The sequence below is a fragment of the Cyprinodon tularosa genome, unplaced genomic scaffold, assembly GCF_016077235.1.
Source record: "Cyprinodon tularosa strain WSP-4 unplaced genomic scaffold, ASM1607723v1 ctg690, whole genome shotgun sequence".
Taxonomy (NCBI): domain Eukaryota; kingdom Metazoa; phylum Chordata; class Actinopteri; order Cyprinodontiformes; family Cyprinodontidae; genus Cyprinodon; species Cyprinodon tularosa.
Genome location: NW_024039441.1, coordinates 37,825 through 109,913, shown reverse-complemented (window position 1 = coordinate 109,913; position 72,089 = coordinate 37,825). Strand labels below are relative to the sequence as shown.

The 72,089-nt window shown below is 36.6% G+C and overlaps 3 protein-coding genes across 7 annotated transcripts in view; 2 read left to right on the top strand and 1 right to left on the bottom strand.

Moving 5' to 3' along the window:
• acmsd (aminocarboxymuconate semialdehyde decarboxylase) overlaps positions 1-9,465 on the top strand; it is a 9,899-nt gene extending 434 nt beyond the window's left edge. The window contains exons 2-10 of the mRNA XM_038268030.1: positions 2,670-2,714; positions 3,241-3,337; positions 3,426-3,475; positions 5,273-5,509; positions 5,664-5,757; positions 6,431-6,526; positions 6,675-6,847; positions 8,190-8,288; positions 8,483-9,465. Of these exons, the coding sequence (XP_038123958.1) occupies positions 2,670-2,714; positions 3,241-3,337; positions 3,426-3,475; positions 5,273-5,509; positions 5,664-5,757; positions 6,431-6,526; positions 6,675-6,847; positions 8,190-8,288; positions 8,483-8,545 (954 nt within the window). The 3' untranslated portion in view covers positions 8,546-9,465. The remainder of the gene's footprint in view (positions 1-2,669; positions 2,715-3,240; positions 3,338-3,425; positions 3,476-5,272; positions 5,510-5,663; positions 5,758-6,430; positions 6,527-6,674; positions 6,848-8,189; positions 8,289-8,482) is intronic.
• A 5,426-nt stretch (positions 9,466-14,891) lies between these two features.
• ccnt2a (cyclin T2a) lies at positions 14,892-31,828 on the top strand. Of its 2 annotated transcripts, XM_038268031.1 has the most exons (10): positions 14,892-15,092; positions 22,533-22,614; positions 22,713-22,841; positions 23,133-23,193; positions 23,704-23,766; positions 24,994-25,039; positions 29,569-29,732; positions 29,824-29,894; positions 30,217-31,459; positions 31,622-31,828. In XM_038268031.1, the coding sequence occupies exons 1-10, from the start codon at positions 14,935-14,937 to the stop codon at positions 31,693-31,695; spliced, it is 2,091 nt and encodes a 696-aa protein (XP_038123959.1). In that variant the 5' UTR covers positions 14,892-14,934; the 3' UTR covers positions 31,696-31,828. The 2 variants fall into 2 exon arrangements, 1 of the variants encoding a protein (XP_038123959.1); XR_005279187.1 differs by lacking the exons at positions 29,824-29,894; positions 30,217-31,459; positions 31,622-31,828 and having other exon boundaries at positions 24,994-25,435; positions 29,569-29,701.
• A 2,795-nt stretch (positions 31,829-34,623) lies between these two features.
• Positions 34,624-54,500, bottom strand: map3k19 (mitogen-activated protein kinase kinase kinase 19). 4 transcript variants are annotated; one of them, XM_038268025.1, is made up of 17 exons: positions 54,378-54,500; positions 53,532-53,751; positions 52,156-52,350; positions 50,849-51,009; positions 49,584-49,699; positions 49,021-49,157; positions 47,430-47,487; positions 46,128-46,218; positions 43,623-43,742; positions 43,206-43,357; positions 43,094-43,128; positions 38,514-40,625; positions 37,671-37,775; positions 37,254-37,492; positions 36,915-37,167; positions 35,509-35,717; positions 34,624-35,402 (listed from the first exon to the last, which is right to left on the bottom strand). In XM_038268025.1, the coding sequence occupies exons 2-17, from the start codon at positions 53,742-53,744 to the stop codon at positions 35,162-35,164; spliced, it is 4,437 nt and encodes a 1,478-aa protein (XP_038123953.1). In that variant the 5' UTR covers positions 53,745-53,751; positions 54,378-54,500; the 3' UTR covers positions 34,624-35,161. The 4 variants fall into 4 exon arrangements, with proteins under 4 accessions (XP_038123953.1, XP_038123954.1, XP_038123955.1 ...); XM_038268026.1 differs by lacking the exon at positions 54,378-54,500 and having other exon boundaries at positions 53,532-53,827; XM_038268027.1 differs by lacking the exons at positions 53,532-53,751; positions 54,378-54,500 and adding an exon at positions 52,819-53,288.
• Between the last annotated feature and the right edge of the window lie 17,589 nt (positions 54,501-72,089).

The following is a 72,089-nucleotide window of genomic DNA, read 5'->3' as shown; positions in this document are numbered from 1 at the left end:
TCTATGGATGGTTAAACTTTAATCAATGAGCTCTGGTCTTGCTCTATCTGTTCTAGCTTTTATGTCTTTGTTAGTGTGTCTGCTTGCTTTAGCTAATGATTTCTTACATCAAGTGAAGGCGACAGAGTGAGTCTTATGCTGCATCTAAACCTCCAACAACAAAAATCTTCACTGCTCTTCTTTTGAGCCTTTTCCCTTACTATTCTTTAGAATACTTAACATTTCAATTCATTATACAATCCAAAGTGAAAAGTGATTTTACCTTAAAAACCTTAAAACTCTATGGAAATATTATAATATCTCTTGGGTAATTTTTTATTTTTTTTTCCCAAAAGTCTAAAATGTAGTATATGTGTTTATAATAAGAAAAAAAAAATACTAAACACTTCTGAGAATTATACATTTAAGCCATAAAAACTTTCCCTCCCTATAAATATAATTCTGTAGTTTATATTTATTTTAACCACATAGGCAAAGATTTATTCTAGGAAAGGTATGTTTGTGTGCATAGCACACTTCACTAACTAGACAATTCAAAGTGCCGTACCTTAACAGAACTTAAGAAAAGAAAACACAAAGAAAAGTGCACTGTATTCTACACAAACACAAACCTATCTTGATCTTTTTAGGAGCTGGTTTGTTTTCTTCTTCTTATGTTTAAGAAAAGTACACACAGCAGCTGATCTGCACTGATGTCAAATAAGGCTTTACTGGCTCCAGTCCTCTTATGGATCATTTTCATTTGCATGTAAGAGGCATCAACAGCCCCCGATGGCATTCGCTTGCAGTTATTTTAGGGAGGTGGAGCAGATGCAGGACTGTTACTGAACCACCACAGATGGGCCAATCAATAATGGCTTCCAGAGGAGTTGTGCAAATAATACCAAACCTGTTTACACACTGATCCTTTGTCAAGATAAATGAGATAATCAATTCTAATGGAGGTGAATTCTATAATGGTTTTAAAGTGTATTCAAATCATATTTCTGCATCGTTGTCAATAATTACACAATAAACAGTTTCAATCCATTCTAAAGGCAAGCAATGGAAGAACAAGCTCAGATATATACATGAACCAACAGGGATATGTGACCAAATGTTCCTTTGCTAATTAAAACTCAGCCCATGCTTTTAGTTGCAAATTAATTCTGTCTGGATGCTTAAACCTGCCCAATTGGCAGAATACGTTGAATTTATTTCAGTTGGTTAGTTTGCTGTTGAGCTGACTTTTAGAGCTGATCCACACATTACAGTACAGTTGAGATTTAGATCAATCCAGGACTTAATTGCCATCTTTATCTCTTCCAAACCCACTTTTTGAAAGGTTTTTGGATCACTGTGATGTTACAATAGCATTTTTGTCCATGTTTAAATAGTTGTTGATATGAGGTGAAGATTTAAAGAAAACTTGGAGGTATTTCAAATCATTAAACCCAATGGTGACAAAAAATAAATAAAACAATCCCAAAGCATGATGCTACCACCATGGTTATTTCTGCCATTTCCTTAGGTTCATAAGCCTCACTTTGCCTCCTTCAGAAACCCTTTATAAAGATGACACAACATTCAGCCATGTGCTGGTTCTAGAGCAAGATCTTCTATGGAATTATCTCACCTTAGGTCAGTGTACTGTAAACATAGCTTTATGATGGACAGCAGCACATGAGCTCCAGCTTTACTCCACTTAATGACAAGTTTGGGAGGCTGTGGTCGCTTTGGTCATTTCTAAATGTCTCAATTATGATTTTTTTATTTGCGAGACACATGTACCTACGGTACACTTTACATTAAAAGCACAAACAACATCAGATTGTCCTGAGCGAAAGTGCTCTCCAGATTCGGTGTAAGACACACTGCAACATCAGATCAACCCTGCCCACAGTTATCAACATATACAATAATATGTAAAAAAAAAAAAAAAAAAACATATTAATTACTACAACATTTAATATCCATTGGGAACAATATGAATTGAATTGATTTGCATTTAATTGAATTAAACTGAACTAAACCAAACCAAATTTAAACTTAGTGAACTGAACAAAAGTGCACTGAACTGGTTTGGTTGAGAACCAAATCAAACTGAATCAAATTGAAACTTGACCCCACACACACACAGCATGGACACAGAAGGGTAACAGTGGCTTAAGAATCAATCCAGACATTAACCTTATTTCTTAAATGAATGTTGGCTGCACGATGGTGCAGTGTGTGGCACTGTTGCATAGCAACCAGAAGGTCCCAGGTTTTATTCCCAGCCTGGGGTCTTTCTGCGTGGAGTTTGCAGGTTCTCCCCATACATTTGTGGGTTTTCTGGGTACTCCTTCCACAGGAATAAGATGGATGGATGTATAAAAGTTGTCTTCTCAAATGAGAGCTTTTCTGCTTCTTTCTGCCGGAACAGGTTGATGGTTAAAAAAAAAGTGAGTGGCTAAGATGCAACATGCCAAGAGATATTCAATTAAATACTAGACATGGTCAAGCTTATGTCGCACACTTTAACTAGTGTGAACAGGAGAATTCCTACATAAATACAAACCTTTTCAGCCAGTTCATCTCAGATATTCAAGTCCATAATGAGTGGATGAAACCCGATCACTGAGGCTGCATGTTTTAAAGTGTTTTCTAACTGCATGATTGTCTGTAATCATATGTTTTCATGTCTGCAGAGATATGGTTATGATGGGTTTGTCCAACTACACCATCACTGCGAGGTAAATATTTATATTCTTTGAAGACAGTTGAAACAAGTGCACAGGACTATTTTTTCAACTTTTTATTTTTGTTGAGCTCAGAGTCGGATCATGCTGGCAGCTCCCCAGCATAAGTATTCCTCATGCTGGCCAGACCACAGCATGATGCCACTGCATCAAGACTGATTCCCTTTTAGCATAAACTGAGACACCTTAACGTGGTGCATGAATTGGAAGTCCAACATGATTAAGTATAAAGATAAAGTATACATTTTCAATTGTGTAAAACCTTTCTGATTCACATTTTCTTTAGTGTATTTAGACAAGGAATTTAAAGCCCTTTTTCACAGAGACACAGACTCACTTAGAGAGGGACAAATTTAAGGATGAACTGACTGCTGCCATCATGTGGACACACTTTAATTTTTTTAATGCTGGCCTCTATAACTCTGCACTGTATATCATACTTTTCTACAATAAAAATTACAGTTTATATAATTTCCCAGAAAAGCATCAAGGTGATGCTGCTGCTTTTGCTCCTTTTCAGGGTGAAGCAAAGATGATGAGGGATGGGAAGCTGTTCAGGGTGATCCAGGACAACTGCTGGGATGTAAACGCTAGACTCCGTGACATGGACAAGTACAGTGTGTACTCAGAGTTCAATGAGCCAGCAGTTTTTGCTGTTCCACCTTTATCTTTCCTGAGAATAGCATTTCATTTTATTATTTGCAGGCGTTACCGTTCAGGCCCTGTCGACGGTTCCTGTGATGTTCAGTTATTGGGTCAGTTTTTCCTGCAATTTTATTACAAACAGTTTCTTGTGATTTGTTTGTTAACCAAACACCTTTGAATATTCATAGAAGAACAGAAGCAGATTGCATAACACCCCATCAAACGCATTCCAAAAGAATCCATGCAGTATAAAGCATTTGCAGTAAAAGAACAGACTTGTTTATTTCAATTACAACAGTGACAAATGAAAACAAAGTAGGCATAGTGCATTAAAACCAAGTAGAAGAAAAATGATACATGTCATCTTTTAAAGTTTCTGTTTAGGAACCTCCAGAAAACTCTCCTTGAACAGTTTATTGTTGCAATCTCAGCTGCACAGCTATGTGCTATGTTTAAACCAGCTTTGCATATCTAGAAGGAAAAATATTTGCTAGTTCTTTGCAAAAATAGGTAAAAATGAATGTGATTAGGAGGCATCTATGAATAGCAGTTTTTAAGTTCTTATATAGACTCCTATTTGCATGAAGATCTAGACTTTGCGTGGGTCAATCTCATCCATATGCTTTTTATCTAGACCCACAGTTTTCAAATTCTGTTAAAATGACCAATTTTGATATATTTTTTGAAATATTGTTATTACCATTTTTTTATTCGTGTTGTAGAAGTAATAAATACCAAAAGACAAAATAGTTGTTCAAGTCAATTCATCTTAGCTTCAAACATAACGTCCTTTTAAGAGGAGCATTAGTATCTTCTAAAAGTCCAAGCAGTGAAAGTAGCTAACTGGAATAAGTTCTGCTGGATAATCTAACAAATCTAGAAATCCCAATTATTTAAATTACAACAGTACTTAATCCTGTTTATTGAAATGCACTGAATTGATTTGTGTGATTCTCTAAAGCCAGACCTTTAATCAGGAGGCATTTAACCCAACCTAATTGTGTTCAAGTGCAAAGTTTAGAATAAATATTTCCACCAAAAAATTAGAAATGTTAGATTCTGTGTAAAAATGTGATGCCTTATTTAATGGTATCATTCCACAAGTCATGCAGCATTAACGGATTTGCCTTATTTGATTTATATAGATTGAATCAAATTTATATAGATATAAATCAAATTGGTAAAACTCCAAGTTCTGTTAAAAAGATTTTTTGTTTTTTTTTACAAATGACTCTAAAGAAGGTGGTATTTGATATTTAAAATGTGTATTTGATATTTAAAATGTTTGTGCTCACTATTTGGCCATCCATTTCATTGTAGCTCCAGCTGTATTACTTAGGGGGTACTTTCTAGAAGGTAAACATCTATTTAAGTCTCAGATGTTTTATATCAGCGCAGCACAATATATTGTAAATATTTGTATGATATTTCTGTAACTGCCATGAGACAGTCAGTAATAGAGAGATAACATTTCCAGATATGCTAAAGGAAACAGAGTATAGGAAGCACAGGCGAGAAAGAGAGGCGAAGAAAACAAGTAGTTATATATCACAAGATTTCTTAATATATAATGCAACCTGTTTTGTTGTCTCTAACTATTTTTTAAGCAAAACATCCATGCAGCATGAAGCATGTTTCACTAAGTATATGAAGTTATCAGGAAGATATGGAGTGAGATTTTTTTCTAAACACATAAAATATTGAACTTTATCATGAATTATTTCTCCTTCACTTTAGAGTATCGTGATTATTGATTATCATATATGATTATAACTAAATAAAAAGTTAGGTAAAGTAATGTAAAAATAGGGTGATAAATCTTCACTACTTTCAATACTCTTAAAACTCGCTGTAAACTCCTGTTTTATTTCACTTTCTCCCACTTTCAACGAGATTTTTGATTTCAGGCCAAACCTCATGACACGTTGGATCTCTGTGTCCTTTTAAATGACAATATAGCCCAAACGGTGCACAGTCACCCTAAGAGGTTTGTGGGCCTGGGCACGCTGCCCATGCAAGCCCCTGACTTGGCTGTGCTGGAAATGAGGCGCTGTGTGAAGGAGCTCGGGTTCCCTGGAGTGCAGATCGGTTCACACATCAACCAGTGGGACCTCAACGCCTCTGAACTTCTTCCCTTTTATGCTGTAAGAGCTCAGACAACATCAGCATGCATTTACATAATAATGATATAACAGTATTGGATGATTTATTAGTTATATTTCTTAAGTTTCTTTGAGCTTGCAGCTTCCCTTTTTTGCAGCATCATTACTGATCTTTCACTACGTGTCTTGCATGCAGGCAGCAGAGGAGCTGGGATGTTCCATATTTGTCCACCCATGGGACATGCAGACAGATGGGAGGATGGCTAAGTATTGGCTTCCCTGGCTGGTGGGTGAGGGAGCTGGAGTAGAAACAGGAGATGTTGTTCGATTACCAATGTGAAACAATCCAAAACAACAGAAAAATGGCAGCTCTATTTTCTGTAGTAAATTGAATACTGGAAATCATTAGACTTAGACAAACTTTATTGTCATTATCAATACATCAAGTGTTTACAAAGCAAAGTTACGTTGCTTACAGCATTACCATTACAAAGTGCAGCGGAGATCAGCATGTGAACAGTGTGGGAGAAAAGGCAAGGCAAGACAAATTTATTTGTATAGCACAATTCAGTACAAAGACAATGCAAAGTGCTTTACGTGATTAAAATATAGGAAAATAAAACAGAATCAAAGCAAGCAGGAAAAAAATAAAAAAAATACAGAAACAAAAAAGATTATTAAGGAAACCAGTTTGAAAAATAATGGTGCAAAAGTGCATTAATATGGAAAGGTTCAGTGCAGTGCAAGATAAATATTGTGCAAAATGCAGCATAACATTGGGTTGTGTCTTATTTAAAAGGATTATAAAAGTTTCACCCACGTTGGTGGTGCAAAATAATGTTGCAAGTGTGATGCAGAATCCAGTTTAGAGTTTGACAGTTCAACCGTCTGTTGGCAACAGGGAAAATGCTGTTGCAGAACCTGTGTGTTTTAATGTTAAATTACTTCTCATCTGTTTGAAAGGCATGCCAACAGAGACAACCATGGCTATTTGTTCAATGATATTTGGAGGGATCTTTGAGAGATTTCCAAAACTGAAAGTCTGCTTCGCTCATGGAGGTAAAACACTAGACTTTAAGCATTTGACTTTTATATTCAAGATTTATTTTACTGCTGCATAAGATAGTTAAAAACAGTACTTAAAGTATTTCAAATAGCATCTCTGTGCTCTAGTTCCACCTTGGTGACTTTTTTTGTTTGCCCATAGGGGGCTCTTTCCCATTTACTGTTGGCAGAATTGAACACGGCCACAAAGTTCGCCCTGACCTGTGTGCAGTTGATAACGCAATCAGTCCACGTAAATACCTCAGCTCTTTCTACACTGACTCACTGGTTCATGATCCAGTTGCCCTGAAGCTGCTCATTAATGTCATTGGAGAAGTGAGTTTAAAAGTGTAATTTAATTGCCATGTAATGCCTCACTAAAACATGATGTATGTACATCATGTTTCAGGGAGGCATTACATGACTCTTTAAGTGTTAAGTAATATTAACGGGAGTAAATGATTAATTTTCAGTATGAAATAAATTTTTGGTTGTTAATGATATAGAATAACTTGAATTTTGTTTGGATTTATTCACCTGGTTTTAAAAAATTCTTTGTGTTGAAACATGTTTTAGATTAACATTATTGGCTCTGCAGTCAAACACATTTTTTTAGTATTGGTCAAATTGATCAAATTTAAAACTAGAGCTGCAACTAATTAGATTATTTTGCAAATCGATTAATCTGTAAATTATTTTCTTGATGAACTGATTAATAATCGGACAGCCAAAGATTCTTTAAAGAAGGCAGGTGAAGGCATGTTTTAGAGTCCCTATGATCCAGTTGACGTTTAATCTATTACTAAATTAGTTGACAATTATTTCAATACTCGATTAACAATGAATCTGATTAATAGTTTTAGCCCTAATTAAAACCAAGTGAGATTTTCAGATAATGTAATGATTTCATTAAAATCATACTTGTCATACTGAGTTTATTTTAGCAGTTTTTAATCTGAGCGAACAAAGATCACATGTTGGGGTACCTCAAGGCACTCTATTCAGATCAGTTTTAATCAAACATTGATATTATGAACTGTGCGTTCATAATATCAATGTACAGCTTGTCTAGAATTTTCCTCAGCTTCGTGAAGAAAAGAGAGATTTTTATTTTTTTCTGTTCCATTGAACCCTGGGTTGACTTCTAACCTTAGGTTAGATGTCAGCCTCCAATTATAACATTCACTAATTCAATGCATATGAAAAACCTTGGTGTAGATTTGGGGTCAGAACCATGAGATACGCTGAAAAAAATAATGCAACTGCTTTTGGCATTTACTTTATCATATTTAGTAACACAATTAACATACATTTTTCATGTTAAACATAACAATATATGATTAATTAAATGCCAAAAGCGGATGCATTATTTTTTTTCTGTGTAGCATACGCATAAAGATTACCATCTGTTATGTTTTTGTTAGTGTTTTATATTTGTTAACTAAGGAATTGACCCAAATCAACCAATTTGTTGAAATTGTCCATCAGATGTTCTGGTGAAAGCTTGTTTCAGATGGTGATATTGTAAGGATGGTGTCTTTACCTGCCTCCATAAAATCTGTCAGGCAGTTCTATGAATGTTCAAAAGTTTTCCTTACCTTGATGGCATACACTTTTAAGTATTGCACATGTGCCTGTTACTGTGTCCTAAAATAAACTGATTGTACTGGTTTTCCAGGATAAAGTAATGCTAGGAACAGATTATCCATTCCCACTCGGCGAGCTGCAACCTGGGTCACTCATTGAATCTATGGATGAGTTTGATGAAGCACTGAAGGTAATGATCCTTTCATCTATGGAGCATTTTTCACCAATTAAATGTAATTAGTCCACTGATGTGAGATAAAAAAAAAAAATCAGTGCTAATATATTTTTCAATATATTAAAAAAATAATTAAGGAGGGAGTCCTTATAAGCATAGAAAAAAAGATTTTCTATCATGCTGTGCATTAATTTCTCTTTGCTTTGCAGGAGAAGCTGCTTGCTGGAAATGCACTGGAATTTTTGGGCCTGAAAAAAGAGCAGTTTGTGTAACAGGATGCACGACAGCATCAGATCCAGATGCTAACGATTTATATCAGATATATAAAAAACCCTTTTATTTCATGTAAGGATTGTCCAACATAGACAATATTTCTAAAAACAAGAACTAGGGTTATTTGCTCTTCTGAAACATCCACTAATTTTTTGTTGTTTTGTATGTTTCTTTGGCGTAACCTGCATTAAAAGAGAGACTTTCCCTGGATAAACCTTGCTAATTTTTTGTTCATTTTTGCTTACCAAAAGAATTACTATAGATGATAAGAGATTTCTTTCCCTCGCATCAGATGCGATTCTGCTTTATTATTTATTAATTTTTGGGGGGTATATGTTTTCAAATGCTCCTTATTTTTAAGTTTCTGCTGGGAAAATATTATAATGTTACTTATTGCATCTGGCCTATTGTTTTCCCCAGAAAAGCTCTACTCTGAAATATACTGCACTTATAAATTAATACCTATGCTATTTCTGAATTATCCACAAAACTTACATATCTAATGTAAGTAAAATAAAATATTGTTTTTCTAAATTCCATTATGAACGATTTTATTAAATATCAATAGTAATTAGTGATTTGTTTGATGGACATGGGATTGTCAAGGTTCTTTCATTCATAGTTTTCACATTTTCTTCAACAAATGGACACTTCAACATTATTTTTCATTGTTATTGTAGCAATTTAAGTTGTAAAAAAGTTTAATATTACTTATTGTCAGATTTCAGCAGTGTATGTAGATTTTTTTTCTCTTGAACACTTGTTTTGAGTTTTTTTTTTATAGTGTGCTGTGTTACTCTGGAGGAGCTTCTGGCAATGTTACAAATGGGTTTATTTTACTTTTTAGGAAGCAAATGTTAAAGTGAAACAGCATTAAGATTTTCATTTAATAAATTCTGATTTGAAGCAGTTGGTATATTTAAATAAAGTATGAAAAAGCCACAAAGAACTTGAAAATCTTACTACATTTTATTAGTTTTTGAGGACAAATGAAAAACTTGAAATGACATATTGTTCTACTTTAACTAGTCCTTCTGTAATTTACAGGTGCTGGTCATAAAATTAGAATATCATGAAAAAGTAGATTGATTTCAGTAATTCCATTTAAAAAGTGAAACTTGTATATTATATTCATACATTACATACAAACTCATATATTTCAGATGTTTATTTTGTTTAATTTTGATGATTACAAATGACAACAAATGAAAATCTCAAATTCATCATATCAGAAAATTAGAATATTGTGAAAAGGTTCAAAATTGATGGCCCCTGGTGCCACACTCTAATCAGCTAATTAACTCAAACCACCTGCAAAAGCCTTTAAATGGTCTTTCAGTCTAGTTCTATAGGCTACACAATCATGGGGAAGACTGCTGACTTGACAGTTGTCCAAAAGACGACCATCGACACCTTGCACAAGGAGGGCAAGACACAAAAGGTCATCGCTAAAGAGGCTGGCTGTTCACAGAGCTCAGTGTCCAAGCACATTAATAGAGAGGCGAAGGGAAGGAAAAGATGTGGTCGAAAAAAGTGTACAAGCAAGAGAGATAACCGCACCCTGGAGAGGATTGTGAAACAAAACCCCTTCAAAAATGTGGGGGAGATTCACAAAGAGTGGACTGCAGCTGGAGTGAGTGCTTCAAGAACCACCACACACAGACGTATGAAAGACATGGGTTTCTGCTGTCGCATTCCTTGTGTCAAGCCACTCTTGAACCACAGACAGCGTCAGAAGCGTCTTGCCTGGGCTAAAGAGAAACAGGACTGGACTGCTGGTGAGTGGTCCAAAGTCATGTTCTCTGATGAAAGTAAATTTTGCATTTCCTTTGGAAATCAAGGTCCCAGAGTCTGGAGGAAAAGAAGAGAGGCACTTCATCCACGTTGCTTGAAGTCCAGTGTAAAGTTTCCACAGTCAGTGATGGTTTGGGGTGCCATGTCATCTGCTGGTGTTGGTCCATTGTGTTTTCTGAGGTCCAGGGTCAACGCAGCCACATACCAGGAAGTTTTAGAGCACTTCATGCTTCCTGCAGATGACCAACTTTTTGGAGATGCAGATTTCATTTTCCAACAGGACTTGGCACCTGCACACAGTGCCAAAGCTACCAGTACCTGGTTGAAGGACCATGGTATCCCTGTTCTTAATTGGCCAGCAAACTCTCCTGACCTTAACCCCATAGAAAATCTATGGGGTATTGTGAAGAAGAAGATGCAATACACCAGACCCAACAATTCAGAAGAGCTAAAAGCCACTATTAGAGCAACCTGGGCTATCATAACACCTGAGCAGTGCCACAGACTGATCGACTCCATGCCACGCCGCATTGCTGCAGTAATACAGGCCAAAGGAGGCCCAACTAAATACTGAGTGCTGTACATGCTCATACTTTTCATGTTCATACTTTTCAGTTGGCCAACATTTCTATAAATCCTTTGTTTTTATTGGTCTTCAGTAATATTCTAATTTTCTGATATGATGAATTTGAGATTTTCATTTGTTGTCATTTGTAATCATCAAAATTAAACAAAATAAACATCTGAAATATATGAGTTTGTATGTAATGTATGAATATAATATACAAGTTTCACTTTTTAAATGGAATTACTGAAATCAATCTACTTTTTCATGATATTCTAATTTTATGACCAGCACCTGTATGTACCTTACCTTTATGTGTGGCAGCACAGTCTCCGAGGCATCTCTGTTAAAATAACTACATTTTTAGGGTTTAATCAGCATTTCAAATTTGTAAGAATATTTGCTTATATTCAGTATAATCATAAAAAATCTAAACAAAACAAAACTGCTGAACACCATAGAAAGCTAATGACTATGCAGTTGCTACATGATAGCAATCTGGAATACATTTAACCACCTGCTGTTCAAAATCCTAGATATCAAGTCCGTCTGAATATTCAGCGATGAACAGAGATTCTTTAAAATACGGGTTCATATGCACTAAAACTTTATTCCTATAGTAAAAATATCAACAACAAAAAAAAAACAACTTTTGGGTGTTTATCATAAAAAAGAGTGAATCTTAAGGTGTGTTAACACCTGATGTGATCTGCTTTAAACAGAACAAAGTTGTTTCACCCATTGATTTGGATTCTGCACATTGTATCTAGGGCTAGGCAATTAATTTCTTTGCAATATAATTGCAATCTAACAAAACCTAATTTTCAAATCGCAGAGGCACTGATTTTTACTCATACTATACCTAACAATAGTAGGACACTAAATGTCTCCCCCCAGTCCTTTAGGTGGTGATTAACAGCTTAAAGTGGGTTTTTTGCCTCTCAGAAAGGTGGAGAGAGTTGCAGCTTGCACAAATTCAAGTAGAAGTGAAAACTTTTTCACTCAATGATTACAATAAAGTCCTGTAACAATGGACTCTGGGCAAGCAAGGTTTCAAAAACTGAAAGCCTGAAATGAAACATCTAAAAGCTTGGGGTTAATGCAAAGGAAAATCAAAATAATAATAAAAAAAATATTAAAAACCAAGTTTGAATAGAAATAATTGCAATTTTGATTATTGGCAAAATCGTTCAGCCCTAATTTTATCCAGGTGTGAAAAAAAACCTGTTATTTAGGTGCTGTTAATCCGGTTCCAAATAGACTCTGATGCTGTTTGCTTCTGGTGTAAATATAGGTTAGATACATTTTTTTAAGGTTAAACCCCCTCCCTGATATGTGCTACAAATTTTGGTGGGCAGACTTTTGAAGCCCATATTCCTTTATCTTCTTCTATTTAGGTAATGAAATTAACATTGTAGTAAATATTTTTGCAGTCTCAATTTAGACAAAAAATTATGTTTTACAAACAAGTCCAGGAAAACATTGATAGACAAAGATAGGGAGTAGAGATGTATACACTTCATTTGGTCTCTAGGCATGGCTTTTAAATGCATTAATGATCTAGAGAATGCATTTACATATCAGCCGATGCCTAAACAAGAAGAATATGCTTATATCAGCCTAAAATATTGGTACGTCAAACCTTGAGAGAACTGTATGTCGATGTAGATGTGTTTTTAACCCTAATTATGTGTCAAATGCTATTCCTTAATTAATTTTATTGTTAATATCAACATACAGGTGCTGGTCATAAAATTAGAATATCATGAAAAAGTAGATTGATTTCAGTAATTCCATTTAAAAAGTGAAACTTGTATATTATATTCATACATTACATACAAACATATATTTCAGATGTTTATTTTGTTTAATTTGGATGATTACAAATGACAACAAATGAAAATCTCAAATTCATCATATCAGAAAATTAGAATATTACTGAAGACCAATAAAAACAAAGGATTTATAGAAATGTTGGCCAACTGAAAAGTATGAACATGAAAAGTATGAGCATGTACAGCACTCAGTATTTAGTTGGGCCTCCTTTGGCCTGTATTACTGCAGCAATGCGGCGTGGCATGGAGTCGATCAGTCTGTGGCACTGCTCAGGTGTTATGATAGCCCAGGTTGCTCTAATAGTGGCTTTTAGCTCTTCTGAATTGTTGGGTCTGGTGTATTGCATCTTCTTCTTCACAATACCCCATAGATTTTCTATGGGGTTAAGGTCAGGAGAGTTTGCTGGCCAATTAAGAACAGGGATACCATGGTCCTTCAACCAGGTACTGGTAGCTTTGGCACTGTGTGCAGGTGCCAAGTCCTGTTGGAAAATGAAATCTGCATCTCCAAAAAGTTGGTCAGCTGCAGGAAGCATGAAGTGCTCTAAAACTTCCTGGTATGTGGCTGCGTTGACCCTGGACCTCAGAAAACACAATGGACCAACTCCAGCAGATGACATGGCACCCCAAACCATCACTGACTGTGGAAACTTTACACTGGACTTCAAGCAACGTGGATGAAGTGCCTCTCTTCTTTTCCTCCAGACTCTGGGACCTTGATTTCCAAAGGAAATGCAAAATTTACTTTCATCAGAGAACATGACTTTGGACCACTCACCAGCAGTCCAGTCCTGTTTCTCTTTAGCCCAGGCAAGACGCTTCTGACGCTGTCTGTGGTTCAAGAGTGGCTTGACACAAGGAATGCGACAGCAGAAACCCATGTCTTTCATACGTCTGTGTGTGGTGGTTCTTGAAGCACTCACTCCAGCTGCAGTCCACTCTTTGTGAATCTCCCCCACATTTTTGAAGGGGTTTTGTTTCACAATCCTCTCCAGGGTGCGGTTATCTCTCTTGCTTGTACACTTTTTTCGACCACATCTTTTCCTTCCCTTCGCCTCTCTATTAATGTGCTTGGACACTGAGCTCTGTGAACAGCCAGCCTCTTTAGCGATGACCTTTTGTGTCTTGCCCTCCTTGTGCAAGGTGTCGATGGTCGTCTTTTGGACACTGTCAAGTCAGCAGTCTTCCCAATGATTGTGTAGCCTATAGAACTAGACTGAAAGACCATTTAAAGGCTTTTGCAGGTGGTTTGAGTTAATTAGCTGATTAGAGTGTGGCACCAGGGGCCATCAATTTTGAACCTTTTCACAATATTCTAATTTTCTGATATGATGAATTTAAGATTTTCATTTGTTGTCATTTGTAATCATCAAAATTAAACAAAATAAACATCTGAAATATATGAGTTTGTATGTAATGTATGAATATAATATACAAGTTTCACTTTTTAAATGGAATTACTGAAATCAATCTACTTTTTCATGATATTCTAATTTTATGACCAGCACCTGTAAATCACATCAGGGAATTTTTCTTATTCAGGTCTAAACTCAGTAACCATCTGTTCAATAGTGCTAACTAGTGTTGCACTGATGCTGATACCAGTATAGGTGCACTAAAATGGTGGTATCGGTATTGGCAAGTACTGACAAATAGGGCACAGGTACTGTTTTCAGAGCCAAAAGTTTATTGAACTATTGTCACCCCATCCAGGTAGGCAATAAAAAGTTATACTGGATTCACATTAGTCTTTTTTCTGCTTCACAGAGGTAGGCAGCAGCTTGACAAAGCTATAATGGCAATAATTTTACATACAAGTAGTATACAGTTAATACACACACACATCAATTTCAAACAGATGGTATCGGTATGGTATTGGTATCGGCCAATACTGCACAGCCATGTATCGGGGCAAAAAACGGCATCGGCGCAACACTAGTGCTAACCCACTGTAATTGCGTTTTTCCATGTAAAATGTCTTTGGGTGAGAAAAAATACAAAAGATTTCAAATTTAACAATACTAAAGAACAGAGGGTGACTTCATCAAAAAACAGTTCCAACAGTTTATCATTGAGCAATGTTGCATGCTGATCGATTTCTGGCCAGTAGGTGGCAGTACTGCCTCAAACTAGTTTTCGGGCAGACCCAACGTCACTTCCGGTTTCTCGATGCCGAGGTGAATGTTCCAGAGTAATGGCGGCATGCCGGGGTTCCTCGTCAAAATGGTTTTTCAGCCGAGAACAGCTAGAAAACACACCCTCACGCCGATGTGGAGTGGAATCAGACCGGGAGCTCTCCTATCGACAACAAGCGGCTAATCTGATCCAGGACATGGGTCAGAGGCTCAACGTGTATCCTTTAAGCGAGTTTACTTTGGAGCTAACCGTTTTGTGGGGCCCTGCCGTTACTTTAGCGTGGGGGTGTTTTTACATAATTAAGTTGAATGTTATTCTTTCCTCTGTATATCCGTTATTTTTCAAGTGTAACGGTTATTGACATATTAACGTTTCTACTTCGAGGCTCCGTGTTATGTGTTGGTATTACGTCTGCGTTTTGTTAGCATGCTAACTGTCTGGGTCAGGCCGTTAGGCGGGTTGATTGGTTTCGAGAGACTTGATACTTAAATGCGGTGTTTGGAAGTTATTACAAAAACTATCAACGGTAAACGCAAATCATCTTTTAGTTTATGTAAATAAATGTTATATTAGTGGAGTAATTAATAGTATGATGATAGCTTAGGAGGGTGTCGTACTTTTTGTACCCTTCGGCTCATATGTAAACTTTCCACCTCCTCTTATCGACTCTCTCAGACTGTCCAGCCCTGCCGCACGTGGGTAGGTTACGTAATATGAGGTCTTATAAATCCCGTCTATTCCCCTGAAATGCCGTTTTTTTAAAATCTGCGGAATTCTCTTCTTTATTTGTGTCTACCATTGCACATAAATCTGAACGTGAATGTCGTTCATTTACACGCCTTCGATATTCCTTCAAAAGTAAATTGTTTCAGACAGAGAAACATCAATTTTTGTTGCGAGATTTTATTTTGATTTTATGTAGAAAAAAACTAAAACGGTCTTACTCTTTAAAATAATTATATTTTATACTTGTTGGACAAACTGTAAAGCAACAGCCACTTATTGAGGGTTTACACATGTCGTTAAATGTACATTTATACCTCAAAAAAGCAGTGACCCTAGTCACCAAAACTCCAAATTTGTTTGTGTTTGAAATAAGCAAGGTGTATTTAAATTATAATGCTTTCAAACTGCAAAAAAGTCTTTGGTTACCAAATAAAAATCAATGGGGTACGAATAAAGAAAATAATCAACCAGTAAAGGTCCATGGACATTTTTAATTATAATCTGTTACTATAAATAGAATTTAACTCTGAAATAAAATGCAGGTGGTTATGCATCCATTTTTAAATAAAAATATAATAAATAGAAGCTTATTTTCATTTTAAAATCTAAATTGTTTTTAAAGTAGAGAACAACAATCTTTCAGTTTGGTATATAGACAACTTCCTGACTCGGTTCCTGAACTGAGTTTTTTTTTTTTTTTTTTGGCTTAACAAGAGTGGGCTTTAGGCTGACCTTCAAGGCTTTAAACCTGGGTTTGATTGGCGAGCACATATGAAGGTGCTCATTTGGATAAAAAATATTTGTATTTTTTGATTATTTTTCATGGTGGATAATCCTGCTGGATAATTACCATATTTGACACACACATAAGGCGCACCGGACTATAGGGCGCGGGTTTATATACAGATACATGTCCACTAGGGCTGCAACAATGAATCGATAAAAATCGACTTTTAAAAGCGTTGGCAACGAATTTCATCATCGATTAGTTGTGTCGCGCGATTATTGCGTCATCCGCCGCGCCGTCATCACTGCCTCTTGACTGAAAGAGGAAGAAAAAAAATATGGCAGAGCGAGTCAGCGCCGCAGGTGCAGTGTTGCCAACTCGGTGACTTTTCAGACCCCTCCAGCGACTATTTTTCAAAAAAGCGACTAGCGACAAATCTGGCGACTTTTTTCGGTGTCACTGGCGGCTTTTAGAGACTCTTACGTGAAAGCATGTATCATTCCTACTCTGCCGTGGGGCGCCTCCCCCACCCCAACCGCGTTTTCCCGCAGGAGTCCCTCTCAGCGCTGCAGTCAGAGCCTCAGCGTCCGGACTGCAAATGAAGCGCGCATGCACCGGGATTGACGGCGCAAATTGATCACAATAATTAAAATAGCCTGCGCTTTGTAAAGCGAAAAAAGTGATAACATGCAACTTTTTTCAAAAGAAATTAACATAGCACGGAACCACCATGTTTGTTTGGTTTTAAAGTGGGGAAACGTAACGTTAGTTTCTCAGGTAGCTCATCTGATGCTTTCCTTACCGTGTTAGTAGGTTACAGACAGTGATAAGGTTGGCTACTTATTTTACTTTTAATTTCATTTGAATTAGCTTAAAGGAATAGTACACCCAAAACATGATTAGCCTTCATTTTCTACTCACCCCCATGCTGAACAACACCCTGGAGTACTTTTTTGATATCTCAAATGCATCTGGAGATCTGGGAGGCTTCTTGCTGTCTGCTGACATTCAAATAATGGAGGTCTATGGTGACCGAGACAGAAAGGTCCATAAAAGTCCACAAAAAACGTGTCAATATTCCTCCATACTGCTCTTCCAATGTATTCCAAGAGTGGGTAGCATCCAGAATTTACTCGAAACGAAGTCATTTAGAATGTTTTTAGAGCATAAACAGTAGTGTATAGGATTTCCTGAAAGCGCACACATGCGCGCTCACGACGCTACGGAAGCCGGCAGACCAAACCAGCGCATTCAGCTCGGCAAAGAACTCATGCTCTTCCTCAACACTGAAGTCCTCAGACATTTTTCTTTCGTTGTTTCTTTCTTTGCACAGGTAAACAGCACATTTCTTCTTCTACGCTTGCATTATTGGCAGAGCAGACGCTGAATGCGCACTTTCATCTGGCTTGGTCTGCCGGCTTCCGTAGCGTCGTGAGCGCGCGTGTGCGCGCTTTCAGGAAATCCTATATCTTTGGAGGATGTGTTTTTTAACACCCCTAGTTCTCTCATTTTTATTCCAAATACAATTTATAATTTGAATCACAGGGCTATTTTTATCTCTATGGTTCAGTATTTTCTCAAGTAGCAACTTTAACTGCTATACTTTCCTGTCTTAAAAGGCAGTACTCTTCTAGTCTAAAAAAAACTCATTTGTTGAAATGGGGGGCCTATTGTTTGAACCCCTTAGGGGCTTTTAAAAACAAAAATGCCTGTCTTTTTTGCGCTTGTGGATGTACAGCTACATTTCTCATGTAAGTTTGCGTAGTTTTAACACATTTATTTTTCATATTGCACCAGGACAGTTAATGAGCAACCTGTACTGTGTGCTTGTTTGTTCTGTCTAAAATGTTTATTTTGGAATAAAGAGGTTAATATAAAAAATATTTTTTGTCCGATTAATCGGTTAATCGAAAAAATAATCGTCCGATTCATAGATTTTTAAAATAATCGTTAGTTGCAGCCCTAATGTCCACTACTACGTTTAAATACCTCTACTGCATATTTAAGAATAGAGTGGGAGCAAAACTCAGTAGGATTGTGCTTTATCGAATTATCATCCGTGCGGCTCCTCGGAAATGATGCCGGCTTTTGCGAAAGTTCGAACAACAGTGCCAGCAGACACGTTAGCTCAAGCATCTACAATCCAACCGCAAACTGTGCCATAACTTGCCCGGCGCTGCCTTCCACTTTTCGTGAAACTGTGGTCTCAGTCGTTCATCCATTGCTCCCACGCCGCTCGCTGCCTTACTTTGAACGGCTTGTTCACACCGATGTCGAACGGTTGAAGTTCCTTTGTCAGACCCCCCGGGATAACAGCAAGCACAGCGTTCATTTGTTTCACCTTTTTTTTTTCTTCTCACATCGCCTACGAGATGGGCACGCATGGAGTCACAGATTAACAGCGATGGTGATGCGTGGGAAAAACCACCTGGTCTCTTTACATACACCTCCCTCAGCCACTCTTTCTTCATTTCCTCATCCATCCAGCTCTTTTTATTTGCCTTAATAACGACTCCAGCTGGAAAAGTCTCTTTAGGCAGAGTCTTTCTCTTAAAAATCACCATAGGCGGCAGTTTCCTTTCCATTTGCGTGGCAGCCAAGCACAACAGTAAACGACGCCTTTTCATACCCCGTTGTGTGTATCGCTACAGTGCTGGTCCCCTTCTTCTCCACCGTGTGATTCACCGGGGTGTCGAAAGTGAGCGGCACCTCGTCCATGTTGGTGATGTGGCTTGGCTGGATGCTTTTGTCGGCGATGTGTTTGCTGCAGTAGGAGTGGAAGCTCGTCAGCTTTTCATTATAATCCGCCGGACGTTGCTGAGCTACTGTAGTGCTGGTCCGGATGGAAAAATTGCACTCCTAGGCGTGTCTCTTTGCCATTTTCAGGGTTGTTATGACAACAATGTTCTGCATAAAGCACATACCTGTTCTTTTATACACAATCCATGCCCGCACTTCCCCCTTTAACGTTCTCATGGCGGTCTCAACAACGTCTGAAGTAACACATAGGGCGCGCCGCACATTTTGAGGGAAAAAAAAGGCATTTATATGCGCCTTATAGTCGTGAAAATACGGTACTCAAAATGTGCTGGGTCATGTTTAAGCACACCATTTCACTTTTCTTTCAGCAGTTCACAGCAGTTTTTCAGCAGTCCTCACTTTCTCTGCTTTCTTTTTCTCATCATCTCCTTCTTTCCCGTCGCCTAGCTTGCCACAGGTTTGCCTGCTGTGTCTCAAAGTGGTTTGCAGCAGCAACCCTGACTGACATCTCATTGGCTTATTTGTATCATGTGCAGCCTGGTCCCGGACGCTCCGAATGACTTTATCATACACACACGAGAAGCGGCACAAGTGACAATTAGACAATGTCATCGGACAACATACAGTAATTTATAAATATTTTGAATCAGGTTTTGGACGGATCCGAACCATGGTCCGCTAATCCGTGCTCTCTGTTGTAGAGTATGGTAGTTTCAAACTTGGAAATGGAAAATACTATGTATTTTGGTAGATAAATAGCCAGTATGCTGGCATGGTTAAGTGTCTATATCAGACATTTACATTAGTTAATAAGCTTGTCCTAACCCTAAATGTTTGACAACTTCAGCTTATTCAATTAGACAACGTTAAGTTTAAAGATGGCCCAGGAAGTCCTTACGCCCTTCAAATAAATAGAAATCAATAGCAACGTCATCGTTCTGTTCACCCATGCCCACCTTGGAGAAATGAATGTAAAACCCATGATTTTTTAATAAGGTTGTTCAGAAGGATTGGCAAAGCAATCAAAATATTTATTATCTATTCATGTATCTCTTCCGGTGTAATATATATAAGTGGAGTGTTGGCCTTGTGGTTAGAGCACCCGGTTCGATCCCCACGGCCTCCACTCTGGGTTTCTGAGCAAAACCCTTAACTCCTGATTGCTCCCCAGGTGCCACACAATGGCAGCCCACTGCTCCCCAATGGGATGGGTCAAAATGCTGTGAACGGATTTCCCCATTGTGGGACAATAAAGGGATTTATATTTAAATATGCTAACAAGTGGAAATTAGCTGCTTAATTTAGCAGCCTTAATCTTGTCTTTGGGGATCTGATGGAGTTATATCAGTTCACTCTCATCATGTCTAGTTTACCTACCTTGTTAGTGACTTCAAAAGAAAGACTGGGTTTACATTATTTGTCACCTATTAAAGAATTTGCCACTGTCATACGGACAGTTTGTGCACCGCTCTAAACAGTGCATTGCATATTTGCTTTGCAAAGATAAATGTCAGAATATGATAGCATCAAGGCTATGTTTGAGTCAGCTTTATCCCTTGTAATTGTTGGTTCTTATTTATGTTGTCTATGGTTAATCCCATCCTAACCTCAGACTGGTCTGACAGGTTATATTTTACTTGCAAACACTTTCCCTCACAATCAAAAAGAAAATATGAAAACAAATCATTTCATGCTTTGTTCCTTACTGATCTGAAGCCAAGTTATCAGGGACTGTTTGGAACAAATGATGGTCTCCTTCCAGTCAAAACTCTCTGCTTATCATGCTACAGGTTTTCGGGCTTCACCAGGTTGAAGATTGGCCATTTCACATCTACTGGCACGAAGCTGACACTATCAAATGTTTTCTCTTTTACTGTCTATACAGCCACATAATTTCTGCTACTCACAGACACACACCCTTGGCTTTATTATAATTAAGCTACGCTAAAAGTAGGGATGCACGATATTGGGATTTTAGCCGATATCCGACATGCCGATATTTTAAAAGTCGTGTAGCCGATAACCGATATCGATACTGATGTTAAAGCTGGACAAAAATAAGTAGTCATTGAAAATAGCAGTTTTGTTATCCATTTCTGACACTTTGAAAAATAATATACTCAAATATATTTTCATATGCTGATATCAAATTGATTTTTAAAAACGCAGTATCGATCTATTTTACTTTTTAAAATCTCGTGAAATTTCATCGTTCTGTTACAAACTCTCGTGATATTTTGCAAATTCTTGTGAGATTTTGTTAGTAAAATAGATAGATACCGCGTCAATTTATCAACATATAAAAATATGGCAAAAATTCGTGAATTTTCGGGGGATTTCGTAGCATAACGATGACATATAGCAATATTTCATTAGTAAAAGAGATTGATATGGTGTTTTTAAATGGCAATATATCAGCATATGAAGATATTGGGATATTTTAATGTATCAATATTTTTTCCCTCGTCTTTAGAAGTTTTTATGTCTGTAAAAAATACGTTTTTGAGGAAGAAGTAGTTTTTTTTTTTGTTTTTTTTTTAGACTTCAGAACTCAGAAGCTGATCAAATATCGGGTTAAATGTCGGTGGGGTGGCCGATGTCCGATATTCAGTTTTAAGGCCGATACCGATAGGGGGCCGATTATATCGTGCATCCCTAGCTAAAAGCATATATTAAAAAATATATATTGACCTAATTTATCTTGATAAAAAATATATTGGCTTAAGTATTATAAATGCAATCTAAATTCCTTGTCATAAAGTTTTAAAAAATAGTAATGGGATTAACTTTAGGTTTCTAACAGATGGCAAAGTCAGATCTTAATTGGTACCTTACTCAACAGACTGTACAGCCTTTTCTATTGGGGCTGCAATTATGCAGCTGTGATTATTATGGGATCTTTAGGCACATATTTCCCACAATTGTCATGTTCTTTGCGAACATAATAGTGAGAATGCCTTGAGCTTCAGCTTCCTAGTGACTAAACTCTGCATCAGAAGTGGCTTTAAAGACCACTAATAATGTTCCATCTGGCTGATATACTACAGAACGTGAATGCATCCAACTGCACTATTATATACAACTGCATATTGCATTACATTATTGCATTTCTCCTGCAAAAGAGGAAGTTCTCATGTTAAAAGTTTATTTAATTTGTTTAAATGTAAAAAAACAAAAGTGGATTTTATTTTGTTGCTTGAGTTATACACTTCATCATAATGTAAAGATGGGTAAAAAGCCCCAGTGAGAGGATCTCATTGATTGTAAACTGCAAAGTCTATTGAAAAACTGGATTAATTAAATTGATATTGGTAATTAATATACCACACTTTAACTACGGGATAATGTTGTAATGTTTTTTTTGTTTTGTTATTGCATTCTTTGTTGTGTTCCTAATTTATATGGATTAAAAAACATTAAATCTTCCTTGACTTAATCTCCAGCTCTCAATTGACAATAAACACAGCTATCGTTTACATGCATAGATTTTATATGCAACATTCTTTCACCAAATTCCATAGAAATGTAAGTATTTTTTCAAGATAGTGGAATTTGATTTTTTATTTTTTTTGTCAAGTAGAAACTGTAAGCTTCATTTTAATACATTTTTGTTTTTTCTGCAGATAATATCCCCAACCACCTTGTTTTTGGCTGCAAAAGTTGAAGAGCAACCCCGGAAGCTTGAGCATGTAATCAAAGTAGCACATGCTTGCTTAAATCCACAGGAACCTCCTCTAGACACGAAAAGTAATGTAAGTGTTGGTATTTAGTGTTACCGTAAGGTTGAATTTGTTTGACTCCTGCTGTCTTTCTCTGTGGTCTTGCTTTCATCTGTTATATAAAAGAAAGCAACACTTTCTGCCGCCCTTTTGATGGGTCTTATTTTTCTTGCCCTGGCTTGCAGTGGGCATGTACCAAACACCACTCACTTTATGACTAAATGGAGCCGTAGAGCTGTTTGGCCGTTTTTAAATTACTTGTTAGGGGAATAAATTAATAGACTCATTACAATTGTGTTGTAATGACTGTCTATCAAACTTCAGGCATACCTCCAGCAAGCTCAAGAGCTGGTGATACTTGAATCCATTGTGCTGCAGACCCTGGGTAAGTAATGGTGACTGGAGTGGATGATTTGAGATCTTTTTCTGTAACAATGATGAACTTTGGTAAAGGTAACAAGTAAGGGTCTAAATTGTGAATTTTTCAGTGTGTCAAACATTTGACTGAAACGAAATGTTATATCATCTACTCTGTGGTAGCTCTTTCAATAGTCATATTTAATAGCATTGTGTAAAGGTGATATGTCATTTTCTGGAAGCCAACTTTAGTAAAAATAATTGAGGCTGCAAAGAAATTGCACTAAATGGTCCTGAGTATGTGGACGTTTTTCAGCTATATCTGCTAAAACATTTAGTCATCCAATGCGAATTGTTTAGGCGCTTACAACTATTTATTAGTGGAAACATTTCACACTATTTAAAGATTTTTAAAACCTAAGATGACCTTAGATTGCTGCTTATGAAACAGACTTTCATATCTTCCCCTACCATTAAATGACATGTCACCTCCCAGCTGTGTATGTGTTGATCTCACCTGTTATGTATTTTGTTCCAGGCTTTGAAATTACTATTGATCACCCACACACTGATGTGGTGAAATGTACCCAGCTAGTGCGAGGTAGAGGCTTCCTTCTTTGTTTTTGTTTGTCCCACCTCAGATGTGGGTGGGGTTGAGGGTGATATTCCCACTGATTTAATGGTTAAATGACTACATTGGTTTTAAGCACCTGAGTTTGTTGTTTACCTTACTAAGTTTTCCAGTGCCGTTTGGGCCGAGGCTTAGACTGAAGTGCTTTTAAAACGCTAGAAGTTTGTTCAGTTTCTTCATTTTATCTTAAATCAGGATGAATAAAAAGGGAGTTTGAGATTTATAACTTTTTTTTTAAAAACAGTGCTTAAGTGATATGAAAGTAAATGACATTCTACACAGTAATTATTTAGCCAAGATTAATTAAACCAGAAAACTAGAAGCTTAGTCAAAAACTAAGTATATCCTAAGATTACTTTGAGCTTCACCAACTATCCTTAACTGGTATAAAAGTGTGGACAATTTATGTCTGAATTTCTCACATGTGTGGGGGGAAAAAATGACGAAGCCTCACAGCATGTCATGTTTCTTTACCATTATGCTCAGCATTTAGTAACTATCAAATCTCTTTTCACAATTTTATTACATTTATTATTCAGTCTTAGTAACATCAAATCTTAAGCTATTTTTGTTTTTACCTGTTTTTTTACTTCCACAATCTTCCCCACTTTATAGTTATCCTTTATTAGATGGAAATGTATTCAGTTGAAGAAAAAAAAACATGATTGTGCTTTTTACGTGTACATAAGAAATCGGAGTAAAACTGTCAATTGGACCAAAAAAAATAGCCCGTTTAGGTGTAAATATATCATGTTGATGTGGGATTTCTCATTCAGAAAAACTTGATCCAGTCAGACATTTACATGCATTGCTGGTCGAATTCTTAATCCACATAAGTCACCCTTCTCAGTCTGACCACAGGTAGTCTGATTGGTATTTTCAAACCCATTTTAGATCACAAAATTATAATCCAATTGCCCTTTATTTCAATTACAATGATACAGTCCGCGTATGTTCACAGCAGGGGTATAGACTTAGCTAAGATGATGCATTGCTTTGGCTTAAAAAGAAATTGTTAGATTTTCTATACTTAATGACTTTGGCCAGATTTATTATAAACATTTACAGTCTGGATCTTGGCTCAATATGTGCACTGGAAATTGCAATAATAGTAAACAAAGTTTAATCTGTTTTGTCTGCAAAGATTTTTTTTTACTTTTATTATCTGTCTGTTTCCTTTTTGTCTCCCCTCTACAGCAAGCAAGGATCTGGCACAGACTTCCTATTTCATGGCTACCAACAGGTTGTTATCCTGCCCCTCCTTTGTTGCACTTTGACTGCACACCATAGCTTCCTGTAATGCAGGGTACCCTTTCAGTGTCCAACGGGCCCTACATGCACTGGTGGTTATTGGGACGCTTGCCTCCCTCCCCCTCAGCTCCCCTCCCTTTCCCAGAGGTAGCGGGACATGGTGGCTTGTAGCGTTACCGGCCCCAGTCGCAGTGCGGTGTATTGTACAAGGGACCACTTGTTGGCACAGATGGGTTGAATGCAAAATGTGAAGTATAGTGGTGCGCTTGAAAACCACGTGTTTTGTTCGGTTGCGAAAAAGTGCATAATTCTAAGCGAAAGACACTGGTAGCCTGAATATCAGCTAAAGATTTCACAGATGTAAACATTTCTCGTAGAGGTTCTTCCGGTAAGTACTGCAGATAACTTTTTTAAGTTTTCCTTTTCTTGTTTTGTTGTCGCATTATTTCCCAAATATACTGTAAAGCTTTTACTGTGCCACTAAACACATTTTTTCCCTAGCTTTACAATGTTTAATATTACATACTTTAATTCAAAGAAAACAAAAAATACTAACTCATTAAGGACCCAAAAATGGGGCATTTATCCCTAGCAGGGGCTGTTAAACTTTAAAACTCCACGCTGTGCCAAGTCAAGCAGAGATAACATGCACCTTTACTCAATTCAAAGGTTATGTCATGATTGTGAATTGCATGTTTTGTATGGGTATGATTTCAATTTGTACATTAATGATTAAGCTAATAATTTAGCTATCAGTATTTAAAAAAAAAAAAAACAGCCTTTTTACACTTGAACTGCCTAGGACTGTGTAAGTATTAATAGTTTACACAGTTTGGCTGAATTTATATAAAAGCTACAACAGATGCAGCCTTCAGTGCAAGTTTAACATATGACCATCACTACAGATTGGTTGAATAAAAACTCTTTTACTAAAGTATCCAAATACAGATATACTAAGCTAATATTTGGTGTCCAAAATCCAATCTCCGTCTTTGTAAAACCCACTTCCTGCCAGTTGAGTTAAAAAAACAACTACGTTTTTTCTTTTTTCATTTTTAATTACAGCAGAATTTCTTGATGAAATAATAATGACATCCTTTTTTCAAATTGAAATGTTAATAGTGAGCAATTATTTATTATTTGCAAAGTTAGAACTGTAAATTTACACTCATTTTTACTATTTTTCAAGGCGGCACTTTTAAAAAGATAAAATTGTCCAATGAGCTGTTTCCAAACTAAATTTGTTTTTGTTTTACACTTGTGTAAACAAAATAACAAATAAAATCTGTCTAAAGGCTTATTTTTCTCGAATGATCCACAAATTGTTGAAATCTACACAGTAAATTTGTACACATTTGAAGCATGCGTATTTATACAGATATTCCCCAACTTAAAAAAAAAAGCATCCCAGCTCTTCTCCTTTACTGCTTTGTCAGATTACAACTCCCAAACCTTTTCTTGCTCACTTCAAGATGCAGAAATCAAGATCTTTTTAAAGCAAAAGAAAAAATTTAATCCTATATGTTTAAGTCCAGCATTGAAGTATTCGTTTGTTTAAAAAAACATTTTCGTAAAAGCTTTATTTAATTTATTTTAAAAAAAAAACCTTTACACTTTTTGTGCTCTTTATCGGGTTCATTTCGAAATACTAAGGTGTGCAGTTATAGTCTATTGACTTAAACAAATCCAAAATTTAATACTGGCTAATAAGAGGATTAAACAGGTGAAGCGTAATGCAGACAAATTTGAGGAATTTCTTTAGTGATACCCGGTTTTAAAAATTTTGCTTGGTTACATTTAGTGTTTAAAGTTCTTGATTATATAAGAAGCTTTGCATCACTTTTTGATAAATCATTAAAGTACTCATAGCATTATAAACTAGTAGTACAGCATGGTAATTGCACCCCTGTTACAGGTAAAACCAAGAGTTGCTGTTTTCTTTGGTTTAGTGAGCAAAAAGATGCGCTAAGAGGACTCCAAAAGCATTTGCATTATTTTATAGTTTAATAACAATAACTGGGTCCTTAAAGGGTTGGATTAAAGTAGGGGGTAGTAAGGCACTTGTACGTTACCATTATTAGAAACAGAGTTTTTTCTCTGTAAAAGCTTTTTAGCATGTAAAAGTACAAATCAAAAGCCTTAGAAAGACATTGACAGGAAAACCAAACTGAGTGTTAATCCTCATGTACAAGATTTTCAGCCACACTGGTACGGGGATGTGGGCGTTTTCATGAAGTCATTCTGTTAGTTGTATGACCAAGATTTTTATCAAATTATTTTTGAATGTACTTGCCTTCTTTATCCCCTACTTTAAAGTTCATAAAGTTGAAAATGAGGATAGAATCAGGGCTCGATGTTTGAGTTTTCCTCAGTAATGTTTCTGTCTGTGTTGTTTTTATAAGTAAATTTTTGGCCTACTTGCTAAAAGCATGTTTAAAAAGTCTTATCAGACTGTGAATTTGATGTTTGAGCTGATATTGTTAGTAATCTTTGTTACAGCTGTCTGCTTTGTTGACAGTTTGTTTTGTGATACAGAGTCTGAACTTCTGTATTTGATTCACCAACTTCAATTATTTTTCCAAAACTGATGGAGTAGAATCACTGGAAAAAGTAGAAATCTATATAAGTCATTTTTTCTTTAAGTGCATTTGTTCTTTAATTAAGGTGGTAAAAGAGACATTTTTCCAATGGAACAAGACAAATTAAACTTAAAATAAGAAAACACAACTGCATTGTCTTATTTCAAGTTCATATTATCTAATTATCTTATTTTAAGAGTAAAAAATACTCATTCCATTGGCAAACTATCTCATTCACTTACTCAAATTAAGGGGAAATACACTTAATTAATTATTTTTTTTTTTTTACTTATTTCTATATCGTTTTTCCTGTGTACAGAGGATTTCTTTTCTTTTCTTTTTTCTGTGGGTATGACAAGTACCTAAAGTCTGTCTACAGGAGACTGGATACATAGGTGATTTTCTTAAAAAAAAAAAAAAAAAAACAGGTTAATTTATTTATCTTGTTTCTGCCAAATTGAAGCCAGAGGGTTTAGAGGAGAGTCCTGTGCACCACAGATATTTTTACAGTTTTACTACCACAACTCAAAAATAGTACCACGTTGGCCCATTCGGCACAGGTGGTTGGTCTAATTAAACTTACTCCTTACTTTTTTCTTAAGGAAAAGATTGTTATAATCTAAGATAAGAAAACGTCGTAAAACACATCTAATGATTGTGTTTTAACTCCCTTTCTTTGATTTCATTTTACTTTAATGGGAAATGGAAATCATGCTGTTACCCAAACTCAAAGGCAGACTTTGTTGTAGCCCTTTATTGTACTTTACAAAACTTTGAAAGGGTTTTCAAAGAGAGACCCACATCCTGTTCTTCCTGCTGAGAATATAAACTTAAGAAAGTGGTGTAAATAGATTTCTATTATTTTTGCCCTGTTCAATCAGAGTTTTTCTAGATCTGGATTTGATTAGGGTTATAAAATTTTCGATTAATTAAATTAAAGGTCATAGTAGGTTGTGACATGCAGCATTGTGCTCCCCACTGCAGTGGGGCTAACATTTTCTCGCACACAGACCAAAGAGCGAAGGAGTGGCGGATGACAAAAAGTTAGCAATAAACAAATATTTTGTTTTGCAAACGAACCAAATGTTTATTTTTGTAATGCCGTAACATCAAAAAGAGGTTTTTTAGGTTTACACTGTTGCATAGGAGAAGCGATCTTTTGGGGGGGATTGATTGTTTTCTATGTGCAATAAACAAAGTTTCTCAGCAAAAAGAACAGAATATGGGTTGTTTCTTTAAAGATGCGCTCTTTGTTTGAGGACTCTGTCTTTGAATTGGGAGCAAAACACTTGTTTAAGTGTGACTAGCTTATGTTTTTCCTAGCATTACTCATTTTAATTTATTGGTAAAAATCTACATCAACAGCGTGTGATGGTGGACAAAATGCCTCTAAGGGCTTAAATGGTCACATTTCTGACCCCTCTGACCTATTCAACAAAGGACGTCTGTGGCTGCAATGAAATCTGACGGCAAATATGGCAGTTTTGCAAATTTGAGAAAACACTATTATACTCTTCATTTTTTCAGGTTGTTTCTGCTTTGGCTCAACATGTTCCGTTTGTTGTGACTTGGCTATTAACTGTCTCTAATAAGCTGTAATTTTTAATGTCAATATATGAATGAAATAACTATTATGAACGCTATTTATTCATGGTTAGGTTATTTATAGCATACTTGGATTCAGTTCTTTGTTTTGTTTTTCTACATGTGGATAGAAGCCTAAACAAGTACATTGTTGTTTTTTGAATGTTGTACTTGGTTAGAAGTTCTTGTAGTTACATTTTAAAACAAATTTATCACATCAAATCACAGATTTGTCAGTAACTTTTTGCAAACATGACCTCCTAACCAGCAGTATATTAAATTTGTCTGCTCCTTTTGGTGTTCTTCTTTTTTTCTCCACATGTTGGATGGATTCTGACCTCCTTCGACCATTCTTCAGTTTGCACCTCACCACCTTCTGCCTCCAGTACAAGCCCACAGTGATCGCCTGTGTGTGCATACATCTGGCTTGCAAGTGGTCCAACTGGGAGATCCCGGTTTCCACTGACGGGAAACATTGGTGGCAGTATGTTGACAACACGGTGACTCTGGAGCTGCTTGATGGTGAAGTCATTATTTTACCTACATCTAAGATTCATTGTCTTTAATTAGGCAAATTTAGGTCAAATGTTTTATGGTGTTTATTTACTTGCAGAGCTGACCCATGAGTTTCTGCAGATTCTGGAGAAAACTCCAAGCAGGCTAAAGAGAATCCGAAACTGGAGGGTAAGCTCATTTTAGTACTAGAGTTTTAAGATAACAACTGCAGTTTATATCATTGATATTTATAATTGGAATAAATTAACACAAAGTACATCTGTATATAAATTCAAGCTATTATTTTTTTCTTTATATTGTAATAATTTTGAAAAGTGTATTTTCAAAATTTTCTTCCTTTTGGTTTTGCTTCACTTTGCTTTGGACTAAATGATTAAATCATCATGAAATAAACACAATGTGCAAAAACTAGATTTGCTAATAGTAATGTCATGTTAGCCGTCTATCTGAAAGCAGTACCTTTACAGCTGTGCAAATGATTTTCTTTTAGGCAACACAAGCTGCCAAAAAGCCTAAAACTGAAAACACGGCGTCAGGAGATACCACATATGCTGGACCATCGTTGCTTCATGACCACAGTGACGCAGCGCTTCATGGAGTTTCCTCTTCCAACCCAAGTTTTTCCAAAGCATGTGCTGCCTTTTCTGTACCCATGACCGGACATTCCAGAGGAATCCCCTTATCTCTGGACAACATGGCTGCAACGTTTAATCCAGCTAGCCATGGTGAATGGCCTCAGGTTAACCAGAGCCATATAGGGTACCCCTCCACTTGTGTCAAACAGGAACCGCTCAGCCTCCCTATCCATGAATCCATGCTGTCATTGCAGACTTCTTCCTCCTCCTCTCTGCTCCAGCAACCACTGCCTTACAAGACTGAAAAAATAGATTTAAACCTTGTTAAACAAGAGAAAGTAAGTAGTGGCAGTGGAGCAGGCAAACAACACCCAGCACCTCAGTCTTACCCCATTTCCACTCAGCCTCCTCCTGTTCAGAAGCTTTCTCTAGATAAATACAGAGAGAAACATTCTGTGGAGTACACTGTCCAGAAACGTAGACAGGAACACCATGGAGGAGTAATGGACTGTGATGTAAAAGGAGATCAGGCCTCTTCTAGCTATGCACCAGCCAACATTTCCCAGATAGAGCATAGGAAACATGCTCAGGCCCACCAAGCCTCTCACAGCAGCACTACAGCCTCCCAATCGAAAATGAAAATCCCTCCTGCCTCAGCTTCAGGACAAGACCGACGCCATCATGGAGACAAATGGGACAAAGGCACACTTAAGGTTCGCCTGCCCGTCCCCGGGTCCAGCGGCAGCTCTCAGCCAGAGAAAAGCGGACATCAGAGCAAGGACGAGTTTAAGATGAAGATCAAAGTCTCATCATCAGAGCGGCACAGCTCGTCAGATGAAGGCATTTCTGCCAACAACAGCAAGAGCAAACATTCCAGCCCCCTGGTGAGCAAAGAAAAGCACCGCGGCACAGAACACCACCTCCATCGCTCCCACAAGCACAGTGGCAACGGGCGAGGGGGTTTAGAGGGTGCAGCCTTGATGCGTGTTCCTCCAGGGCTGGTCGCTATGGAAGGAATGCCACTCGGCCATCCCGCATCTGCCTCTTTGTCATCTTCATCGCGAAAGAGGGTCTATCCTGAGGTCGGCCACAACCACCACCCCTCATCCTCGAGCTCCAAAGTGAGCAAAATCTCCAAGAGTGGCACTAGTGCTACAGGTACTCCTCTTTTTTCATCCCCCTTTCCTCCTCCTCCTCTTCACTCCTCTCCTGTACTGCAGTGTGTCTCATCTGGCTCGCAGCTCTGTGGCTAACCCCTCCCTCCTTCCTCCTCCTCCTCTTCTTCCTTATTCTTGTCTCCTCCCCTCCTGTCATACCCAGGTGGGCTGCGGACCTCTGAGCAGTTCCTTCGTCCTGGCGAATCGCCACACGAAGTGGGAGAGCAGAGACACTGAGTCCGCCGCCCTTCAGCCATGGCCTGCACATGGAAATGGCATCAAACTACCGACCACTGAGACTTTCAAGAATATGCTGACCTCTTTGTCAAGTGCCCTAAGAAATAATGCTTGTGAATATGAACCCTTTACTAAGGCAGAAAACATTTCTGCTAATAAGTGTTGGACTTGTCTGTTTCTCACACGTCAGGGCTGCGTTGTTCAGTCCCATCTTTGTTAGTGTCCAATTGCTGCTCGGTCATCACTTTCTCAAATGCATCGAAGAATGAAAGGGGAAGTCTGAGTTGGGGAAAGGTTGAGTGATGCTCCCATCTCCACTTTGTAAGTCCTCCATATGGAAAGATGAGTATTACAGTTTTTATAAAAGCATGGAAGGTGCACTTTCTTTTTCATCTTTTTTTGTTTTGTTTAGTAATTTAAGTAAATGCCTGATTATATGGAAGAAATTGATGGCCAGCTGGAGATGAGTTAAGTTTATGTTTGCTAGAATTCCACTCAATTGTTTGATGGATGCAGTTTTTTTTAGGTGTAAAGTCTCATCTCCAAAACTACTTTCTGGTCCTGATTTCTTTATATGCTTAAACTGCATTTGATTTGCATGTTTCAATCATCAAAGGGAAAAGAGAGAAAAGTGCTTAGTTGCTGTTTACAAAAAAAGAAAAAAGTGTAAATATGTTTCTTTTGTATGTTTAAAGAAAAAGCTATACCATGACTACTCAGGTTTGGAGCTGCTTGTAATTTTAACAAGATGAGTATAATACATATAAAAGGTTTATTTCCCTGATCAGTGGGTTTTAGGGCATAGTCGGCTGATTGTTTGCATCATTCAAGGAATCTTAAGCTTCCTCTAGACGGTGATGAACATCTGATTCCCACTGCAGCATCTACAGAACTCTTGTTTTTTGTACCAAAAACCATGACTTCCAAGCAGACCTTCAGCTTGATGCCAAAGGTTCTGCCTTACTAAAAGGGATATGAGTAATAAACTACTACAGTTTACATCAATAGGATCAAGTATTATATAAAGTTACAAGCCCATTTAATCACACCTTTAGGTCATATTCCATATCAGATTCATTAAAATATTGAACTTCTTTTGTGTCGTTTTTCTGCAGCTAAGGTCAGAGCAAATATTGTCTCCCATTTATGCACATGGAATTAGCTTTACCATAAAACAATACATTTCTCTATGAAGCCTGTACCTGTTTTTTTTATCCCCTATGTATTGTAGAACACCATAAACACCGAATGAAACCAAGATAAGGGGTTTATATAATGGAAGGATTTACCATGGACTATTCCAAATGTTTTGGGAAAGAAAGGGCCACTCATCTATATTTTAATGTAATGAATAAACTTCATTGCCACCACCATGACACTGTGCAGCATCTTATTAAGTTTATGCCTGTTGCATGAAGTAAAGTTGGAACGGTACATGGTGTAAAATCAGAAAAGGCTTTATTGCCAAGTACTTTTTCAAAAATTAAAGGTATTGCACTTAAAATAAACGGATGTAGAATAAACCTGTTTAACAGAAAAAGTGGCAAATATTAGAAATGTCTTTACCTCATTTATCAAGGTGCAAGAATTTCAGAATTATTTTTTGTTAAATATTTAGCATAAAGAAAACGATGCAAACTCTTGAGTGAACCCAAAATGGGAGTTTTTGGTTTGGAAACCCCTAATAACTGTTTGACTGCTCTTGAGATGGGCCACACACTAACCAAGAGCTTGAAATGCATCTTTCATCACTGCCTGTAGAAATATTACGATTCTAGACATAAATGTCTAATATAATCGTGTGGATGAACATCTTCCAGATGCTCAAACTTCCCTTGTGATGATTGTAGGACATTCTCCTTCATTGTTTAATAAAAGGCAGATTTAATCGCTCTATCAGTTGCATTTCATGCAGGTCATGAGGCAGCTAAGCTGCCTGCAGAACATCACCATTTTTGTTAGTGTTAATTTTTTGTGGTGGAACACATCTGGCGAAAAACTTGCGCCTAATTCCTGACATATTGTGAATAATGGCTTTTTAATCCTATCAGTTTTATTTTCTTATTTTATTTAAAATATAAGATTGTTTTACTGATCAGGCATCCATCCAGATTATATTTAAGATTTCCTGACTGAGATGGAGAGGCAAGTTATAATGACCTCTGCTGTAAGAATAACTTAGGTTATATTTGTTCTATTTTTATTGATCTGAAATGTACGTTGAGAAAAAACAATACAGTAACTAGGGCCAAATGCTCTCATATCAATTTACCATTAAGGAGACCACATAAAAAGCTTATCAAAAGTAAAGTTTATATTAAAATGACCATAAAAAGTTTAGTACCAGTTGCTCTTAATTGATTTGACAAGTTTAAAATATGCACAGTACATTTATTCGATATAAGGACTATTGATAAAATTACGGTATTCTGTATCAATTCAGTTTAACAGGCTTGCAGATGATCTAATTTCATTTTCTATAGTTTAATCTCTATCTAAAAAAAGATAGAAACCAAATGCTTTAGTATTGAGATATTTAATACTCCATGCCTTTAGAGGGAAAGACTGCTGCTTTTACAGGTTTTAGTCCTAAACGACCGAATTGAAGGGGAACTGTTTGGATAAGAGACCAGTTAATAGCTGCCATTGTAATTAACACTCACATAAAACTCATCCGTTGAAGGTTATTGCATTTTTATAATTGATTAATAGTAGTTTACTTATTAATTTTGGCAAAAAAGACTTAAGTTGAGACAATATTCCATGTGGTATGTACCTTTATGTCAAAACAATTTATGTGACCCTTGAATAGCAATGATTTGTAATGTCTATATATGAAAATTCTGTCTATTATGTTGAAACATTTTGCAGCATTGATTGGTTATCTGCTTTAACATATATCACAAACAGAGCAAACAACTTACAGAATTGAGTAAACTACACCTTTTATATTTATAAAGTTGGCACCTAATATTTGTTAACAAAAGTAAAGCTTATGGTTGTTATAAATTGTACATTATACATTTTACAATGTTTTCCACAAGGATTTGAATAATTTTGTTTACAGTATTAACACGGTTACCAAAATATCCTTGTTTTTGTTGGTTTGAGGTCAGTGCAGTTGTGGAGCTTTCACCTTAAATGCAAAGCTACATTTTTTAACCAGAATTAGAACAATAATATAATGTCTAGATTTAAGAACACCAGTTATTCTACATTAAATACTAAAATTTGGACCACAGCAACTTTGGATACAAGCAGCTCAAATCAGTTTTCTCTGCAAGGCATCCTGGAAATGTGAGGAGATCAGGGGATAAGCATCTCCATCTGCGAGGGGCTTGGAGTAGAGCTGCTTCTTCTCCACATCAAGAGGGGTCAGCTGGTCATTGTTTTCTTTTTGACACCTCCCTTATGAGGGGCTGAAAGCACGTCCCACTGGGAGAAGCCCTGGGATCCGGAGCAGGCATTATGCCTCTTGGATTGTCTTAGAATCCAATGGAGTTCTGCTGGAGGAGGGTTCCTTGGAGTTAGGATTTGGGACATCTCTGCTGAAAACACACCCATGACACGGATCCTGATAAGGCGGAACACGATGACCATGAGAACAGTTGTTTTTTTGTGTCTCACAGTATTTTATATTAGTCTGCCTTTTAGGAATGAAGGAATGCCTCAGCAGCTGGGCAGCTGATGGCCGTAGGCTCTGGTCTCTAGATTAAAAAAGAAAATATGATAGGAGGATCCTTATTTTGACAGTTTGCCAAATACAGAAAGGAAATACAGAAAGGAAATCCTCCATATAAAGTGACAACATACCTTGTCAGGCAGATTTGAACAAAGTCCTTTGCATTCTCTGAGAAGCTGTCTGGCAGTGATGGCATTAAGCCTCTTCTGGCCCCGATGTAGAACAAGGCAGCCATTTTATCCATGTGTGCGAGTGGTGGTTTACCTGTGGCCATTTCAAACACTGTGCAACCAACACTCCAAATATCTGACTTCCTGCCATATCCTGACTCATTGATAACCTGACAAACAGAAAAAATAAGAATTATAGGAGGGTGACAAAATTCATGCAAATAACATAAATAGGTTCATATCATTTTGTGCAAAATAACTTTTGGAGTGCAAAACATTTTAGTTTTTGAGGTATGTGGATGAGAAACCTCAGACTTTCTTAGCAGATCTTTAAATTTCAATCTGCATTCAGGTTGAATTTACATGATGAAATGCACAAACTAAATTCTATAGATTATACTGTGATATGGAACAATCTTAATAAAAAATTTTATTAAAAAAAACTAAGTGAGAAGACAGTTCTCATCAACTTGTTTATACTCCTTTTTAATAAGGGCAGTGAATTGCTAGATTTAAAAAAAATCAGATCTGTTGAGTACAATGCTTGACACTGTTGTATTTTGTTTGGCACTACTTTGTAAAGCGGAAGGCTACGTGTTTATAAGAGCAATAAAGGCAGAGCCTCCTTGTTCTCTGTGTTCAACAAGAGCAGGGTAATGTGGCTCCCGGTTAACTTGATAATAATGTCTCCTATTTATCTCATAAGTAAGTTAACATTTATGCAAAGATGCATTCACAAGGTGCAGATGATGGTGAAGTGTCCAGAGGCTCCAATGGAAATAGTAAGAGATCTGCTGCAGAAGAACCAACATGATCACTTAAAATATTTAAGTTAAGTCCAAACAAAAAAGTAGTATTTGAAACAGGTGGAGACACACAGATTGGTGTAACCTCATTTGCTGATTTTAGTTCTTTTGTGTGGCCGGACTAAACTATGAGTGAGGATGCTCCTGGGAACAATTCAAATCACTTAAAATCACACCCTTCTACAGGCGGAAAACTGTCATCTACTTGCTCCTGTGTGAATCAAACATATGCTTTATTCCCAGTGTCCTTGGCACATTTTTCCCAAGTTGAAAATAAGGAATGCATGATTTAAATGAAAACATAATAAGGAAATGTGAGAAGAAGCTTGAAATCTGAACTGAACGCTCCTTGCCAGCCGATGAGCTCTAAAGGCTGGTTCCCTAAAAAAGAGCCGCCATCACTATTAAGTCCAGTCTACTCAAAGTTACTGTCGGTTGAGTTGTGGAATCGTTACAACTTTTGCAAAATGACATTTTTAAGGCAGTGAGCTTGCATACATTTTGTAAGCAAATTCAACCAAACGCGTATTACAATGTATATATGCAAAAAGAATCGCTCACCTCTGGTGCCATCCAATAAGGCGTGCCATGGATGGACTTCAGCAGCTCCCCGCTGCTTGGGGCTGTCTGGTTTAAGCAGCTGAGGCGTCGTGCACAGCCAAAGTCTATGAGCTTGATGACACCAGTCGGCATCAGCATGACATTGTTTCCTTTTAAGTCCCGATGAATCACTCTGTTCTGATGAAGGAACGCAACGCCTTCAAGGATCTGATGGGTGTACAATGCCAACACTCTCTCTGGCAGAGGACCAAATCTGGGGGGGGGATAAAAGGAAATAAAATGGATTTGGTAATTAAGCTTCTTGAAGAAAATCAGCTCAAAGTATTTGACCATTTTAACCTGTGAAGTACGCTAGCAATCGATCCACCAGGGATGTACTCCATGAAGATGGAAACCACATGCTGGTAAAGGGATGTCCCCAGAAAGCCAACAATATTGCTGTGTCGAAGGGTTTTAAGTAACTCCACCTCCCCCTGAAGACGATTGTACTCCTTGTTTGCAGCATTAGGGTCAGACAAATCCAGACAAACCTGCTTTACGGCGATCAGCTGGCCCTGACTGGTCAGACCACAGTAAACCTGAGAAAAGAACCACCTCAGTCTCAGCTGCTGAAATAGGATGAACTGAACAGTAAAGCTAGCTTTTGACCAGCTGGAATACTGACAGGAGTTTGTAATGTAAATACCTTTCATTAAAGTCCCTATTTAATAATCAACATACATATTTACTAAGTAGGAATATTTTTGTAATACTCACTGTCCCATATGCTCCCTTCCCAAGTACTTCACCCTTAGCCCATGTTATGGTGTCGTTGGCAACCAGCTCTGAGCCGAGGTAAGAGTTACTGTCAGCTGAAGCAACCTGGAATGAAAACATTCAAATCATTTTTGGATGAAAATAATTTAAAACAAACAATAATACAACAGCAATCCCATATATAGGCGGTTAACTTAACTTTAATCCTTTAAGAATGTGCAATACATGTCTATCTTTCTGTTCAAAACTTATTTCATTAGATGTTAGTTATTTAAAATAAATTTTAATCATTTTTAAACCTGTAATTAATCAAATAAATTAGAAAGCAAAAATGTAAAAAAAAAAAAATTAGGACACCCCCATGATATGCAGTCTGTGATTTATTGTGGTCCCTCTCTGTCTTCTTTGGATCAACTTTCTTCTAGGAAAAACATATAAAATTGAGACTAATGGAGAGATGTGTGAAGATAGCCACGTTGGATGCTTTTTATAGACTGGGCTGCATAGTGCAATATACAAAATTCAACCTTTCTGTGCTGAGTTTGCATCCTTTCCAAACAAATACTTTGGTGTCCTCTGGTTAGTTTCACAGTCCAGACCTTTGCAGACTTTCTATTAAAGTTAGAATCAATCAATTGAGTGATATATGTACAGGTTACTTAAACACAAGCTGATTTTTTATGCCTCGTTTCTCTTATGACTTTTTTCTCACAACAAAAAAATTATGCATCTCTGATTAGTATACTTACAGTATTGAGCACCACAGTTAAAAGGTGACAATGACCATGTGTGTAGGATGTGAATTAAGTAAAATATTTGATCATTTTAGGCTAAAATTGTTACCTCAGGGAATGTCTTTTGTCCCGATAAAAGCTCTTCTTCCACATGGAAAACGGATTTTCCCGGTTCTGAGTTTTCGTGAGCCGTAGGAACATCCCTCTCATCCAAAGAGATCAGCTCCTCTGCCAGACATTGCAGCAGGTCATCAGTCAGTGGACCCTCCCCAACCTCTTCCAGAAACTTCTTATAAACTGGTGACATGAGGGTGTGGCAGCTACTGCCTGAAGATGTTGAAGGGTCGATCATTGCCTGCTGAGGGCTCAGAGATTGATTCAACTCTGGATCTTGTTCAGCTAAGTTTGCCATCGATGTCACTGAGGAAGTTGTGGGGTTTCCCATGAGTCTGGAATCAACACCATAAAGGGGAGTTGGTGATCCAGCAGGACTCTTGTTGCCTGGTGACAATCTTTCAGATCCATCTTTAGAAAGAGTTTCTACTATGGTTGATAAAATGGGGTTTTCAGATTCACCCATGAACGGTTTATGAGAAAACTCTTGAGGAGTTGCTTTCTCAACTTTAGGGTTACTTTGTGCTCTGCAGCTGTCATTGGTGGAACGAGGTGTCATTTGAGCGGATCTCGGTTTTGGTCTGATCTTAATCAAAGCAGCTGTGCTCTCCCCCGAGTTTGTCTTGGGCTTTTTCTGTGTCGGTTTGTGTTTGGCTTCGTGGCTTTGTTTTGTCTTTCTACTTGGCATGGACTGTAGTTGTCTCTCTTTAAGTTTTTCAGAAGACCTGGAGACTTGAAGATTTTCAAAAAATGGCCCAGCGAACATCTCATACATGGCTGGTCCTTCCTCGCCGCTCTGTATTTGCTGAAACATGTCTCTGTAAGTAATGAGGTCCACAGCAGATTTAGATCTTGTGTTTTCTCCACCCAAGCATGGTTTCTTGAACTGCTGTGTCTTTTTTAGCTCTCTAACTGATGTCTGCTGATGTGTTTTGTAGCTGTGTGGAAAATCACCAACATTATGAAGGGTTTGTGTACCAGAATTAAGACAAGCAGCATTATCCACTTTAAAATTTAACTTCGCTTTGGCCAAGGGGGGTTCTCTGCTAATGTCAGGGATTTTCTTGCTTTTGACTTTGACTTCTGTGGAGAGTGTCACTTTGGAGTGGTTTCCACCAGACATACTTGGATCTTTGTTGGGGGAATGAATAGTAGAATTATTTGCCTTTAGGTGACAGTTCATCCTCGTTTTACTCTCCTTATTCCGGGCTTTGAACATCATCTCATATTCCTTTGGATCCACAGGAAAGAAGCCGGTTTTCTCCACAGCAGTTGCTGCACTGCAAGCTCTTCTTTTTGTTGCCTTTGCTTCCTGATCAAATAAATCATTTCTCATTGGCTCGTTGTGATCTGATTTTATCTGTTCATTTCCATTATTTTCTTCAGAACAGCCATGTGGGTCATGTTGAAGATCTCTTTCATTGTATGTAATTTCTTTGCTTACCGCTGTCTTGTATTCAGCCATGCAGCTCATATCCCTTTTGTCTTCAGTAAGAAAATATCTTTCACATTGTTTATTATTCTCAAATTCTCCCAGAGTTAAAGTTTCTTCTTTCTTAGAATTAAGTGCCTCCTTTGGATGGTTTGTTGTGTTTGCTTCACTCTCAGCGTTTTCTATTCTTACATGTTTAGTACTATGGAGGTAATCTCTTTCTCCGTCATGTTGTGATCTGTTAACCATTGAACATATTCTTCCTTTAATGTTAGGATGGAACATTGTATTCTCAGACAAATCTGCCTCTGATAGATTTCTACCGTCTGATTGCTGCAACTCTTCGTCTTTAACAAACTTCAGATTTTCTTCCCTGTTAGCTGTTTCTTCTTGGATTTGTCCATCATTATCCTCATTTTCCAAGTTGATTGAACTCTGGCTGCTGCTACTGCTGGATCCACTTTCCTCACTGCCAGCGTTAGAAAGACCATTCCACACACTGCACAAGGACAGCCCCCCTTTTCTAAGCTTTCTTTTGGTGCGAAGTGGGCTCCGGTTGATGGGCTTCAGGGGAACATGAGGTTTCAGTGATGGCAGAGCGTTGGGATCTCTGGGGCGGCCGTCTAGCGGCACCAAAAGCTTGGGTGTGCGAGAGTATAAAGCTGGCACAGAACCCTAGGAATACAGACAATAGTTCAGTGGTGTGAACAAGCTGCATAAATCTTGAATACATCATTACTTGATATTGCCTTTTCATCTACAAGTTTTAGAAACAGTCGAATCATTGATAGAATGGAGAATTCAGTGAAGAAAAAGGAGCAAAAGAACAGCAAAAAAACCCCATCAAAAAATAGAAACACATCAATACATCCACCAACTATCTTATTAAATCTACCTGTTTAATGGTAGGCTAACATACATAGCAATAAAGACAATGATATACAGGTGCTGGTCATAAAATTAGAATATCATGAAAAAGTAGATTGATTTCAGTAATTCCATTTAAAAAGTGAAACTTGTATATTATATTCATACGTTACATACAAACTCATATATTTCAGATGTTTATTTTGTTTAATTTTGATGATTACAAATGACAACAAATGAAAATCTCAAATTCATCATATCAGAAAATTAGAATATTGTGAAAAGGTTCAAAATTGATGGCCCCTGGTGCCACACTCTAATCAGCTAATTAACTCAAACCACCTGCAAAAGCCTTTAAATGGTCTTTCAGTCTAGTTCTATAGGCTACACAATCATGGGGAAGACTGCTGACTTGACAGTTGTCCAAAAGACGACCATCGACACCTTGCACAAGGAGGGCAAGACACAAAAGGTCATCGCTAAAGAGGCTGGCTGTTCACAGAGCTCAGTGTCCAAGCACATTAATAGAGAGGCGAAGGGAAGGAAAAGATGTGGTCGAAAAAAGTGTACAAGCAAGAGAGATAACCGCACCCTGGAGAGGATTGTGAAACAAAACCCCTTCAAAAATGTGGGGGAGATTCACAAAGAGTGGACTGCAGCTGGAGTGAGTGCTTCAAGAACCACCACACACAGACGTATGAAAGACATGGGTTTCTGCTGTCGCATTCCTTGTGTCAAGCCACTCTTGAACCACAGACAGCGTCAGAAGCGTCTTGCCTGGGCTAAAGAGAAACAGGACTGGACTGCTGGTGAGTGGTCCAAAGTCATGTTCTCTGATGAAAGTAAATTTTGCATTTCCTTTGGAAATCAAGGTCCCAGAGTCTGGAGGAAAAGAAGAGAGGCACTTCATCCACGTTGCTTGAAGTCCAGTGTAAAGTTTCCACAGTCAGTGATGGTTTGGGGTGCCATGTCATCTGCTGGTGTTGGTCCATTGTGTTTTCTGAGGTCCAGGGTCAACGCAGCCACATACCAGGAAGTTTTAGAGCACTTCATGCTTCCTGCAGCTGACCAACTTTTTGGAGATGCAGATTTCATTTTCCAACAGGACTTGGCACCTGCACACAGTGCCAAAGCTACCAGTACCTGGTTGAAGGACCATGGTATCCCTGTTCTTAATTGGCCAGCAAACTCTCCTGACCTTAACCCCATAGAAAATCTATGGGGTATTGTGAAGAAGAAGATGCAATACACCAGACCCAACAATTCAGAAGAGCTAAAAGCCACTATTAGAGCAACCTGGGCTATCATAACACCTGAGCAGTGCCACAGACTGATCGACTCCATGCCACGCCGCATTGCTGCAGTAATACAGGCCAAAGGAGGCCCAACTAAATACTGAGTGCTGTACATGCTCATACTTTTCATGTTCATACTTTTCAGTTGGCCAACATTTCTATAAATCCTTTGTTTTTATTGGTCTTCAGTAATATTCTAATTTTCTGATATGATGAATTTGAGATTTTCATTTGTTGTCATTTGTAATCATCAAAATTAAACAAAATAAACATCTGAAATATATGAGTTTGTATGTAATGTATGAATATAATATACAAGTTTCACTTTTTAAATGGAATTACTGAAATCAATCTACTTTTTCATGATATTCTAATTTTATGACCAGCACCTGTACAAGCAAATCAATGCATTTCAACATCTAGACAACTTACAAATTGTCCAGCTGAGCATCCGTATTGTGAAAAAAGGGGTTTAATTGACTGTAAATTTTAAACTACTGGTTGGTACCAGAGTGACTCCTCCGTGCCTGTTACAAATGGCTGAGTACTGAGATTTGCATGCACAAACGGCTTTACGGTGTGCAGAAAATGTTCCATAGAAGAGAAAGTATCCAGTAAGTGCAGCTATGTGCACAGAAATCAACTGGTGGCCTAGAAAACAGGGGTACTTTGAGGATATGGTGCAATAGTTTTAAATCATTGATTTACAGCTGACAGTTCAGTAGCCACTGCAGTATGCTTTCATGTTATTATGAACCAAAGTCTGTCATAAATGTTTGAACTTTTAGTTAAATCTATATAAAGAATTAATTGAGTTATGATGCAAACTTGGTCCAAGCTGACACTAGCAAGGTCTTTCTGTTAAGGCTGGTGGTTAGTGTATAAACAGTAATACACTTTGCTCCTACCATGACACCAATTTATTAAAAAAAAAAATAATAAATTTTTTTTTGGAGTAATTTAAACAGTATTGAAACTCACCTTTTGATCATTTAAAGAATTTTGAGAGTTCAGTCCTGTAACCATAAAGAAATTAGTTTTAATAACAACCTATTATCTGAGCTCTATATTCATAAGTTCTGTTCATACATACGGGTCTGAATGTGAACTCTGGCTTGCATCAAGGTGGGGCACAGAAGTGGTTCCATGATGCTGGGGGCTGATTGGCTTAGCTGGCTTGACTCTGACACATGAAGCAGGCTGTGGGAAGGTGGGGAGGCTTCAACCACACTTCTTGTTCTCTGCCTGTCAGGAACATAGAGACACTTCATTTCAAAGTTTGTTACGGATGCTTCTTTGAATTTCAGTTACAATCTAACTTCCATTTATCAATCCTGCATGAGAACATTCTGCAGTAAAACAATACAGCTATATATGCTTAGTAAGTTTGACTAGTAACTGTTGTTGGATTAGGTGTATATATATATTTGTAATATTTTAGTTCTGTAAGAGTGTTGATGTGACACATTACTTCCTGCTTTAAATTGTCAACATTTATGCGTATATGGACCTTTGTCTCGGTGGTACAGGCTGACATGGAGTCCTGCTACTCAGAAAGCCAGATGACAGAAAGGTTTCTGTATGATCACACTGTCTGTTGGTGTTGGACAGGCTGGGTAGGCACAAACCTCTGGAAATACAATGAGAGAAAGGAGTCAGGAAAGACAGTAAAGTGGGTTTCATACAGGATCAGAGCTACCATGCTTGTGGTACATCTGTAGCTACAAAACATAGTGATAATAACAATATGGTATTGTTACACATTTAAACATTGTAAAGGATGCAAGAATAAACTATGATTATTTTTGTTCCTATAGTGGAGCTGGAACCATTGCAATCTGCTTGTGTTGATAATAAAACAGACCCTCAACACGACAATTAGCAAATCCCACCAACTTGAAGCTACATAGCTAGATGTGATTCCTAGAGGGGATTTGAACACAGTCCAGCATAAATTAGCAGAACTAACAGAACCCATCTGGAACACAGAATTCTGACCCAGCAACGAACAACTGTTTTAATGAAAGCAATGGCTTAAACACTGCTAGAATATGTCTGTAAATAGGTTGATTTTGTCAAGGGGACTGATCCAAGGTCTTTAACGGACAGAATCCAAACAGCAGTCTGAAAATAGGAACAGGCAGAAATAGACCGGACAAGGGGCAAACCAAACTCAGGAGTCCAGAAACAGGTCCGGATCAGGTAATCAAAACGCAACAGGGTACGCTAGATACTTCTTATACACGGCTCGAATAATCTGGCACTGATGGCTGGAAAAAAGGCAGCTTATATAGGAGCTGTGACAGGTGGATCTGATAAGAGCAAATGAAAAACTGAGCTAAGCAGGTGGAAGAAAGGAACTAATAATCCAGTCATTAGTGCCAAGATTATGACAGACGATGACTTGGATTTGGACCCATAAGATTAGGAAATATTAAGCTAATATGTAAATGCCTTATCTTTTGTTTTGTTTTTGGAAACAAAGGTATTTAATTGTATTATACTCAACAAGAAAATAATATTTATTCAGAAACTGTGATTTTAACACAATATTTTTCTGTGACAGGTACAACACCCTTTTACAAAGAAGCTAGTCTTACCCCGTTTATGTATAATAATTTCAGAGAGATGCATTTAGCATCCATTCTGTGACATTTGTGTAAAGAAAGTGAGGTAGCATTTGCAGCTCATCTCAAACTCCTTCACAGAATATAAATCAAATGAAGATCTGTTGTGCATCGGTCCCATTCGTTTTGGCAGGTCTATTTCTGTTTAATTAAAAATAAAACTTTAGGTAACCTGATTATATATTTCTTAATCCCTATCTTTTACACAGTGCATTTCACAATGGATTATGTGATGGGGAACTACATAGATCCTGCTGCAACAAAGCATCCCTTAACCATGGCACTTCCGCCACCATGCATTTCTTTTAGCATCAGGGTCTGGTTTCAGGATAAACGTGATAATATGGTCAGTTCTAATAATTTTTTATTTTATTTAATTTACTTATTTCTTCTCTGACAGTATTCTAATTATGGTAGATCTACTCTTTAAACCCTGTTAAAAGAATTATTGGTCATTGAAATGTTTCTTAGCATGTCAGACAATAATTTCAACCTAAAGATGTTGTTTGATCTCACTTCAAGATTTTGAAAAGCAGAAACCTTCTTTAAAAGCTGAGTAACAATCCTCTAACTGTGTGCACCTGTGTGTGATTTTAGCCATTTTAAGCACCATTTTAAACACTACAAATAGCAGTAGCCTGTGGTTTTCTGACTTATAACTAAAAAAGATCAACTTTGGATTCAATGATTTACAGATTGAATTTCATACGTAATGTTATATATCCGTTCCACACTGTTATTCTGCTGTAATTAGTTCATCTCTCTTCATTCAGTAATCATCCTCCAAAACTGATTACTCCTTGTTTTTCTGGGCTCATTATCAGGCTATCAGTCTTCTTCTCTTCTTTTCCGTTTCTGCTCCATATTCTGACTGAAACAGCCCTTTGCTCTAATTACATGTCAGAAAACAATATTCACAAACAATATATATTGAAGAGTGAAATGATAACTATGGATGAGTTTCTATCCTTGAATGGAGCCAAACTTGTAGAATCTCACCCTATTCCTGGAAGGCAGCTGATTCTATGAAATCAGAGCAGCTCAAAGAGCTTTATTCTCTTCTCAGAACTTGGACCTGATTCAGATGTGAGTGCTCCTCATAACAGACAATGAGCTGATTCACCAAAGTTCTCCAGCCCTGTCTGTGTGTACCCAACCTGTTTGGGTAGAACAGATTGTCCTCTGGACACAGCGACAGGTGCCCGCGCACAGGTCTGCAAATGTAACAGGATAGGCCTCCTTTATAGTGCTGGTGTCAAAGCAAGAGATATATATGCTAACAAACCTTGGAAATAAGGAGGGTGTGTTTGCTGTACACATACAATGTTCTAGTGCTAAAACTCCTTTTATTCTGATAGACATGTGAAAAAAGAAATTTTCATGCCCACCTGTTTCCCCTCCTCACATCCTGATTGGCTCGCCCGATGTGTTTCAGAGTTTCCATGGTGTTTTGAGAACAGGTGGGAATCCCCTTGTGAGCTGCGGACACACAAGCACTCACTCATCAGCCCTACTTAAGGTCTGGTCACTCATTTCCTCCAGTAGAATTAAGTACATAAACTAATAAACACATTTAAGGTACAACACTGATGCACAGAGGTAAGGAAACAATGACTGAATTAGCAATAAAAAGGAGAAATGTGGTTCCAAACCCCAGTATTGTGAAAAAATAGCTTGAGTATTTTAGGTTAAACCATGTTTTTAGTATTAGAAAGAGCATCAAATGTAAACTTGAATTTATTTTTAATTAAATATTCATATTTTAAAAACAGTTTAACACATATTAATACTTTCTTTAAGAGAACAGCTTCATTTACCTGTTTCAAGCTCCGTGGATCCGTCAGCTTTGATGTCCAGATTTATAATTTTCCCCATTTATCTGTGAAACCCTAACAGTAACGCGGTTTTATTCCTTTTACATTATCGTTTGCTTAAGCCGTTATCAGCCTCACTGCGGAGGATGCAGAGGTGAAAGATGTTCAGGAAGGTTTCTCAGAGGAGAGCTTTGTATTGTGGGGAAGACCCCTCCCATCCTGGACAGTCTCCCTCTCCTTGGTCTCCCTAGGATCCCCTCCCCTTTGTGCAGGTGATCTGATCTCGAGGCCCATTTGGGATGCTGATCATTTTGTTCCTCTCCCAGAGCACTGTACCTGCTTGTTTCTAAGCCTATTTCCTAAAGCAGGCTTAATTTAACGGTGCTGCTGGAAAAATACTTGTTTTTAGCCATTTTGTCTGGTAAACAACCTGTGTTTATTGAGGTCTATGTTCTGGATAATTTTTCTGCTGAAGATTTAATGACAAATTATTTTCAGTTTTTGTCTTTGGCCATCTGATTATGGGTACAAAGGTTCCTAATGTCTTTGGAAGAAAAACAGGACCACAGTACCACAATAAAAGATTGAATTCATGTCTTTGTACCAGAGTTACCAACATTTATGAGTATTTTTCAATTTAACCTTAAATTGCTAACAATGATTCCCACTTTTCACTCTAAAACATTTTTAGATCTACAGTCAGATTGTGTTAGACGTTTACCTTTTAAAGCATTTAATCCTTTTTTTTTTCCTGAGTTATGTTTTGTTCTGAAATCATAACAACCCCTTTTATTTTCTAGGATCAAGAACATTAACTTATTTTACAAAATGTTAATGTTTTTTTTTTGTTGATGTTTTCTTTTAACAAATCCTTACCTTGGCTGAAATCTTTTTTATCAAACTGAGGAGAACTTCCTGGCGTCTGTAGAAATGTCTAAAAAAAAATCAACGATCTCGTTATTTTATAAATCAAGTTTCCAGTAATTTAATCTCATTCTTAATGATATGTTAAAAAGAAATCTTGCATCTCTTGGATATTGCTAAAACACAATACAGGCACCAAAAGAAATTCTTACATTGAAAACTTTAACATGATTTTTAGAAGAAATTTTTGAAAATATAAATAATAAAATCACATACCTGTACTACTTTGTAGGTTAAAATAACATAGCATAGCAAAATTCAGTACACGCAGAATTCAAAGTGTTTTATATGAATTTGATAATAAAATAGAAGAAAAATAAAAGCAGAATAAAAGCAAAGGAAGATAATAAATTGACTAATAAATGAATGAATGACTAAAATACGAAAACAAAAAACAGTTAGTGAATAAATGCCCCATAGAGCCCAGTAAAAAAACAGGCTTGATTCCTCCCTCGTTTCTTCAGATTTTGCCCACAATAAGCCATTTAACATGTTTCAATAATTTTTTGATACATTTTTTTCTGTATTTTCCTCCTCTTCTGATCACCTCTTTGACTGTCCCTGCTGATGCTGCCACCACCACGTTTCACAGTTCAGTGTCAATGCTGGTCCATCACATACAATCCAAATAAGATTTAATTTATTGTTTAACCTAACATAATGTCCAGAAATTCAAGCTTTTAAGTTGTTAACAATAGTACGTTATTAAAGGCCTGTAAGCAATTACTTTTTTCAGTCTGCACCCTGGTTTTATTTCAAATTTCTAGTTTTAGTGAGTACTAGGGCTGTTGTTTTGCAAATTGATTAATCTGTTGATTATTTTATCGATTAATCGATTAATAATCAGATAACAAAAGTTTCCTTAAAGAAGACTTTTTATTAAATTAAACCGGGTGAAACTAAAACTTTTCCATTTCAGGAGTTTTGGAAAGAGCATATTGACAGATGAATACGTTTTTAAATGCTAAATGTTTTGTCATCTAAAACATTTTAGATTCTCCAGTTAGAATTTATCGATTACTAAATTAGTTACGATTTTTTTAAGTAATCCATTAATCAGGAGGAATCCGATTCATTGCTTCAGCCCTAGGGAATACAGATATGATCATTTGCTAAACCTTTTTCAGCTTTGTCATTTCATTTTTTTGCATCAAAACTCAGCCTGTTTGCTCTAGGATGTACATAAATGGTAAAATGTCCCCATTAACCAGCTGCTCTGTCTTTCTACTGACCATCTGCTGGCTCATCTCTTTCCATATGAGGCTACATTGATCCCCCACAGCTTTTTACTGGACATGCTCGTGTTCTGTGTTTTTGCGTATTCTCTTTCTTCTCCTGTGTTTATTCATTAGGGATACCTGAGACCTGCAGCCACACCCAAACAGGTGTGGAAAATTAGCTTTTTCCAGCAGTAAAGTTTCTTTTTACTCAGGATTTACTGTAGATTTGAATTTCAGGGTATTTCCAGTGAAAATGCCAAATGTATAGACAAGATATGTTTTTTTCCTTGTTGTATTTAAACAGCTCTGTTTGTTTTTCTTACCTTGATATGGCTTTGAGAGTGGTCACTGTGTTGAGAGCTTCTAGTTTGATGATCCCTCTGCTCTGGGTCTGAATATGCATGGTGAGCATCTTGGAAACTATATTTCTCAAATGTTGAAGAGGACTTGGGGTCAACTTCTGCAAGAATTAAAGGAATAAAAAAAGGAAAAAAGAATTCTTTACTACTATTTGCCAACCAATCTGTTGAAGTTGATACATAACAGAATGTGAGTCAGCCCTGACCTCTCAATATTCATTCAAGTTAAATAATCTGGTAATTTGTGTCACAAGGTAAATGTTTTGCTAGATGAAAAGTAAAGAGTTAACTGCAGTAGCAGCTCCTTTATTAGCTTCATCTAGGAGAGAAACAAAACTAAGTAGATCAACTCTAAATCAGTTTTGAGTCTATAGCATTAGAAAAAACTAACCAGCACATTTTCTTCCTTTCTGTTCTATTTTTGATCTAATTCTGTTAGACATGCTGTAATTCAGTGCAAACTATAATCTAAGTGGTTTATAAGCGTTTAAAAGTAGCTTTTAGGATCAGTCTGTGTTTGTGCATACCTGTGTGACTCAGAGCCTCGATCAGAACTGGAATGATCTCTTCCATCAGATGGCTGCTGAGGTTAGCGGCATAGTGGAGTGCAGAGTAACCGTTGTGGTCTCGAGCTCGTACTTCACTGTTTCAATTTTAAAGAAGTAGATGGAACAGCTTCATACAGTAACACTGACATGGTCCCTTAAGAAAACCAAAAATATGCAACATACTGTGTACATATATAAATATATAGGGTCCAAAAAATGTGTTTTTATTTTATGGCTAGGTGATCAATTGTTCTTAAGGCTTGCTGAATTTTCTTTAGCGTTTTATGGGCTTTTAGTTTTTACATTTCTTGTTTAAAACCTGACCATAAAGTATTGCTTTTGCAAAAGACTGCTTCATCTGAAACAGTGTGAACCATCATGAAAGTCTGGTCCTGCTATCAAATGTGTTAACTTAGATTTTTTCATTAATTATGTTCTTAAAAAGAGCAAACAGCTCTGCTTGGAACTGATGAATGATAGATTATACTTTATTTTCCAGTGTGTAAAAAAAAAAGTACTTATACAGCTGAAATAAAGATCAAGGCTGGAATTAAAAGATAAATAAAATGCAACAGTAGGTAAAAAAAAATAAATCTGGTCAGACTTTTAAACTTCATGCCCTTTTGTCTCCTCATATATGTTTCGGTTTCAAAATGTAGTGCCTTATTTCCTTTTCTTTTTTTGTGGGAGTGGTAACATTGATAAATAAATCATTCGGAAATAAAAGTATCTTTGAGACATGAAAATAAAGAAAAAAAGTCTTTTCTTTAGGAAATAGGAACAGTTGAATCTCAGATCTTTAGTATCTGAAAACCTAGTTGATGCATAATGACTTGTTTCCTATGGCATACTGATTTTCAATCATACAGCTTTGGAAATTACTTTGATTGCAGCCTGAATACCTTTTCTGACATACTAGGTTTAATTGGAAATGAATGTCTTTGGGAAATGTTACTGATAATTCAATAGCTGGCTTATACCGAAACTATTAATACTTTAAAGCAAGATGGCTTTACAAATAAATAAACAACAACATATTGTAATATAAAAGGTCTGGAAACCTTCCAAAAGCTTCAAAATTAATGAACCAAGACTACTTTAAAAATATTACCGTAAGACCATAATTAGCAGTTTATAGGACAAAAAACTTAAAGGATTAGGAACTGGTTTGTAATTTATGCACAGTAAATGCAAATATTGTCCATACTGAGCTGTAAGTCAGGCATAAAAAAGTTCTTCCTTACGCTGAGAACTTGAGCAGCTCTTTGACAACCTCCACAGGGTTGTGTTCCCATGGTAACCAGGTTGCCATGCCCTCAAACAGGTCTACGTCTCTGACGGCGAGCATCACCGCTGTTACGCCATCACTGTTGGGAATGTTAACATCCACGCCGTCTGTCTGGGTCTAAAACACAGAACCACAGAAAAACATAACAGGGACATCCTTAATGAAAGCATACATGCTTGAAAATTAAATGAATAAATACATAAATCTGCAGTTGTATATGTATATATATATATATATATATATATATATATATATATATATATATATATATATATATATATATATATAATTTCTTTATTTTTTCATGCTTAATTATGTTGCAAACAAAGTCTTTCATTCATTTAATTCATCAAAAATGTTTTTAGGAACGAATTTTGAAAATATGATAAGCATTGTTGATCTGCATGCCAAGGTGAGTTGATCTGATCTTTGAGAGTTCTGGCATAGGACAGAATGACATTACAGAATGTTATTTGATTATTAATTTAACTTTTATCTAGCACCTAACAAAACAATTTTGCAGTGGCTCCATCATAGAGCATCAATGGTGTCTCTGATTTACATTTATAAGAAATTCTACTAACAAACTGAGACAGTCTGCTTCATATGGAGAAAAAATTACTTTGCTTCCCTTTGCATTCCCTTTGCATTAAATTGTGCTCAAAAATCTTTTCACCATTAATATTATTCAACATCTTTTATTTCTGAGTCAAAATAAGTTCACATGTTCACAGGCTTTCTCTCAATCATCTGCCATTCTGCCAATTACTCCTCTATAGCCACAACAATAGCCTTTATTATTGACTATTAATTCGCAGCTGGCTTTCAAAAAATCTGTATTTATAAATATTATGCTGTGATTATTTGCAGATTTAATAAATTGCTTTGCAGGTGGAGGGTATTTAAATGCTTATAGGAATATGAGCTTTATTACTATGAAGAAACACATGTGATAAAGTTTGAGCTCACTGCTCCCATTACTTTACACGTGGAACTCAAATTGTACTTGGTTTGATGATCAGCTTTGTGCGTGCAATTTAGTTTGCATCTGATTTTATACAAATATACCTTTCAGGAATTTTTTATGTTTGCAAAAAATGTAAAAATTCATGGCTTCTGTGAAATGTATGTTGAGTAGTATGGGTTAACATGTTTAATCTCAAATGATTATCAACAAAGTCTGATGACTAGATGTAATAAACATGAGCTGTTGCTGTCTCTGCTGAGTAGCTCATCTAGGAAACCTTAACGCTGACCACTCACCAACAGTTGCCTCACAGAGCCGAGGTCTCCCTGCCAGGCAGCCTGAAGCAGTTGCATCTGTGGGGACAAATGGGGCCTCTTCATCCACCTCACCATTTTCTCCTGGAGCACAGCTGGGCTGATGTGGAGCGCTGTCTGCTCTCTGTGGTTACACAGCGTCAGGTCAGCATCGGCCCTCAGCAGCCCCTGCACCACCTGTTGAGCACACCACCAATAAAAATGATAAAAGTGTATGTATCACACAATCAATGTAAGGACAGATGACAATTTAAATTGATTCTCAAGGTAAGAGGGAATGTGTTTGATCTTGAATTTTTCTTTGTTTTTCTTACAGTTTCAGCAGTTACATTCTCCTTTACTCAGTTTGCTAATAATACTGTAAATCTTTTACTACTTTTCAAAGGATCAAACAGTGGATATGTTTAGTATTTAAACATGCTCTTTTCATTTAAAAAACAGAATAAAAATAACTGGACATGCACAATTTAAAATAACCTAAAACTATGTAAAACTTAGCAATAGCTGTTCATATGATCCTTTTGTCTGTGTGTCATCAGGCGCCAGGCTGAACCAGAAGCATAAAAACATCCATTATTTTTGACAAATTTATTTTTCGAGAATAAATGGTGTTTAATTTGGAAAAATTACCGATATCTCTCTTACATCTGTCTTTGACTCATTCTTCACGAATGTCAGCCATGACATCGTAGGTCACCTGATACCTTCCACTGTAAACTCCCCCCTTCTGGTCGCAGCAAAACAAGCTTAGAGCTTTAACATATTTACTACTACTGTGCGCTGGCTGTTTCCATGCAACTTGTTTTTGTCATGTGTTTTTTAAAGGTATGTTTAATGCTGCCATAGCAACCAGAGATTACTGCAGCTACAGACCGGTCTGGAAAATATTGTCAGACATCAAACCGGTCCATGGGCCACTAGTTCATAGATTGTCTATTATAGACTAATTTTAGGATTTTAGAAAAAATTCTTAGATCTTGCCTCTCTATGCTGATTTTATGACTTTAATTAGTCCCACAATGGTACCAACTACAAGTGTTTATATTTCCAGTTTCACTCTCAATGCCTTCATTAAAGTAGTTAGAGAGACTACCTCATGGCACCAGGAAGTCATCTTCAACATGACTCCCAAAGGATGGGATGCACAGGTGGAGCTTAAATAACAACAAGCGAATCATGTGACACACACACTACATGTGCATAAACAGCTGCTGTTGTTGTTGAGAGGAAAATTACTGGGTGTCATGTGACAACACTATTTATCCAACCAAACTATTTTTAAAAAGCTTTAAAAAATTGATTTTTAATGTAAAACAGCTAGTTTACTACACATATAACTACGTATCTCTGAAGCTCACCTCTGAATTATTGTTTCGACAGGCAGCGAAGAGGGCCTTACGTGTCCGTTCTTCTTCATCATCAGTGTCAGATACCGCCAGCACATCCAGGATCTCCAGTTGTGGTCCTAAACCCACCTGATAATTTTCTTCCTCCTGCTCTTCTCCCTGCATAACATCATCATCTTCCCTATGAGTACAGTCTCTGCTCTTCTTCTCATCCGTAGCCCACATGCTCCAACTTAAACAAGAGAGAGCAAAATTGAAAGAAAGAGATGCAGAACTGAGATCTAGAAGGAATAAGAATGATTTTGCTGTTCGGTGTTTGGCAGTCTGTATGTTTGTGTAACTATAGCTTGTGATGCCAGTCCCTAATGATCTACTGGTGCCCACAGGGAACAGACAGAAGGCGTGACTGGAAATACATCCCTCATTATAACTGTTGTGGAATCACCATAAACACATCATTGTCCATAGATGAGCTTATCTATAGATGACAGCTTATATGCGTGAATGGATGAGCTCTTGGCTAGAGCTCATTTTAATTTATCAGTATTTTAACATCTATTTATCATGTTATTCAGTGTATTTAGTAATTCTGCCTGACTATTAGATTTACAGGTTAAAATATGCCTGCAGCATTGGTGGTATATAATTCTGTGAATGAGATCCACATGCAGATATAGTCATATGTCCTTTATTAACTAAATATCCTAAATAAGAGCTCAAAACACAAAATAACTTATGAGACAACTATCAACATTAAACTGTATAATTTTTCAAATTTAATAAGTTCGTATGTAGTACAGTATAATATTTAAACAGCTATAAAATATGACCAACATAATATATATATATTTTACTTACACTTGCCTCTCTTGCTTCAAACTATAAATAGGCCAGCTGTGTGTCTCATCTGGGCTTCTGTAGGCATTTATCAAACAAACCTTTCAGCTCTTTTTAGCTGACTGTCCTTTCAAGCAATGTCTCTTTCCTTGTTTTTTCACCCTGCATGCCTTCTGTCGTCCGTTTACACTTGGTTGCCTTGGAGACAGTTGACAGACACCAATTGACATGAGTGCTTTTTTTTTTAATTACCAAAGGCTGTTTGCTACCCAACACTTTAAATAAAAAAACTTGATTTTAAAGGTTCCTGACTTAAAGCTTTGCCTTCCTCACATTCGTTTATGTTAAACACATGAATTTAAAGAAGCAGGTAATAATTTACAATGCTGTATTAATCATCAACGTGCAGCTTGGTTTCTTAAAGAAACATTTTTTCACATTCATGTTTTCTTTGACAAGCAAAGGTTTGCTGTTCTAATAATTTCATACAATCCCATTTGCATCAAATTTTTTTATTTGAGTTTAATATTATGATTGATATAATAACAGTTTGATAACTATCCCATTCTACATATAGTATTAAATACTTTTTTTTTATCAGATTATGGAGCCTTAGAAATGTCTTTCAACTGTGGTCATTAGGTCATACAGGTGGTTGCAATAAATTATAATATCACTGAGTAGTTCATTCATTTGTATAATTCAATTCAACATTTATATAGTACTAGTGATATATCTAAAGCATGTAATTGTCTTAATGTTGATCATTATAATTTATAGAAACCACAGATTGTGTTTTGCAAAGATTAGAGAACTACACAAGACCTCGAAGATAAATTTGGGTATAGAAATGTTTGGTTATGATCTACAAACTCCTGGGCCAGTGTGTTAGCATTACAGTTTTAAAGCAGATGGTCTCAGATGGCCTCCACATGGTAGGTAGGTTACAAAAAGTGATGAATAAAGAAACTTGCTTTTGAAATGTCAATCTTTCTTAGTATTATGATGTTAAGTGTAAGGAAATAATCTGTAGCAAAGGTGAATGACAAACAGGGATAGTTTCTATTACACTAACAGGGATCGTGCATATGTTATCTATCCTCTGCTTATGGAAATGCTGCCTAAACTACTAACACCTACTGTAATGAACATGGTATCACTGTGGTTGATTGGCCTGCAAATAGTGTTGCCCTAAACCCTATAGAGATTCTAAAGTAGTTTGCTTGCATAAAGAAAGATTAGAGAAACTAAAGTTAACAATGCTAACAAACTAAAAGCTTTCAGACATTGTCTGGGGGACAAATTAGCAACACAAGTGCTTTAAAACTAAAGTTTTTTTTCTAAATTCTACATAGTAAACTTACTGTAACAGATTTACCGTAACTATTGTTTGTTAGTTACACATGGGCTAATGCTTGACTTTAAGGAAGCTTGAATGCATGAGGGATTCATAGAAGAAATGCTTTAATAATCAAAACTTTTGCTTGAACATGGTCAGGTTTCAGAATGTAGAGAAGCAAGGACTGAAAAAAAAAACCTTCATTAAGATGGCCACACAAGACTAGAAGAAAGTTGGGCTTTCTGAAAGAAAAACATGTGATGAGAGAGAATTTTATTTATTTATTTATTTATTCAAGTCATTTTATTATGAAAGAAAGCCATTAGACTTTAAAAACATATTTTGATTAGTGTTGAAGATTTAAAGAGAAAGCCAAGCTTATTTATATTGCACATTTCAGAGGCAAGACAATTCAAAGTGTAGTACACGAAAACTGAAACACAAAAGGAAATCACACAGAGAAAAGTACATTGTATCAGCATAAAGGTCATTTAATAATTGATAAATAGCATGAAAGAGAGATTAACTACAAACTTAACCCAATGATATTTAGAAAACACTGGAAAAAGCCACTCTAAACAAATACATTTATATCTTAATTCAGATCAAATTACAGTAGAGTTTAAGCAAGTTTCTGAGTTTGTTCCAGATCAGTGAAGCGTATGAACTAAAAGCTGCTTCTCCATGTTTGTTTCTGGGTATTCAAGTAGATTTTAGCCAGAAGACCTGAGAGGTTTTGGTGGTTTATACACAGATAAAAGGTCAGAGATGAATTTCTAAGCCTTTTTGTGATTTTTAGACTAACAGAAGTATTATAAATAAAATTCTCTAAGATACAGGAAGCCATTTTACAGACTTTAGAGCAGGGGTGTAGTGCTTCACTTTTTAAGTTTTAGTGAGGATGCAGGCAGCAGTATTCTCGATCAATAAGCGATTTCAAAGTAAACTAAACAATTATTCCATCTGCATTAGAATAATTTCATACAAACAGGCCACTATGACAAAATTACACCACATTAGAAAAAATATTTTCACACTTTATTTCTTTCAATGTATGTAACACACCCACACACTGTGGTACACAAAGGTGTTTGGAAGAGAATAATGTACAAAACCCTTTAGATGAGTCATTGTTGAGATGAATTCAGATGAAAAAAGCCTTTTGACACTGCAGGCTCAAAAGAAACTGCAGTCAAAGCAGGGCAGGGTTTCTATACTTTTAAAATGGCGTACAAAGCAATCTCTTTTCAGCTGAAGTTGAAAAGTCTTAAACATCTTTTAAATATTGCGTTTGTGACAATAGAACAGCACCAGTCTCTTTGTGCTTCCACACAATAAGTGTGTAAACAATAGACTCCATACATTTATTTATTAGAGACTGAATTTAGGGAGTTGTCTTTGAAAACAGCAAAGCACTCTGATACCATGTTACATACATTAAAAATTAAAATATAACAAGCACTTAATATTTTTGCTTTGTCAACCATTTTAACAAAATTTTACATCAGTTGACATTGTAGTATTAACTTTTTGCCTTTCATTTATACAATATGCAAATTAGGTATTGAACTTTGTTCTTATTAAAAAATAAATAAATTGTGAACAAATTGAAACATCAATACACACAGGAGCATATGACACACACAGGCACAAGATGGCAGTATTTGACCATTATAAACATTTAATTCCAGGAGGAAAGCAGAACGAAACATTGGATGTCTTCACACATCACATACAAGTGAATCAAAAACTTAAATTATTATTTTTTTTAAATTACTATATAGTCACATTATAAACTGTGAAATACTGAATCCCTTTATTTTAGTGAGTATAGTTAAGGCATAGTACAAAGAAGTACAATGTGGTATCACAGAACAAAAATGTCACATATGGGTTTTTCTTTATTCGGTTATGTAATGTTTTGGCCATATATAGACTTATACATTCATAAAAACCAAATAAAAAAACCCCAAAAAACATATTTCTGATTTAAAAGCTCTTCTGCAATCATTGACAGCCCAATAAAGGGGGCACACCAAATAATCATTTCTATTCTGATTTAATAAAACCTCTTCTACATTCTTTTGTCAGCATATAATAAAGTTTTGTCAGTAAACTTTATAAACTGAATGCAAATCCACATATGAAATCACGCTGGAAAATCTGGCCTAAAAATCCATATTTTCTCAAAATGCCTAGAAGCAAAGAAATGAGCAACTTAAGAAGCAAATCGGCTTCACATTTAACCTAAGAGAGGGAAATGGTGGCTTTTAAAAAACATTCAAAGCCTCTTCTGATCTTGAACTTCCAAGTAAATAAAGCCCAGCACTCTCCAGATGAACTGGTAATGAAAAATAAAAAATATTAAAGAAAATAAATATGAATAAAATAGACTGTATTTTATGGCAGAGGGGATATAATTATTTCGGCTTGTTTTGCAGCCAAGCTACTCGACCATATTGTAGCCTTTACATTATGAACTTCTCTGAAGGACAGTTTAAAACAGCTGAAGCGTAGATAAGTCCAGGACAATAAAGACTATATTCAGCATGCTATTTTCATTGTTTTGCTTGTGTTTAAGTTTTCTTTTTGAGTTTTTATTGGTTTTATTTCCATTTGGTGTTATTGTAGTTGTCTTTGGTTATATTTGAGTTCTTATACACTACTATTTTACCCTCTGTTGCCCTCTTGTGTCAGCCTATTGCTCCCTTCTAGATGATTCTGTCCACACCTGTTCCTTGTCTGCTAATTAGTCCTCCCATTGTTTCTGTCTCCCATATATACACCTCCTGTTCAGTTACTTTTTGCTGGTTCCTTGCAGTTCTTGGCTCCGTGTGTGTGTTTCCCTGATGTCTCTTGATATTTTGGTTTTCTGTATTTTATTATTTTAGATTTTTGCTCCTTCTGCCATTTTTTGGGCTATTAAATCTGCAAGAAGCCACCTCAGCTTCTGTCTCTGCATTTGGGTCCCCTAAAAACCTCCACTCAACCCGACAGCTATAGTGGTTCAGTCAAAGTTACCAGGTGCATAACAATAAAATAGAACATTAAAATATTATTTCTACCAGTTACTCCAGTTTAATAGTTAAAATGTATAACAATGATTTATTCCATGCTTGAGAGGTGTATTTTACACATTTATTTCAATTTGGATGATTATAGCTCTCAGAAAATAATGAAATTATTCTGTTTAACTAAAGGAGATACAATATATACATACACATTCGGAAATGTAGGCCTACTGAAAAATAGGTTAGTGTACAGTGCAGACTATTTTCTGGCCCCCTTATTGCATAAATTACAGTGTCATTGGAGAAGAACACCCTGTGGCTACGTTGAGGCGCTAAGAAGGTCCTAGATGCTTTCATACATGTGCTGCAAGGAAATTAAATCAGCATCTCCATAAAGCTTGTCAGCATGGAGAAGCATGAAGAAGCTTGAAGGGCTCTAAAATTTCCTGCTTGACAGCTGTTCTGACTTTGGAAGTAATGAAACACAGTGGAGCAACACCAGCAGAGGAAAAGGCTGCTCACTGGCTGCAGAAACTTCATGCTGGACCTCAACTAATTTATATTTTGCACCTCTCGGCTGCTCCTTCACTCTAGGACCTTGATTTTTAAATGAAATAGAGGATTAACTCCGATCAGAAAAGAGGACTTTGGACTCAGCACCAGTGGTTTCTGGCTGATCCAGGTCCTGGATACCTGTGGAAGCAGTGACTCCTGAAGGGGGCTTTCCCTCACAATCTTGCTGTGTGCGTGTAAAGCTTTTTCTACTACACTGTTTTCCTCCACTTATTTTTTCAGAAACAGGCATGAATGCAGCACTCTGATCATTTAGTGTCTTAAGCAATTCCACTTTTATGGCTCACTGTTCAAGAAGAAGAGTCCCTGATAATTATTCAGGACATTTGACCTTCACAACATAATATTTCTCTATCCACAGGAAACTGAAACTGAATTATTCTTAGCTATATTAACCAAAACTGCTTGTCATCAGAAAAACAGCGTTTTGACATAAATGTCTGAAGTGTCAGTGTGTCATCTCAGAATTTTGACTTTAATCTTAGAATTCAGACTTTTTCTCAGAATTCTGACTTTAATCTCTGAATTTTGACTTTTTTTAAATCAGAATTCTGACTTTTGTCCCATACTAAACTGAAATAAAAGATTAAAAATCAGTTAACTTTTTTATTTTTTTCAGTGGCACTAATTCTCTTCCGTACAAAAAAAGTAGAATAACAAAACAAAACAAACAAACAAACAAACAAAAAAAAAAACTAAGTGAAATTAGGGATGATGCCAGGGATTCCTTTTTTTATTCTTCAGGAACTTCCAAATGATTTGTGTCGGACTTTTTAAAACACTTCAACATTACAGCAGATAAGCAGTTGGAAGGTATTAGTAGCAGTTGATTGCCTCTACCCTCCCTCACTCTGTCATTTGTCGGGTCAGGGCTGCCGCTCAGCCCGGTCTCTCTCTCGGTTCCACTGGTGCCATGCAGGCTGACGCGTCCCGTTGCGCACAGTAACACCGCATATAGTTTCCACACCCTAACCTCGGGAGATCCAGTCGAAACCTTCTAACTTAACCACTCGACACGTTTCATGCGGGTATGACTCACGGTCCGTGACAGAAAAAAAAACTCGGGGGGAAGTGGACGCGCTGCGGGAGAAGCAGGGACGAGTTCTGGCTTTCCTCTGAGCAGTTTGCACAAGGTGTTGCAGCGGAGGCTCCTGTGGGCGAATTTGATGGATTCATTTACCGGCAGCTACTTTATGATGTTTGCATTTCATCTTTGAGTTTTCGTTGGATCCTCTCCCAGCCTCCTCTGAAACTTCTCTCGCTTGATCATTTCGGCAAAGACAGGATGGAGTCGCGCGTCGGCTCAGCTCTGCAGAAATATCTGCTGCTGTGGTTCATCATAGGTGAGTCTTCCTCAGCCTACCTGCTCTAACAAACACATTAGGACCAAATGCATGCAGTGCAAAGGTTTGCAGGATCCAAAGAATTTACTGAACAGATAAAACACTGGTCTGATGCGCTTCATTGTCTAAAAATCTTCATTTGGTTTATTATACAGGTGTATGTTTTTTTTCTTAGGGGTGGAAGAAAAATAGTTAACAAAGCTTTGTAAAAGTACCTATAGCACTATGAGTTACTCTATGTAATCAGGCCAGACCCTGAATCCTCAATTTACAAGTGGAATGAAAGAGTTTCTCTCTTTTTTTTAATAAAAAATGGAATGCGTGACATGTATAAATTTAACTGAACTATTACAGTGTTCTAGAATTGCTCTATATATCCCTGCATCTCTGTCCAAACCTATAAAGAAATATATCCCCACAGCATGACACAGACATTACTTTGTTTTATGGTGGAGATGTAGTGTAATCTGTTCACTTTGGTCTAACATCAGCAAACTGTCCCCTATGTGGTTTGTGGAAAAATTCTAACTTTTTTATGGCTTTCTATTTACCATTATTTTCTTTCTTTCCTTTTTCCATAAAGTTCACATTTCACGAGGGCATTTCTGTCAGGAGAGCTGCAGCTCTTCTAGAGCTACTGAAAAGGGACTCTCAGCTGGATTAATACGCTTCTTACCTGATGTATCGGTCTAAGTGGACAAATATGTCTTTGTGGGCTTAGAGATGTGGCGTAACTACTCTTTCTATATTTGAATGATGACTTTAGAAGTGATCCATAGGATGTTCATCACTGGTCATATTAGATTTGTTACATAACTTTCATTTAAACTTAAAGAAGAAACCTAATTTTCTTCTCTATCTTTCTCTGGTCTTAAAGTTGTTGTTTGTTCACTAATTTCCTGTAATTCACACATGAAACCTTTGCAAGACATTTAAACTACATACAGGTCATGATTGTGTACATAAATGCCTTATGCAGGTAAATAGTTTTAGGATTTTATTATCAGGATGTCAGATATTAGGTGGCCAAAAACAATTGTAGACCACACTTTAAAGTATATTATTTGTAAACAAAAAAAACAAAACATTTTGAATGGTATTTATATTTTATAATAAAATTCAAATCAAATACATCGAAACTAAATATTGTAATTGGACAACAGATCGGTAAGTGATGCTTCTGTTTGGCACTGTAATAAGCTATGCAGAAATGCAGGAATAAACATGCATGATACGCAAGTTTGTTATGCAAACCTTAAAATACCTAATCCATGCATTTCTTCCGCAAAATACCTAAGTAATTATTTATTTTTAGAAGGAGGAAATGCATTTTTAAGAAGGGATTGGCAGAGACATTCAGCATGCTGTTTGCTGTGTAAAACACAATCATCTTTGTTTAAACTGGATCATAGCAAGGTTGTTAGGCTATGATGCTATTTCAGGACGGACTTGGACTCACCTAAATGTTTGCAGAACACCATATGTGTAGGAAAACCTGTCATGTTTAAAAATATATAAGAGGCAGGGATTCTCTTTAGCTCAATTTAATTGATTTTAACCAGATGTGCAGTAAAATAAAAGCCTTTATGGACACATTCCATTGCGTTGTTTCTTGCTCTATAAAAATATCTATTTTACATACATACAAAACAACATACTGTATCCAAAACATTGGTTTAATTTTAAAGGCTTAAAACATTTCAGTAATATCCTGAGCGTACACCTTAGTCCCAAAAAACACCTTTAAGTTATGACATTGGGGTCCCATCTTACCCAGTCCTGAAGTTTTATTTTGCTTTTATTATACAGATATTAGTTTGTCGTGAGGGTCTATAGGTTCTACAGATATTCCTGTTTAGAGCCATTTATTTAGTTGAAATCAGTAATACTTGTTGAAATGTAGGAATTCCACAAAACCTGGAAAAGGTATCGATAACAGACACTTTAGCAGCAGCGAGAAAGTACATCATGTACATCAGAACACATGTCGATGTTTTTAAAACAGGAAATTTCAACTGCAACTTAAAGTTGCTTCCAAATGTTCAGCTTGTTTTGTCCTTGCCTCCAACTTTTTGGCCTGTAGTCTGTATCGTATGGCTTGCTTGGAAGCACACCAGTGTTCCCCTGGAAGAGCTGAAGTGAAGAAGATGGGGACAGGATGTTCTGGGGATTTCTTTTGAGACAGTTTTTTCCTTTTTAACCTGGTCCCAGATCAGGAAGCAAAAGGCAGAATCATACACAGCAAAAACGATCTAGAAATAAGTAAAAATTTCTTAAATTAAGTGTATTTACCCTTAATTTGAGTAGATAAATAAGATGATTTGCCAATGAAATTAGTATCTTTACTCTTAAAATAAGATAATTAGATAATATGAACTTGGAATAAGACAGTGCAATAGTTTTTTCTTATTTTAAATGTGAATTGCCTTGTTCCATTGGCAAAGTGTCTCACTTTCATCATCAATTCGAGAAAAAATGCACTACATTTTAAGAAAAAATTACTTATTCAGATTTCCATTTTTTCGCAGTGTAATAAGAATCCTATTTTTTTCATCACCTGATTCGGATTTGATCAACCATTGAATAGTCATTATTAGCAGCTTTAGACTGCTTCCTCTACCTTTTAGTAGGTTTCTTATTGATGATAACATGCAGCTTTTCGTTGAGAATAGCCACATCGGCTATTTTATTCACTATTTACCTACTTTATACTTTTTACCTACTTTATTTATAGCCTACATTCTTTAAAAAACTGGTTTTAAAGCTTTACTATGAATGAATTAAACATGTTTCAGTCACACAGATTTAATGTAGTGTTTAAAACCAACTCAGTTGACAGGATATAAGATTTTTGTTGAGGGGTTGTTCAATATGGGCGACATGCTAATCAACTTTTTTTTTTTTTTTTACAATTGATGAAGTACCATTCAAATTATGTTCAGAACACATAAATAGATAAATTAATTCTGTGGGCAAAAGAGGAATTACTTTACGGTCAGGATTAGGATTTATTTGTTGATAACAATTAACTGAGCTTAGGTAGGAGGCACAATCGGAAGCTATTTTATGGGACTAATAACCGCTAATAAAAGCTGTGGGCTATGGGATGATAACATCCAGAGTGGCTTTTTTTTCATCAAGCATAGAATAAGGATTTTTTTTTTTCCCGAGTAGCACTTCATATTGGTAATTAATACAAACAAAATATAAAATATGTTCTGCTAAGTGTTAGGGTTTTGGGGTTAGTTGTAACAAATGAATGCAGCCCGTCTTATCGTTGAGAAAGAGAAACATTCATCTAATGTGCTTTTGATGGGCCCCCTGTCCAAGTTAGAGCCTTGTTCACAGCAACAGATAAGCAGATCTGAACGAGAACCTAAGAAATTAACTTATTAAATATTGGACTATAAGAAAATTGATTTCCACCCTCAGGATTTACTCTTAGGAAACCTAGAGCTGTTTGAAAGATTAACCATTAAACAGCTCAGAGCCATTTTTTTTTATCTGTCAGAACTATATGATGTCCAGCCTTTCAGATCTCAAAAAGATCCTTGCCTCTAAATGTGCTAGTCACACTCAAGCAGAAAACTCATAGATTGCCTCACAAGAACGTTAATGCAACAAAGCACCAAAAAACAAAAGTCCAGGGCTTGCAAATTACTACATGAAGTGCATGTAAGTATTAACTCTTTTTCCAGGAGCTGTAGTTTGTATTGCAAATCTTATTCACTTCAATTCACATACAAACAAGTAGCGTAGAAATTTGTTTCTTGTGATGCACTTTGAATGGTTTTTAGGACATTTAGTTTTTGTTTCTACTTTAACGTATCTATGCTATGGATCAGTATCAAGTTTATAGACTTAGTGTCACTTAGATACTACTGCAATTAAATAAATAAAAAATCTGTTAATGCCTGTTGTAAATGGAACGTATCACATTTATTTAGTAAATTTAATGAACAGTCAATGTGAATCAAATGGATTGCACTCTGCATTGCTGTCTAACTTTGTGTGAAAACCTCTAAATCGATCTGTTATAATCAACATGACTTCGATAACTAATACTGTTAACTGCATTGGGTGTGTATGAGAGTGCATTTGCACAGGCTTCATCCAAAATGCAATTTAAAAGCAATCATTGGGGATAAGGCACCTGAATAAGTTGTGAATTTGTCAGGTGATGAATCTTGCCTAAATGTTTCCAGGACTGAGAAGTACAAAGGCTTTGGAGCGATTCACATTGGGTAATGATTAGGGCTGCAACTAACGATAATCTGTGAGTTATTTCCTCCATTAATCGATAAATAATCAAATAGCCAAAGGTTCCTTAGAGAAGATTTTTTACAGAATTAGACCAGGTGAATCTTAAACTTTTCTTTTGGGTAGTCCTGGGTAGAGAATGTCGAAAGACAAAAAACATTTTTTATTTTATTTTAAAGGAAAAGTCCCGTCATATTCAGAATTCAAACTTCTGAAAGTACTTTGAATATGAAATTATTACATACTGTTCAATAAATGATGAGTCAGTCATTTTAATGTGCTTTACTGGAGGCACCCCTGTTTGTCCAAGAACACTACTGCCACCTACCGGTTTGTGACGTCATGGTGCGGTACCGGCTGTTAAGTCCCAATGCTGTATCTGGTGTTTGTCACAACGCGCTACTATCCAAGTCATCTTGGCTACATATTACGTGTTTTTTCTCGATGGCAAATCGATGGCAAATCATCCCTCTTCAAATTGGAAATCCAATGACCAGGACGGTAGTAACCTGTCTGTGGTGGATCATGAATTTGAAAGATGAAATAACAATTTTTTTTCATTTTTAGCCGATGTATTACGACATCCAACTGCCATGCACAGGCCATGCAATGCCATGCATTGACAGTTTAACTATAGCTCTTGCAAATTTCAATGGGGACATCCTCTCAAAATCTTAAATAATTGTTGATTGCAGGGGTGTCTAGTAGTTCCCCTTGATTTTGCTCGTAAAGCGGGGAGAATTGCTTTTGGCTTACTGCACCGTGACGTCACTGCTGGAAGATGTCAGGGGTAAAGTGTTAGTATATCTGAGCAAAAAATAGCCCTTCCCGGAGTCAGTGATCGCAACGAAAATTATTATTACATTTTTTTTACAGATTAACACTAAATTCATTAAATCATCGCAATTTATTTATTTAATTACTGACCTAAGTGGGTTGCTCTGTCAGCTAAATCCATGTTTTAGAGTCTCTATACTGCAGTTTAATCGATTACTAAATGAGTTGAAGATTATTTCAATAAATTATTAATTACCATTAATCCGATTAACTGTCTCAGCCCTAGTACTGATTAATGGAACATTCAGACACTCTCAAAATATATTTATCTCAACAATGAAGCATCTCATTTGAGAATAGGTTGTCTTAATAATTAACTGGCAAAAAAATTACAAAAACTTTTAAGCTAGAATTTGGGTCAATATGTTTGTATGTTTGTGTCACATTACATCCCAAATGTAGTGTGTATAACTTCATATAACTGGTGTTGTGATATTTTACCAGTAGATTATAAATACATTATTATTCCAGAACTGGAATTTGTAGTTCATTTAAAATCAAGGGTAAAACCAATTAATTGTTATTAATTGTCTGCTTACATCAACACCATTTAAGCTTGTTGAGCATCTTTCTAGAAGGAGCACAGCACCACAGTCACAGGGTCTACTCGCATTTGCCTTAAAGGGACCTGCGCTGTTAATTTGGCCTGTAGTAATTTTCCTTAAAGGGGTATGATCACACCCATGCGGGGGTCGAACCGTAATCATATTTTCCAGCGGTGTTTGTATTACTGGTTATTATCTGTTTTTTCTCTTGTTATACGATTACTTGAAAACTTGTGAAGACACACCTGGCAGTGTTTTTGTTTTCTTTTATATTCGACCCAATGTGTTATAGACTTAAAAGGGAGCACTTTTGATTTTCTATTGTTTGTATAATTAATTTGAAGTCAATTAGGAAAGCCCTAAACTATTCACAATGTGAAAACATTATTGTTCTCACTGTCACAGAGCTATTTTTAAGTACCCTCGAATGTTTAGAGTTTGCAACCTGCAACTCAGGAACCATAAGGAGGTCTTTGGACGTTCCACAGGGACTCTTGATAACTTTCCAAGAGGGAGAGTTTCCTCTGATATTTGCTTTTTGTTTCCTTTAACAACAGCGTAATAAAGTGTTCCGGACTTACAGGAACAGATATGACTCATTACTGCTGCCAGGTTACCTTATTGTCGTTTTACTCTTCAGATCTCCATAATTCTTGGAAAAAAATTCATATCTTCAATTCTGAGTGGCGGACTGCTTCTAATCTGTTAGGCCTTTACCTGCCCGTAAAGCTGGATTTATTATTTTAGTAATCTAATAAAAAACAAAAAACTGATCAGTAAAAAATTATTTCCCTCTTTGGTCTCTAAATAGAAGTGATTTTTTTTTTTTTTTGCAGGAGCAATAAAGTAGAAAAGAACTCTGTCAGTCTTTTCAGCACACAGTAAAGAACCTCGCTCAGAGAGTAGCTTTAATCCTCTTTCTCTGAGGTGGTGTTCTTTCAAGTGACAGCCCGGGATTCCATTTAAATTCATTCAACATATTACACAAACAGGAAGCAACTTTGTCGCTTGTATAGTCAACTGGCAGATAGGAAACACTTTGTGGAATGACTCAGAGGAAAGCATTAGGAAACTCTGACAATGCAAGCTTGATGACTGCAAACAATTAAAAAAATTAATACACCACCGAATAAAGTTTGGCACTGAGAATGACTCATGCTCTGTACAAAAAAATGCAGTAACAAAGTTATTCTATTTTGGCTTCACTGTTAAAAAAAGATCTTTCTATTCATTTTAGAAACTCACATACCTTGAATGCTATTATTTCACCTTTAGAAAATAAATTGATTTGTAATTTATTAAATTAATTCAACACGTTTAACCTCTAAACATTCGTGGCACTCAGCAGTTGTTGATACCCTGGATGAAAATTTCTAAAAAGCTGTATCAATAGAAAAAGTCATGCAGCTTGGGAGAATTTTTATTTTTCCATCCCTCCCTCCTACCTTGGCTGTTACAGCTGTAATCATGTGTTAGGAAAAGAGCAGAGAACACTTGCATGTTCTCTGTTCTTTTCCTTTTTTAAATGTTGTTGCGTTTAAAAATTGAGCTCTTTAAATAAAATAAAAGTTGATTTTTTATTTGTTAAACTGTCACTTTATAGTGGTGCAATAAAAGATGAATATACTGAAACGACTTTACCAGAACACCAAATATTGTAAAAGGCCCTTTAGTGAAGCCTGACTATTGAAAAAAATACAATAATTGATTTATTTCTTACACAATCATAAGCCTATCTGCATAATCTGGCATTGCTAATTCATATTTTTCCCCCCAAGAAAGGAAAAGCACATTCAAATGTAATTACTCTTTAATTCATTTTTTGTTGTTTTGCAAAAAAAAAAAAAAAAAAAAAATCAAAAACATCTGTAAATGACTGATTTTAAAAGATTGGTGCATTTATATAAGGGGATTCTACTGCTGTATAGTAAAAGCAACCTACAGTGGTTAGAGATTCTACAACTTCAGATTTTTTTTTCTGTATGACACTACCTTATTATATATGTTTCCAGACACTGTAGTGTTATCTGTTTATGCTTTAACTTAAAGGTAAAGATTAAGCCCCACACCCTGTAAAAGAGGTGGATAGACTTTCTTTAAAAAGTACGATTGTGTTGAGTCTCTTGTGCTTGGTTAGTAGTAATTCCAATGTGAAAGGACTCAAGAGGACCTTTATAAGAAGCATCACAAATCAGTGGGATGTGGAGGCCCAGTGGCAGCTTGGACTACTTTGAGAAGACAGAAGGAGATAAATGGGGTAGGTGGGACTGGATAGTGAAAGTTTTAATAGTGCCTATATATAACTGTGCCCTGCTGTGTGTGGAGTGGGAGATGTGCATGTTATTGTGCATCCTGCGCGACAGATCCGCCTACAGGACTTCAGCTAATTAGAAAGATAGTGAGCGAGGAGGAAAAAGAGAAAAAGAAAGCTAAGAATAACAGCCTCACCCTGTTTTTCTGCAGCTGCTTTCCATACTGTCTTAGAATATTTAAATTGTTATAAATGGTCAGTTTATAATCTTCTCGAGTCTTCACTCTTTGCTTCCATTCTTAGAGTTGCTGAGACACAATGTGACTTTTAAACAAGTAAAGTCCAAAACAGAAAAACTTTATAGTTAGAACTGTTCTTACAGTTAGAGCTACTACATTATAGCACCTGACAGCAATAAAGAAGATAGATGAACCATTCAGAGTTGTTCCCCTTCCATACTTGTTTGGTGGGATTAGTAAACTTAATGGTACAGCTTATATTGTGAAAAGAATGGGCTTATTGTGTCGTCTCAGATTTTTTTGTTAGAGAGCTCAACAGTTTAACTTCCTTTCTAAGAATTGTGTTTTTTTTTATTTTCTTATTTGTATTTTAAATAATATATGTCAAAGGACTAATTTCTATGTTATGATAGCCTTTTAAATGTTAACCCATCATATATGTACAGTTAAGCCCCAAATAATACAAAATCTTGATTCAAAATTGAAAATGAAAATAAAAGGATTTTTTTTATAGAAAAAGAGACACATATCTTTAACAGATAAAACAAATAAAGGGAGAATAAATATTGAATGAAAAAGTTTTTTCCTTACTTAGTTAATAAATAAAGAGCAGCTGTGTCCCTGTTAAAATTCTCTTAATAATTTTTTACCAATGTTTTGCTTGTTTACACTGGTATTTTAACAATTTATCTTTGATGATGAGCTCCAAGTCTTTGAGGCTGAAAGGTGTCCGTAACCTGGAAAGCCAGATTATTAATTTTAAGCCTTCAGTTTTAGACCTACATGTTAATATGGGACTGCTCTGATCAAATCTGTTTGGCTAAATGAGGGACAAGCAGAAGAATTCTTGCACAACAAACTTTGGTTTGAGCTAAATGTAAAAAATGAGAGAGAAGCAGGTACCATTTGAAACCACAACAACTTAGACATTTACTCTTTTGTTGTTTCTGTTTCAAAGATATAAGAAAGAATTCTGGTATAACAGTTGTGGTAGCAACAGTTACATACATCTTCCTGCATGGTCAGTCTCGAGCAGTTGAAGCAGGACAAGATAAACTTGTGTATTTGTGAAGGCACAAATACAGCAAGCATTCATCTTGCAAGCTAAGAATAAGTCCTCCTTGCCATCACCCTAATTTTCAGCTCCCCCCACAGATTCTTTACCAGATACTTTGGCTTGGATCACTCTAAAATGTTAACATCAATTTCAGCCAGAAGGCTTAATTTATCTAGGTTTACTCTATCTGGTATTGTACATTATGCTAACGCTGGTAGTTAAGTCCCACTAACAAACATTTCTAAAGCAATCACCCTGATTGCTCAGCAAATATTTGTAGGATGATGAGTAGATGTTTTTGTTTATCAGTTCTTGCAGTGGTCGCCTGCTTTAGATGTCCTCACATGCATCGGTTTATTTTTACAACTCTAATCTTTGAGGTGGAGTGGGGGTTGCAATTGAGTTAATGATTGACTCCAATGTAAACTTGCAACCAAAGTTTATAGCAGTATAATCACTGGTTGGTGTGGGCTATTTTATGCCTTTAATATAAAGGAATGTATATTCTAACTTTCACCCCTAAAATCCAGCTCTTTTAGAATGGCAGCTCACAGGGATTTGGTTAGTTGATGATATCTAGAAATTGAAAGTTAATGAAAGTTTGAAATGAGTTACACATTCTGTCACGGTCTTGGATCTGTTTAGGTTTTCTTTTAAGTTTTTGGTTTCACTTTGATCCATGTTTTTGTTTGTTTTCTAGTTTTATTGGTTTAATTCCTATTTTGTGGTGTTTTCTGGATATATTTGAGTTCTTAGGTATTTCTTGATTGCCCTCTGTTGCCCTCTATTGTTAGTCTCTTTTTCCCTAGCTCCTTTCTAGAATCCTCTGTTCACTTCTGCTCCCAATCAGCTCATTAGTCCAGTCTTTGTTCTGTCCCCTATATATACTCCCCCTGTGCAGTTCCTCCTCGTCTTTTCCTGTCTCTTCATGCATGTTTTCCCTGATGTCTCCAAGGTCCTGTTTTTTCTGTATGTGTTATGTTGGATTTTGGATTCCTTCCTCAGTTGCCTGTGAGTACTACATTAGATCTACAAAACTCACCTCTGCCTCCTCACCTCTGCAATTTGGGTCCTCGAAACCTCAACCGAACCCTGACACATTCTATTTGTATACTGACTTGTTAGCTTTGTATTCCATGTTGTAAAAGTGTTTTATGTGAGCGCAACTTGATATTGTTTTTTTTTTTTTTCTGTCTAAAAGGATTCTGTTTAAGATCACTCTGAACTGAGAAAGAATCAAAATGTGGATATAAAAGGGTGGACTGCAGAGTCTGGCATAGTGTTAAGGACACAGAGGTTATGACTTCTAAGGCTCTGCTTTATGTTAAAAGCTGATGTTTAGTCCAGTCCCAGTGATGTATTCTATTTTTTACAATCTGCTTCTATTTGTAGCGTAGCAATTTGATGTGGTTAAAAAAAAAAGCCCTGTAAGTCTTCCTCTAGCTTAATGGGTCTTAAATAATACATTGTATTTTAGGATGAGGAGTCCCGGTGGTATTCACTCTCCGACACAGATCAGACTGAGGTCAGAGATGTGAACTAGTGACCTTCTATTACTCTGTTCTGCTTGAGACACTGGCTTCATATTTCCTGGACTCAGAGAGCCATGCAGTGGTAGTGTAAGCACTGTTACCGATTAGGTGATCAGGGCCAACTTATCCGTGGAAATCCTCACTCATAAGCCACATTAAAATGAAATCATGTAGAAAATTGTAGGAGCTTCTGTAAAGATTAAAAGAAAAAAATGATACCACAGTTTGATTTATGCGCCAGAGCTTCAATGAACTTTCAGCTATCAGCGTTTCTTTTGATTATCCTTTCTCACGCTGCTTGTGATGTGTAACCTGCCAATTTACTGGAGAGGGTTTGGTGTCAGAAAGCATGGGAGAGTGCAAAAAAATCCCAAATTAACCACTGTGCACTGTCATTAGAAATAGAATTGTACCAAATTTCCTTGCAATGCTTTACAATTATGCCCAAAATTTGCATCAGTATTTGGTATTGTTTCATGTTTTACTTGTTATTTTCACCAAACACTTTGTGCAAAAAGAGAAACACAAACCTGACTTTACTTTCTGTCACTGTTCATATTAAGAAGGGTCTGAGCAGTAGTAACACTTGGCATCCCTTCAGATAATTTGAGAGGGGGGTTAATCTCCACCCTGTGGCCACTGGTAAATGGGGACAAATTGCCCATTGATCCACAGCGATCACCTCATTTAACAGCTCATCTCTCTGTGCCTGCTTGGCTTCACATGCTATTTTGACCTCAGGTAGC

Bases quoted from the DNA above. Each gene is read 5' to 3' on its own strand.
- map3k19 (XM_038268025.1), bottom strand. From the start codon at position 53,744: ATGTGGGCTACGGATGAGAAGAAGAGCAGAGACTGTACTCATAGGGAA. The intron at 49,700-50,848 runs GTAAGGAAGAAC...AAATTGAAACAG, and splicing joins GAGCTGCTCAAGTTCTCAGC to TGAAGTACGAGCTCGAGACC. The intron at 40,626-43,093 runs GTGAGTTTCAAT...CTGTATTCCTAG, and splicing joins ATTCTTTAAATGATCAAAAG to GGTTCTGTGCCAGCTTTATA.
- ccnt2a (XM_038268031.1), top strand. From the start codon at position 14,935: ATGGCGGCATGCCGGGGTTCCTCGTCAAAATGGTTTTTCAGCCGAGAA. The intron at 22,615-22,712 runs GTAAGTATTTTT...TTTTTTCTGCAG, and splicing joins TCACCAAATTCCATAGAAAT to ATAATATCCCCAACCACCTT. The intron at 23,767-24,993 runs GTAGAGGCTTCC...TCCCCTCTACAG, and splicing joins ATGTACCCAGCTAGTGCGAG to CAAGCAAGGATCTGGCACAG.